We start from the raw sequence: 72,089 nt of genomic DNA on the forward strand, positions 1-72,089 counted from the left end.
TTCCTCAGTCGACGTATCCAACCTCTCCAAGCTCATGACCATCCGATGTGGATGTACTCGGGACTCGAGGATTCCACTCAGATCCACCCGGAGGATGTCAGTGAGGACACGGTGGAGCAGTGGCTGAGAGGCATTACTGGCAACAAGGATAACCCCCGGGGGTCCAGGAGGGTGGTTCCATTCGACCATTTGCGCCAGCCAGAACAGGTACAATTCTGCATTGTCGAGTGTCTTCTTGATTTACCATGTAACATCTTGTTGACGGCCGACTGTCTTTCTTTTGTTCGTTGTCTTTCAGGCTCTTGTTGATATGTACTCAATGCCCAATGGAGTGCAGGAGCAAGATCTCGAGGGAGAGGCGAGCAGAGGCGAGAGTGGCGAGTGGCACTCGGATGCAGAGGAGGACGAGGAGAGCTACGACCCGAGTGATGAAGAAGAGGCCGACTCGCCTCCTCGCGGAGAAAGAAGGTCCAAACACGCTCACGACCCGGCAAGCACCCCCGACCTGGTGGCCGCGCCAACTGGGTAGTCTTCAAAGCGCCCTCGGACGTCTTCTCCAATGCCGACCGAGAAGGCACCGAAGCAGCCTAAGACTGGCCGCCTCCAGTGCCGAAACCACCAAAGGTCACATCTTCCAAACCGCCGAAGGCTTTGCCCAAAATCAAAGTGGTCATTCCCACTGTCTCTGGGTAACAATCTGGCCTGATCCTTTGGTTGACTTGGGTAACAGAATGTAACCGATTGAATGTTGATATTTGCAGTGCTGCCACTTCTGGAACTTCCACCCACCAGTACCGAGACGAGGAGATGGAAGATGTGGTTACCTCCAACCTAGGTACAATTCTCGTGATCTTGTTCTTGATTATTTGGTCGATTAAATTCTGGTGATTCACTTGAGGTCGACTGATTTATGTGCAGCCCCACTCAATGTTATCGAGCTTCCGGATGATGATGAAGACGTGATACCGAGGCCCAGATGGAGCAAGAAAGTAGCAGCTGGCAAGATATCCCAGTCGGAACTGGCAACAGAACCAATAGTCCAACAGCCTGAAGATGCAGGTAGAGCCTCTGTAAATTTTGTTGTCCCAGTGTCGAATGAACGCCCCGCACCGTCGACTGTACCAGTGTTTTCTTCAGTCATCCAACCTCATGCCTCGGAGCTCCAAGCTGCTACATCTGGACCGTGTGTCCCCTTCTTCACCACCTATCATGTTCCGGAAATCCAGTTGAACGCCGCTGTAGAGGCTATCCATCAGGCTGGCATAATGATGGAGCAGATGAAGGCGGTGCGCGACAATAGCCAGGCTGCTTACGACGCCAGCGCGGCTCTCCGAGCCAATGTCCAGGCAAGTTGACCTCCGACTGAACTTGTTCTATTAGGATATGCTACCTGAATATTTTCCTTCGTACAATCTCTTATTGTCTGCTTCAAATCTGTACACCCACTGGGTGTTTTGTTGTCTTTAGTATTTGCACTCTTCCACTCGGTCTGGTCGAATGGGATCTGAACCAGTGGGGGCACGCTAAGTGCACCCACTGGGTGTAGTCCCCGAGACCGCAGTCGACTCGGGCAGTCGGCTGGGGTCTGAGCACTTCTTTCTCTTTCCTTTCTTCCACTTGACCTGGGTGGACCGGCCGAGTGGAATCTGAACCAGTGGGGGCACGCCAGGTGCACCCACTGGGTGTAGTCCCCGAGACCGCAGTCGACTACTGGCAGTCGGTTGGGGTGTGAGTAAACTTTGAAGTTTTATTCACTCAGAAGTAAATAATCTTTGATCTTGTCGATTGATATGTCTTTTACTCTTTGCAGAAATCTTGTACTCTCATTTCCAAGTTCGTCGAATTTGAGGTGAAGCAGAGGCAACTCAACCTTGACCTAGAGCTGGCCCAACAAAACTTGAAGAAGGCTCAAGATGAAGTTGCCGGTATGGAAGGTAACTGCCTGTCGACTGCTCATGTCGATCTTCCTTTAAATTATCCATTCGATCTTTCTTTTGATCTAAATGCTTGTTTTGCAGAGAAAATGAGGTTGGCTCTGGAGAAGAAGGACTTGAATCTTGCAGCTGCGCAGAAGGAGGCTCAAGAGAAGACTACCCTTGCTGACAAGAAGATCGCTTCAGTCGGAGCGCTGGAAGAGGAAGTAAGCAAGATGAAGTCCTCTCTCACTGAATCCAAACGAGAGGCAACTCGTCTGAAGAAGGATAAGGTGGCTCTGAACGAGAGCTGGAAGCCATGGCTCTTAAGAGAAATGACTTGGAAGCTTATCTGAGAACCCTCACCAAGAAGCTCTTTCTTATGCTCGAAGGTACCCCTTTTAAACCGACTGCTTTACTGTTTGCAAGTTAGTCCTGTCCAGTCGACTCACTAATTCCTTGACTACAGAATTCTGCCAAAACTTTGAAGAAGAGATTGGACGGATTGAGACGGGTTTGGACCCTATCGTTTCTCCAGTCGAAGACGAGGCTGCCATGAATGCGCTTCGGCTGGAATCCCGCGTCGCCAGTGTTACAAGTTATCTTGGTCGTCTGAAGGTGGCAGTTTCGCGCATCGACTCATCGCTCTGGCCAAGGGCAACGCTTCAAAATGATCTCGAGTCTCTGATGTCTCGACTCAACGAGGTCCCCGGCCGGGTGCAAGAATGGAAGAAGTCCTCTACCCGATGTCGTGCTGACGTGGCTCTGTCACTGGTAAGAGTCCACTGCAAGGAAGCCCGCGAAGATAAGCTGGCGGCGATCAAGGTCGCCAACACCAAAAGGCATGACTTCCAGTCCTTCATGGAGACTTTCATCGCTGCTGCCACTCGAATCGCTGATGGAATTGACTTGGACGAATTCGTCGAGCCTGCAAGCCCTCCTCCTACCGAATGAACAAACTTGAAATTTAAACTTGCCTTAAATTTGCCTCGGAATGCCGAGTGGTTTCTGTAACCATTAAACTCCTTCGGGACTGATGCCCGAGTACTTTTTCTTCATTTTGAAACTCTTGAGATTTTATCCGATCTTGGTTTATCTTCTGTATATGCTTGCGTTTATCTTCGAGTAGAACTTGTTCTTCACTCGGAATATCCTTCGAGATGCAACTCTGAAGGAGATATCCCAGTCGACCTGCACCTCGCCGTCCTTGCGGATAAGGATGGAGCGCACATTGTATTTGTGGCGCAGCTCCGAGGAGAGGGTTGCGGTCGACCTGCACCTCGTCGTCCCTGCGGATAGGGATGGAGCGGACATTGTACTTGTAGCGTAGCTCCGTGAGAGGGTTGCACTCGACCTGCACCTCGTCATCCTTGCGGATAGGGATGGAGCGTACATTGTACTTGTAGCGTGGCTCCGTGAGGGGATTGCAGTCGACCTGTACCTCGTCATCCTTGCGGATAGGGATGGAGCGGACATTGTACTTGTAGCGCAGCTCTATGGGAGGATTGCAGTCGACCTGCACTTCGTCATCCTTGCGGACAAGGGTGGTTTTGGAACTTAGGCGAGTACTGGACTGCAGCTAAGCCTCCGAGTGTGAGGTTTGCTCATCACTCGGTAGGATTTTTGAAACTTAGGCAAGTACTGGACTGCAGCTAAGCCCCCGAGTGAGAGGCTTGCTCATCACTCAGTAGGATTTTTGAAACTTAGGCGAGTACTAGACTGCAGCTAAGCTTCCAAGTGAGAGGTTTTCTCACCACTCGGTAGGATTTTTGAAACTTAGGCGAGTACTGGACTGTAGCTAAGCCTCCGAGTGTGAGGTTTTCTCATCACTCGGTAGGATTTTTGAAACTTAGGCGAGAACTAGACTGCAGCTAAGCCTCCGAGTGTGAGGTTTGCTCATCATTTGGTAGGATTTTTGAAACTTAGGCAAGTACTGGACTGCAGCTAAGCCCCCGGGTGAGAGACTTGCTCATCACTCGGTAGGATTTTTGAAACTTAGGTGAGTACTGGACTGCAGCTAAGCCCCCGAGTGAGAGGCTTGCTCATCACTCGGTAGGATTTTTGAAACTTAGGCGAGTACTGGACTGCAGCTAAGCCTCCGAGTGTGAGGTTTGCTCATCACTCGGTAGGATTTTTGAAACTTAGGCGAGTACTGGACTGCAGCTAAGCCCCCGAGTGAGAGGCTTGCTCGTCACTCGGCAGGATTTTTTCAACTTAGGCGAAACGGGTTCGCAGCTAAGCCCCCGAGTGAGAGGTTTGCTCATCACTCGGTAGGATTTTTCAACTTAGGCGAAATGGGTTCGCAGCTAAGCCACCCACTGGGGGATTTCAGAAACATACGTAAACAATCGACAATCTTTTTAGAAGACTGTAAAACTCTTGTCTTTGATAAACAAAATACAAAGGTGTTTTTTATTACATCTCAGCAGACTGAGTGTTTAAGTATAAATGGGCGGAGCAGCTCCGCATTCCAGGCGTGCGGCTCGTCTTTCTTGTGCTCGACGTCGTAGAGGTGGTACGCTCCATTATGGAGCACTCTGGTGACCACGAAGGGGTCTTCCCAAGAGGGAGCAAGCTTGTGTGGTTTCTGCTGATCCACTCGGAGAACTAAGTCTCCCTCTTGAAATGCTCGACCCCTCACATTTCTGGCATGGAATTGATGCAGATCTTGCTGATAGATGGTTGATCGGATCAAGGCTGTCTCTCTTTCTTCTTCAAGGAGGTCAACTGCATCCTGTCGTGCTTGTTCTGCTTCTTCCTCTGTGAAAAGCTCGACTCGGGGTGCATTGTGGAGCAAGTCACTCGGAAGTACAGCTTCGGCTCCATAAACCAAGAAAAACGGGGTTCTGCCAGTCGACCGATTGGGAGTTGTCCTCAATCCCCATAATACTGATGGAAGTTCGTCGACCCAGGCTCTTGCTGCGTGTTTGAGGTCACGCATCAGTCGAGGTTTCAGTCCTTTGAGAATCAATCCATTTGTCCTTTCACCCTGTCCATTCAACTGGGGCTGAGCGACCGAGGCATAGTCGACTCGAGTACCTTGTGAAGGACAAAAAGTCCTGAACTCATCAGAATCAAAGTTTGATCCATTGTCAGTGATGATGCTGTGGGGAACACCATATCTGAATGTTATCTCTCTGATGAAGCTGACAGCAGTACTGGCATCAAGGTTCTTGATAAGCTTGGCTTCAATCCACTTGGTGAACTTGTCGACTGCTACAAGCACATGAGTGAATCCACTCCTGCCAGTCCTCAAAGGTCCAACCATATCCAATCCCCAAACAGCAAAAGGCCAGACAAGCAGAATGGTCTTCAGGGCTGACGCGGGCTTGTGAGACATGTTGGAGTAAAACTGGCAACCTTCACATTTGTCGACTATTTCTTGTGCCATCTCATTTGCTCGAGGCCAATAAAATCCCGCTCGGTATGGTTTGGCCACAATGGTCCGAGAGGACGCATGGTGACCACAGGTCCTCGAGTGGATATCATTGAGGATCACTCAACCTTCTTCAGGTGTTATGCATTTCTGGCAAACTCCAGTCACACTTTCTCTGAACAACTGTCCTCTTATCACAGTGAAGGCCTTGGATCGACGGACGATCTGTCGAGCCTCTTCTTCATCTTCTTGGAGTTCTCTTCTAAGAATGTATGTGATATATGGTACTGTCTAATCGGGGGTGATGACCAAAACTTCCATGATCAAGTCGACCATGGCTGGAATCTCAATTCCAATCGGTGGTACTCTTTGGTTGTGGGGGCTCTTCAGTGAAGGGATCTTCTTGAACTGAAGGTGCATGAATATGCTCCAGGAACACATTACTGGGAATTGCTTCTCTCTTGGAGCCTATCTTTGCCAGATCATCGGCTGCTTGATTTTTCAGTCGGGGGATATGATGGAGCTCTAATCCCTCAAACCTCTTTTCTAACTTTCTTACTGCATTGCAATAACCAGTCATGGCTGGGCTTCTGACGTCCCACTCCTTCATCACCTGATTGACCACTAAATCCGAGTCTCCATAGACCATGAGGCGACGAACGCTGAGTGAAATGGCCATACGCAACCCATACAGAAGTGCCTCGTATTCGGCCTCATTGTTGGAGGAGTCAAAGTGAATCTAGAGAACATAACTGAGTTTGTCACCACGGGGGGAGACCAACACCACTCCAGCACCGGAACCATTCAACATCTTGGACCCATCGAAGAACATGGTCCAATGCTCCGAGTGAATTTGGGCTGGAAGTTTCTGTTCGATCCACTCGGCGAGGAAATCAGCTATTGCTTGGGACTTAATAGCCTTCTTTGCTTCAAACTTGATGTCCAAGGGAAGGAGTTCAATCGCCCACTTTGCGACTCGACCAGTTGCATCTCTGTTGTTCAGAATCTCAGATAATGGAGCGTCGTTGACGACTGTAACGGAATGATCAGAGAAATAGTGTGCAACCTTCTTTGTGGTCATGTAAATTCCATAAACAAGCTTCTGATAATGGGGATATCTTTATTTTGATGGAGTTAGGACTTTAGAAACGTAGTATACTGGGCGCTGAACTTTATAAGTTTTTCCTTCTTCTTCCTGCTCGACCGTGAGTACTGTACTGACAACTTGTCCAGTGGCTGCAATGTAAAGCAGTAAAGGCTCTTTGCTGATTGGTGAAGCAAGCACCGGCTGGGTGGAAAGCAGGGTTTTGAGCTCTACAAACGCTGCATCAGCTTCTGGAGTCCACTCAAACTTATCAGACTTCTTCATTAGTCGGTAAAGAGGCAGTGCCTTTTCACCGAGACGACAAATGAATCGACTCAGGGCGGCCAAACAACCAGTAAGCTTTTGGACATCATGCACACGCACAGGGTGTTTCATTCGAGGAATGGCACCAACTTTCTCTGGGTTAGCGTCGATCCCTCATTTGGAAATGAGGAAACCGAGTAACTTTCCGCCAGGAACTCCGAATGTGCACTTTGATGGATTAAGCTTGATGTCATACCTTCTGAGGTTGGCAAAGGTTTCGGCAAGGTTAGCCAGCAGGTCGGAACCTTTACGTGACTTGACTACAATGTCATCCACGTATGCTTCCACATTCCGACTGATTTGAGTGAGCAGACACTTCTGAATCATCCTCATGAATGTGGCTCCGGCGTTCTTCAGGCCGAATGGCCTAGTGACATAACAGAAACATCCGAATGGAGTGATGAAAGCCGTTTTTATCTCATCGGGTCCATACAGTCGGATCTGATGGTACCCGGAATAGGCGTCCAAGAAAGGCAAACGCTCACACCCCGCAGTTGAGTCGACAATTTGGTCGAAGCGGGGAAGAGGAAAATGATATTTCGGGTAGGCCCGATTGATATGCTTGAAGTCAATGCACATGCGAAGTGAATCATCCTTCTTGGGGACCATGACAACATTGGGGAGCCACTCAGAGTGGTAAATCTCTCGGATGAACTCGGCTGCCAGGAGCCGAGCCACTTCCTCGCCAATTGCTTTTCTCTTCTGGACGGCGGACCGTCGGAGATGTTCCTTAACTGGTTTTACTTTCGGGTAGACTCGCAAACGATGCTCAGCCAGTCCCCTGGGTACACCCGGCATGTCAGAAGGTTTCAATGCAAAGATGTCCCAGTTCTCACGAAGGAACTGGATGAGCACTTCTTCCTATTTGTTGTCGAGTGTTGACGAGATATGGGTCGGAGCAGCGTTGGGATCAATCCGGTGGATATGAATCGACTTTGTTTCCCCTGACGACTGAAATGCGGACTCTGTGGCAGGCTTCTTGGCTCGCAGCAAATCACTCGGATCTGCATTTTTCTGGTACTCTTGCAGTTCCACTACTGCCATCTGTGCATCGGCAATTTTCGAGCCCTTCTGGAAGCACTCTTCTGCCTTCTGCTGATTGCCAGTGACAGTGATTACTCCTTTGGGGCCAGGCATTTTCAATTTGAGATACACGTAACATGGCCGAGCCATAAAATGTGCATAAGCAGGTCTCCCCAGAATGGCATGGTAAGCACTCTTGAAATCCACTACCTCAAACATCAACTTTTATTTGCGGTAATTCTTGGAATCACCGAAAACCATATCAAGCGCGATCTGGCCGAGTGAATGAGCCTTCTTGCTGGGTATAACATCGTGGAAACTCATGTTGCTTTCACTAAGCTTGGACATCAGAATGCCCATTCCCTTCAAGGTTTCAGCATAAAGGATATTTAGGCCATTGCCACCATCCATCAGCACTTTAGTCAGTCGAGTGCCTTCGACTACTGGGTCGACCACCAGTGCTTGCCTCCCAGGGGTGGCTATATGCGCTGGGTGGTCCGACTGGTCGAATGTGATGGCAGTCTGGGACCACTTCAGATAACTGGGTGTTGCAGGAGCAACCATGTTTACTTCCCTGTTAATAACCTTCAACTGACTTTTGCTTTCAACATCAGCAAAAATCATCAGTGTGGAATTGACATTGGGAAAACCATCATCATTTTCTTCCCTATCCTCTCCTCCGCCCGACTCCTTTTCCTTTTCCTTGGGTTGTTTCTCTCGGAACTGCTCAATCAGGAAACGACACTGTCGAGTGGTGTATTTAGGGTAAATGATGTTCCCCCCCTTCATCTTTTTTGGTATGAATATGGCATGGTAAATCCAACACATCATTCCCATCTTTATCCTTAACTTTTTTGGGAGTCCAGGGCCCTTTGGGTTTTCCTTTGAACTTTCCTTGGGCAACAGCTAAAGCTTCACCAGGAGCAGCTGGTTCAGCCTTTTGCTTCTGATTCCGACTGGAATTCCCTCCTCCGGTTTCTTGGGCGACTATTTTGTGTTTGCCACTCCGGAGTCGGTCTTCCTCTTCACCATTGGCATATATGGTGGCAATCTCCATCATCCAAGTCAGAGTCATATCTCCTGTCCGACCGAATTTCAGATTCAACTCCCGATACTTAACGCCTTCCTTGAAGGCACAAACTGTTGGGGAACGTAGCATAAATTCAAAATTTTCCTACGTGTCACCAAGATCTATCTATGGAGAAACCAGCAACGAGGGGAGGGAGAGTGCATCTACATACCCTTGTAGATCGCTAAGCGGAAGCGTTCAAGAGAACGGGGTTGATGGAGTCGTACTCGTCGTGATCCAAATCACCGGAGATCCTAGTGCCGAACGGACGGCACCTCCGCGTTCAACACACGTACAGCCCGACGATGTCTCCCACGCCTTGATCCAGCAAGGAGAGAGGGAGAGGTTGAGGAAGACTCCATCCAGCAGCAGCACAACGGCGTGGTGGTGGTGGAGGAGCGTGGCAATCCTGCAGGGCTTCGCCAAGCACCACGGGAGAGGAGAAGGACTTGGGAGAAGGGGAGGGCTGCACCAGAACATTGGTATGGCTGCCCTCCCACCCCCCACATATATATAGGGGCAAGGGAGAGGGGGGGGAGGCGCAGCCTTGGCCCTTCCTCCAAGGAAGGGTGCGGCTAGGAGGAGTCCCTCCTCCCCAAGGCACCTCGGAGGTGCCTTCCCCCTTTAGGACTCTTCCTATCCCTCATCTCTTGGCGCATGGGCCTCTTGGGGCTGGTGCCCTTGGCCCATATAGGCCAAGGCGCACCCCCTACAACCCATGTGGCCCCCGGGGGCAGGTGGCCCCACCCGGTGGACCCCCGGGACCCTTCCGGTGGTCCCAGTACAATACCGGTGACCCCGAAACTTGTCCGGTGACCAAAACAGGACTTCCCATATATAAATCTTTACCTCTGGACCATTCCGGAACTCCTCGTGACGTTCGGGATCTCATCCGGGACTCCGAACAACATTCGGTAACCACATACAAACTTCCTCTATAACCCTAGCGTCATTGAACCTTAAGTGTGTAGACCCTACGGGTTCGGGAGACATGCAGACATGACCGAGACGTTCTCCGGTCAATAACCAATAGCGGGGTCTGGATACCCATGTTGGCTCCCACATGTTCCACGATGATCTCATCGGATGAACCACGATCTCAAGGACTTAATCAATCCCGTATACAATTCCCTTTGTCTATCGGTACGATACTTGCCCGAGATTCGATCGTCGGTATCCCGATACCTTGTTCAATATCGTTACCGGCAAGTCTCTTTTACTCGTTCCGTAACACATCATCCCGTGATCAACTCCTTGATCACATTGTGCACATTATGATGATGTCCTACCGAGTGGGCCCAGAGATACCTCTCCGTTTACACGGAGTGACAAATCCCAGTCTCGATTCGTGCCAACCCAACAGACACTTTCGGAGATACCCGTAGTGTTCCTTTATAGCCACCCAATTACGTTGTGACGTTTGGCACACCCAAAGCACTCCTACGGTATCCGGGAGTTGCACAATCTCATGGTCTAAGGAAATGATACTTGACATTAGAAAAGCTTTAGCATACGAACTACACGATCTTGTGCTATGCTTAGGATTGGGTCTTGTCCATCACATCATTCTCCTAATGATGTGATCCCGTTATCAACGACATCCAATGTCCATGGTTAGGAAACCATAACCATCTATTGATCAACGAGCTAGTCAACTAGAGGCTTACTAGGGACATGGTGTTGTCTATGTATCCACACATGTATCTGAGTTTCCTATCAATACAATTCTAGCATGGATAATAAACGATTATCATGAACAAGGAAATATAATAATAACTATTTATTATTGCCTCTAGGGCATATTTCCAACAGTCTCCCACTTGCACTAGAGTCAATAATCTAGTTCACATCGTCATGTGATTAACACTCACAGGTCACATCGCCATGTGACCAACATCCAAAGAGTTTACTAGAGTCAATAATCTAGTTCACATTTACCATGTGATTAACACTCGATGAGTTCTGGGTTTGATCATGTTATGCTTGTGAGAGAGGTTTTAGTCAACGGGTCTGCAACATTCAGATCCGTATGTACTTCGCAAATTTCTATGTCATCTTGTAGATGCAACTACAACGCTACATTTGGAGCCATTTCAAATAACTGTTCTACTTGGAGTTATTCTAAATTGTTGCTCCATTATACGTATCCGGTATCTCTACTCAGAGCTATCCGGATAGGTGTTAAGCTTGCATCGACGTAACTCTTTACATCGAACTCTTTATCACCTCCATAATCGAGAAAATTCCTTAGTCCACTAGTTACTAAGGATAACTTTGACCGCTGTCCTGTGATCCATTCTTAGATCACTCTTGTACCCCTTGACTGACTCATGGCAAGGCACATTTCAGGTGCGGTACACAGCATAGCATACTGTAGAGCCTATGTCTTAAGCATAGGGGACGACCTTCGTCCTTTCTCTCTATTCTGCCGTGGTCGAGCTTTAAGTCTTAACTTCATACCTTACAACTCAGGAAAGAACTCCTTCTTTGACTGATCCATCTTGAACACCTTCAAGATCATGTCAAGGTATGTGCTCATTTGAAAGTACCATTAAGCGTTTTGATCCATCCTTATAGATCTTGATGCTCAATGTTCAAATAGCTTAATCCAGGCTTTCCATTGAAAAACACTTTCCAAATAACCCTATATGCTTTCCAGAAATTCTACATCATTTCTGATCCATAATATGTCAACAACATATACTCATCAGAAATTATATAGTGCTCCCACTCACTTCTTTGGAAATACAAGTTTCTCATAAACTTTGTATAAACCCAAAATCTTTGATCATCTCATCAAAGCATACACTCCAACTCTGAGATGCTTACTCCAGTCCTTAGAAGGATTGCTGGAGCTTTGCATACTTGTTAGCATCTTTCAGGATTGACAAAACCTTCCGGTTGTATCACATACAACCTTTCCTCAAGAAAATCGTCGAGGAAACAATGGTTTTTGACATCCTATCTGCAAGATTTCATAAATAATGCAGTAATCGCTAATATAATTCCAACAGACTCTTAGCATCGCTACGAGTGAGAAAGTCTCATCGCAGTCAACTCCTTGAACTTGTCGGAAAACATCTTAATGACAAGTCGAGCTTTCTTAATGGTGACATTTACCATCATTGCCCGTCTTCCTTTTAAAATCCATCTGCACTCAACAGCCTTACGACCATCGAGTTGTTCTGCCAAAGTCTACACTTTGTTTTCATACATGGATCCTTTCTCAGATTTTATGGCCTCGAGTCATTTATCGGAATCCGGGCCCACCATCGCTTCTCCATAGCTCGTAGGTTCATTGTTGTCTAGCAACATGACTTCCAAGACAGGATTACGTACCACTCTGAAGTAGTATGCATCCTTGTCATCCTACGAGGTTTGGAGTGACTTGATCTGAAGTCTCATGATCAATATCATAAGCTTCCACTTCAATTGGTGTAGGTGCCATAGGAACAACTCTTTGTGCCCTGCTATACACTAGTTGAAGTAACGGTTCAATAACCTCATCAAGTCTCCACCATCCTCCCACTCAATTCTTTCGAGAGAAACTTTTCCTCGAGAAAGGACCCGATTCTAGAAACAATCCCTTATTGCTTTCAGATCTGAGACAGGAGGTATACCCAACTGTTTTGGGTGTCCTATGAAGATGCATTTATCCGCTTTGGGTTCGAGCTTATCAGCCTGAAACTTTTCCACATAAGCGTCGCAGCCCCAAACTTTTAAGAAATGACAGCTTAGGTTTCTCTAAACCATAGTTCATATGGTGTCATCTCATCGGAATTACGTGGTGCCCTATTTAAAGTGAATGTGGTTGTCTCTAATGCCTAACCCATAAACTATTGTGGTAATTCGATAAGAGACATCATGGTATGCATCATATCCAATAGGGCGCAGTTATGATGTACGGACACACCATCACACCATGGTGTTCCTGGCTGTATTGGTTGTGAAACAACTTCCACAATGTCTTAATTCTATGCCAAACTCGTAATTCAGATATTCATCTCTATGATCATATCATAGATCTTTTATCCTCTTGTCACGACGATCTTTCAACTTCACCTTGAAATTACTTGAACCTTTCAATAATTCAGACTCGTGATTCATCAAGTAAATATACTCAACATCTACTCAAATCATCTGTGAAGTAAGAACATAACGATATCCACTACACGCCTCAGCACTCATTGGACTGCACACATCAAAATGTATTACTTCCAACAAGTTGCTTTCTAGTTCCATTTTACTGAAAACGAGGCTTTCAGTCATCTTGCCCATGTGGTATGATTTGCATGTCTCAAGTGATTCAAAATCAAGTGAGCCCAAACGATCCATCTGTATAGAGTTTCTTCATGCATATCTACCAACAAACATGGTTCGCATGTCTCAATCCTTTCAAAAATGAGTGAGTCCAAAGATCCATCAACATGGAGCTTCTTCATGCGTTTTATACCGATGTGACTTACGTGGCAGTGCCACAAGTAGGTGGTACTATCATTACTATCTTTTGGCATGAACATGTGTATCACTACGATCGAGATTCAATAAATCATTCATTTCAGGTGTAAGACCATTGAAGGTATTATTCAAATAAACAGAGTAACCATTATTCTCTTTAAATGAATAACCGTATTGCGATAGACATAATCCAATCATGTCTATGCTCAACGCAAACACCAAATAACAATTATTTAGGTTTTAATACCAATCTCGATGGTAGAGGGAGCGTGCGATGCTTGATCATATCAACCTTGGAAACATTTCCAACACATATCATCAGCTCACCTTTAGCTAGTCTCCGTTTATTCCGTAGCTTTTATTTCGAGTTACTAACACTTAGCAACCGAACCGGTATCTAATACCCTGGTGCTACTAGGAGTACTAGTAAAGTACACATCAACACAATATATATCCAATATACTTCTATCAACCTTGCCAGCCTTCTCATCTACCAAGTATCTAGGGTAATTCTGCTCCAGTGGTTGTTCCCCTTATTACAGAAGCACTTAGTCTCGGGTTTGGGTTCAACCTTGGGTTTCTTCACTAGAGAAGCAGCTGAATTGTCGTTTCATGAAGCATCCCTTTTTGCCCTTGCCCTTCTTGAAACTAGTGGTTTCACCAACCATCAACAATTGATGCTCCTTCTTGATCTCTACTTTTGTGGTGTCAAACATCGCGAATATCTCAAGGATCATCATATATGTCCCTGATATATTATAGTTCATCACGAAGCTCAAGCTGCTTGGTGGTAATGACTTCGGAGAAACATCACTATCTCATCTGGAAGATCAACTCCCACTCGATTCAAATGATTGTTGTACTTAGACAATCTGAGCACAAGCTCAACAATTGAGCTTTTCTCCCTTAGTTTGTAGGCTAAGAAAATCGTCAGAGGTCTTATACCTCTTGACGTGGGCACGAGCCTGAAATCCCAATTTCAGCCCTCGAAACATCTCATGTGTTTTGTGACGTTTCAAAACGTCTTCGGTGCCTCAACTCTAAACCGTTTAACTGAACTATCACGTAGTTATCAAAATGTGTGTGTCAGATGTTCGCAACATCCACAGACGACGTTCGAGGTTCAGCACACTGAGCGGTGTATTAAGGACATAAGCCTTCTGTGAAGCAATGAGGACAATCCTCAGTTTATGGACCTATTCCGCATAATTGCTACTATCAACTTTCAACTAAATTTTCTCTAGGAACATATCTAAACAGTAGAACTGAAGTGCGAGCTATGACATAATTTGCGAAGATCTTTTGACTACGTTCAGGATAATTAAGTTCATCTTATGAACTCCCACTCAGATAGACATCCCTCTAGTCATCTAAGTGATTACATGATCCGAGTCAACTAGGCCGTGTCCGATCATCACGTGAGACGGACTAGTCAACGTCGGTGAACATCTTCATGTTGATCGTATCTACCATACGACTCATGCTCGACCTTTCGGTCTTCTGTGTTCCGAGGCCATGTCTATGCACATGCTAGGCTCGTCAAGTTAACCTAAGTGTTTTGCGTGTGTAAATCTGTCTTAAACCCGTTGTATGTGAACGTAAGAATCTATCACACCCGATCATCACGTGGTGCTTCGAGACGACGAACTTTCGCAATGGTGCACAGTTAGGGGGAACACTTTCTTGAAATTTTAATGAGGGATCATCTTATTTACTACCGTCGTTCTAAGCAAATAAGATGTATAAACATGATAAACATCATATGCAATCAAATAGTGACATGATATGGCCAATATCATATTGCTCCTTTTGATCTCCATCTTCGGGGCTCCATGATCATCATCGTCACCGGCATGACACCATGATCTCCATCATCATGATCTCCATCATCGTGTCTTCATGAAGTTGTCTCGTCAACTATTACTTCTACTACTACAGCTAACGGTTAGCAATAAAGTAAAGTAATTACATGACGTTTATGTTGACACGCAGGTCATAAATAAATTAAGACAACTCCTATGGCTCCTGCCAGTTGTCATACTCATCGACATGCAAGTCGTGATTCCTATTACAAGAACATGATCAATCTCATACATCACATATATCATTCATCGCATCCTTTTGGCCATATCACATCACATAGCATACCCTGCAAAAACAAGTTAGACGTCCTCTAATTGTTGTTTGCATGTTTTACGTGGCTGCTATGGGTTTCTAGCAAGAACGTTTCTTACCTACGCAAAAACCACAATGTGATATGCCAATTGCTATTTACCCTTCATAAGGACCCTTTTCATCAAATCCGATCCGACTAAAGTGGGAGAGACAGACACCCGCTAGCCACCTTATGCAACTAGTGCATGTCTATCGGTGGAACCAGTCTCACGTAAGAGTACGTGTAAGGTCGGTCCGGGCCGCTTCATCCCACGATGCCGCCGAATCAAGATAAGACTAGTAACGGTAAGCATATTGAACAAAATCAATGCCCACAACTACTTTGTGTTCTACTCGTGCATAGAAACTACGCATAGACCTAGCTCATGATGCCACTGTTGGGGAACGTAGCATAAATTCAAAATTTTCCTACGTGTCACCAAGATCTATCTATGGAGAAACCAGCAACGAGGGGAGGGAGAGTGCATCTACATACCCTTGTAGATCGCTAAGAGGAAGCGTTCAAGAGAACGGGGTTGATGGAGTCGTACTCGTCGTGATCCAAATCACCAGAGATCCTAGTGCCGAACGGACGGCACCTCCGCGTTCAACACACGTACAGCCCGACGATGTCTCCCACGCCTTGATCCAGCAAGGAGAGAGGGAGAGGTTGAGGAAGACTCCATCCAGCAGCAGCACAACGGCGTGGTGGTGGTGGAGGAGCGTGGCAATCCTGCAGGGCTTCGCCAAGCACCACGGGAGAGGAGAAGGACTTGGGAGAAGGGGAGGGCTGCACCAGAACATTGGTATGGCTGCCCTCCCACCCCCCACATATATATAGGGGCAAGGGAGAGGGGGGAGGCGCAGCCTTGGCCCTTCCTCCAAGGAAGGGTGCGGCTAGGAGGAGTCCCTCCTCCCCAAGGCACCTCGGAGGTGCCTTCCCCCTTTAGGACTCTTCCTATCCCTCATCTCTTGGCGCATGGGCCTCTTGGGGCTGGTGCCCTTGGCCCATATAGGCCAAGGCGCACCCCCTACAACCCATGTGGCCCCCGGGGGCAGGTGGCCCCACCCGGTGGACCCCCGGGACCCTTCCGGTGGTCCCGGTACAATACCGGTGACCCCGAAACTTGTCCGGTGACCAAAACAGGACTTCCCATATATAAATCTTTACCTCCGGACCATTCCGGAACTCCTCGTGACGTCCAAGATCTCATCCGGGACTCCGAACAACATTCGGTAACCACATACAAACTTCCTTTATAACCCTAGCGTCATCGAACCTTAAGTGTGTAGACCCTACGGGTTCGGGAGACATGCAGACATGACCGAGACGTTCTCCGGTCAATAACCAACAGCGGGATCTGGATACCCATGTTGGCTCCCACATGTTCCACGATGATCTCATCGGATGAACCACGATGTCAAGGACTTAATCAATCCTGTATACAATTCCCTTTGTCTATCGGTACGATACTTGCCCGAGATTCGATCGTCGGTATCCCGATACCTTGTTCAATCTCGTTACCGGCAAGTCTCTTTTACTCGTTCCGTAACACATCATCCCGTGATCAACTCCTTGATCACATTGTGCACATTATGATGATGTCCTACCGAGTGGGCCCAGAGATACCTCTCCGTTTACACGGAGTGACAAATCCCAGTCTCGATTCGTGCCAACCCAACAGACACTTTCGGAGATACCCGTAGTGTACCTTTATAGCCACCCAATTACGTTGTGACGTTTGGCACACCCAAAGCACTCCTACGGTATCCGGGAGTTGCACAATCTCATGGTCTAAGGAAATGATACTTGACATTAGAAAAGCTTTAGCATACGAACTACACGATCTTGTGCTATGCTTAGGATTGGGTCTTGTCCATCACATCATTCTCCTAATGATGTGATCCCGTTATCAACGACATCCAATGTCCATGGTCAGGAAACCATAACCATCTATTGATCAACGAGCTAGTCAACTAGAGGCTTACTAGGGACATGGTGTTGTCTATGTATCCACACATGTTTCTGAGTTTCCTATCAATACAATTCTAGCATGGATAATAAACGATTATCATGAACAAGGAAATATAATAATAACTATTTATTATTGCCTCTAGGGCATATTTCCAACACAAATTGCTTGGTGATCTGACACATTCTCCACTGTATGGTGCAACGTGATCCATCTCTAGATATAATCTCTCAAAGTTTTATTCGGTTTCTGGACACAACACTGCAATTCTGTCAACCCTGCCGGCCTTTTGCAAGTGCCTTCAAAGGTCCTAACAAACACTCGAGCAAGTTCCTCCCAACTATATATACTGCCAGGAGCCAACTGATTCAACCACGCTCTGGCAGAGCCCTCCAACATCAAGGGGAGGTGCTTCATGGCCACATCATCATTGCCACCACCAATCTGCACAGCCACTCGGTAATCCTCAAGCCAAGTGTCTGGCTTGGACTCGCTGGCGAACTTGCTGACTCCAGCCGCCAACCTGAAGTTGGGAGGAATCACTGCTGCTCGGATGGCTCTGCTGAAACACTCGGGTCCTGAAACGTGTACCCTGCTTCCAGTCGGATGATCTCTATCGTGGCCTTCTCTATGAGCTCTGTTTCTATCAACCAGACCTTGAACGAGGATTGACCTTGCATCAAAGCCTGGTTCTCTAGGGTCGACTGGAATTCTTCGTTCGCCGTTGTGGGGGCGCCTGTCATCTTGCCGCCGAGGCACGTATGACCCACTCCTCGGAGGAGGTGTGTGCACTCGACGACGGTCGTCGTGGTCGAGTCGATGATCATACTGCTCACGATTCCTATATTGATCTTGCTGGTACCCACGTCCCTCACACCATGGAGGTGATCTCGGGCTATGGGCAGATTGGACAGTATCCGCCACCACAGATCTGCTATGAATCCTATTCCGCGACTGAGATACTGTTGTATTCTGCTCCCCCGCTGCCTGGAGTAAAGCCCAGATCTGCATCAAACCTCGGCCAGCTTCTGACTGGGAAGATTGAATTGACTCTGCTATTCTAGCTGCAGCTATGGGATTCTGGATCGGAGTTCGGTATACCTGAGTCGGAGGTGGAAAAAGTTGTTGTCGACTGGACTCGGGGATCCGCTGCCGAGCACGCTCGTCGAGTGCGCGCTGGAGGTTCTCAAGTCGAGTGCGCTCAGCCAAGTTGACCAGGCGCGCCTCCTCCAAGGTCTGGGCCTCGGGGGTTTCTCCAATGATAGGAGTGTGAAGTGCATCCATATTGCGGCAACGAAGATCTTCCCTCCGCTGTGAAGAGAGGGGTTCAGGGCGGTACTCCTCGTGGGCACGCGACGGATCGCCACCGCCATCGTCACCGCCTTCATGGGTGAAGCCAGGAGGACTGCGTGGTCCATTGACCATCAAGACTTCCGCTGCGGGGTCGCTGCTGTCGCATTCGGACGAAGTCTTGACGGAGCCAGTCGACAGATCGAATAGGCCGTAGAGAGTTTCATCGGGCTCGATTGCCGCGATTTGTGGGGTGGTCGATTGGCGGGCCACCGCGTGCCTCACCCACCGCTGAAGCCGAGACCGACCAGATCGCTGGTGCTGGCGAACAACGGAGAGGGAGGTTGCCGTAGGAGCCGACTGATACGGATTCGACGGTTGCCGAAGAAGGACGCCGCGAACGCATGCACGGAAGTGTGTCGCCCCGCGGACGGGGAGCGCCTCGACGTCGAGTGGAGCCTCGTGGAGCCAAGCGGAGTCGTCGGTGATGAAGAAGAGCGTGCCATGACGGATCTCGCGGCCTTCAGCCAATCCTCCGCCGGAAACCATGATGATGGGAATCGGAAGAATTGCAACTTCTCCAATAAACTGCTAAGACACCTGCCCCAAGGTGGGCGCCAACTGTCGTGGATCTAAGACTGACAGTAGAATGGGGGGTAAGTATGAGGAGGCAAGATCCTAGCTATGGAGTAGTTGTAGACACGAGTTTTACGAGTTCAGGCCCTTCTCGGAGGAAGTAACAGCCCTACGTCTCGGTGCCCTAAGGCGGTCGACTGGATTATATATGTGTGTGTTTACAAAAGATGCGAACCCCTGTCCCAGAGGAGGGAGTGGCTTATATAGAGTGCGCCAGGACCCCTGCTCCCTTCCGTTACACAGGGTTCAATGTACATTAAGAGTGGAGCGTTACTGGTAGCGCTAGCAATTAAGTGCTATAAATGACAATTAAGCCTATAAGTAAATGCTTGACCGTTGTTCATGAAGAGTGGCTTTAGATCTTCTGCTCGTTGAGTGGCTTCTACGATGGTCGAGTGACATTGATTCTTCTGAGTGGAACGTCTCTGGTCGAGTGGATGATGGTACCCTTTGAATGATTCTGGTTTTAGGGTGATGTCCTAGGGGAAGGTGTCTAGGTCAGGCCTATGACCCTACCCTAGGTACATAGCTTCATCAGTCACCGAACCCGTACACTCTGGCAACCCTTGGGGGCAGTCACCGGTACCCATCAAATTGTTTGGGGCGATCTCCAAAACCTAATTGGAGACCCCGACGCTTGCTTGGAGCTTTACACAATAATGATTGAGCTCCGAACACCACCAACCGTCCAGGGCACCCAAGCACCCAAGAGTAACAAGATCAAGGGTACCAAGCACCCAAGAGTAATAAGCTACTCCACTTGTAACTTCCATGAAATCAAGCCGATGCACCAAATGCAATGGCAAGGGCACATGAAGTGCCCAAGTCCTTCTCTCCCAAATCCCACCACAACAACTAATGCTATGGAGGAAAATGAGAGGAAGAACGAAGAAGAGAACACGAAGAACTCCAAGATCTAGATCCAAGGGGTTCCCCTCAAATAGAGGAGAAAGTGATTGGTGGAAATGTAGATCTAGATATCCTCCTCTTTTCCCTAAAGAACTAGCAAAAATCATTGGAGGGATTGAGAGATAGCAAGCTCGAAGAAGGCCAATAATGCGGGAAGAACATGAGCTCAAGAGATAAGGTTCAATGAGGAAGAAGACCCCCTTTTATAGGCACCCCCAATTCCAACCATTATGCACTCAGGTCATGCACAAGCGGTACTACCGCTCGGAGGAGCGGTACTACCGCTTAGCACGGTCAAAACAGCCCGACGACACAACAAACGCGAGTTGTAGTTCTGCCAGAGAGGTAGTACCGCTCAGGGGAGAGGTAGTACCGCTTATAAGAGGTACTACCTCTCGGAGAGGTACTACCGCCTATAAGAGGTGCTATCTCTTATAAGAGGTAATACCGCTCTACTACCGCGAAACCCGACACGAAAAATCGCATCCCCAGAAGCAGTGGTACTACGCGCGACACAAGGCCGCGGTAGTGCCGCTTACAAGTGGTAGTACCGCTCGAGAGAGCTGTACTACCGCTTGAGGCTTTCACGAACACAACAGAGAAAATAGAGGATGCAATAAAGCCTAAACTGCCACAACTTCTACAAATGAACTCCGAATTGAGAAAACTCAAGCTTGTTGGATAGATGACCACGAGAAGCATCCGAAGTGGCAGGGGAGGTATGCCTAAGATATAGAAGAGTGAAACCACCAACAGAGAAGAACTGGCATAACCTCCAACATCTAAAACATCATAGAAAATGCATGTGAACTCAGTTTTCGATGAACTCGAGCTTGTCATGAAGATGACCAAAAGCTCCAAATCCCGCAAGGCGAAAAACCAAACAAGAACAAAGAAAGATGATGCAAGGATGCAATGGTTTTAGCTCTCTACGAACGATACGATCAAGCTACTCGCTTGAGAGCTCCCCCCCCCCCTTGATAGTACGGCAATTGATTCTATAACCCGGTCTCCCAACTACCAGCATGAGACTGATAAAATAGAAAACCTATCAAGGGCAGACCTTTGCCTTGCGCATAATCCACTTGAGCTAGATGATGACGATCTTGGCCTCCTCAAGATGGATCACTTTCCTTCATTGTGTTGGCTCGATGAAGACTAGTTGATTGCTCCCCCATACTCCACTATGGGCGAGCCACTCTTCGACACATCTTCACAAGTCCATTCACACCACAATGGACGACAAGCCTCAAGGATGATCTCTTCGTGATGCTCCACTTGAACTTGCACACCTCAATCTTGATGACGATCACCACTTGATGTCATCCTCCATGGGTTGTATGAGATCATCATCTTGATGAAAACCCACGAAAACATACCTAACCCCACATAGAACTCTCACGTAGACCATGGGTTAGTACACAAAGCATAATCGACAATGCTCACCATACCATGGGATCACTTGATCCCTCTTGGTACTTATTGTGCGCTTTGTATGTTGATCAACTTGATTCACTCTTTGACTTAGTCAAGATCGACATTGTATCATGTCTTCTATATGACCACTCTTTGGATAATTCCTTGAATAGCACCTTGGTCATCTCATAAACTCCTTGAAACCAACACATGGACTTCAAGAAAAGCCTATGGACAAATCCTTCAAATATAACTCAAGGCAACCATTAGTCCATATAGATTGTCATCAATTACCAATACCAAACATGGGGGCACCGCATGTTCTTTCACCCCACAACATCAAGAATGATTCTAGTATGAGACCGATTGCAATAGAAGCACCTGTAAGTAATTTATAATGTTTTCGCTTCAAAATTATTGTGTGAGCCATCATAGTGTTATGTACTAACAGTGCATGAACAACGCTTTCAATCATGATGCGGACCACAAAGAGGGCATGTTTACAAGTTCTACCGCAAGTACCTAACATGCAGGTATTGAGGGAAAGATCTCCTCTGCCATGATACTTTCAAGCTTTGGTGTCTCGCTCATCACATAATTCATCATCTGAACAATGCATCCATGAGCTAGAAGCGAATATTACACAAGAGATAGAAACAAAACAGGCAACTGCCACATTTGCAGAAAATTTGAATGTCCTACTTAGTGCTCAAATGCAGGAAATTGAAGACCTCAAATGGAGACATCAGCTAGAAATAGAAGTTATCAAGATGGACCGGGGGAGAAAATCAAAGGCTTTGAAAAAAGCAACACGAAACGAAGGGAATTCTTAGTCATCTCTTAAAAAAGTCATCGCAGGAGACTGTGTTGCAACCCATCAATAACTGATGGTGCTCTATTGTTCGTCATGATGTCGTCTCAAGTGTCTTATTGAGTTATTTCTAATGCTTGATAATATGTCATTTGGACGCTCATTTTATAATGTGGATCACTTTTGTGAGAGATGTCAAGTCCCATTGTTATTATAATAAAAGTTGTGTTGGCAATGTTAAATTTCAATTTTTCTCTAATTCAAATTCAAATTGGCCTGCAAAATCAACCGTGCACATTCTTGACGCTATAATAAAACCTATGATGATACTGGTGACGAAGATTGTAACCATCCCCACAGTCGTGTCCCCACTTGTAAGCAACCACGTCAGCATCGTCCGGACCCACATGTAAGCAGCCACATCAGCACCATCTGGTCCCACATGTAAGCAGCCACATCAGCAACTTCTAGGCCCATATGTCGACACCCTTGATCGGTCAAAACTGATGTCGAGTTATTACGACGGGACCGTCAGCGATAAAACCCACGGAGGACCCACATGGAAGAAGCTACGTCAGCAGCTGCTGGCCCCACCTATATGAATCTTTGACCGGTCAACCCCCCGGACCGATCGCTGGCGATGATAACCCACAAGTATAGGGGATCACAACAGCTTTCGAGGGTAGAGTATTCAACCCAAATTTATTGATTCGACACAAGGGGAGCCAAAGAATATTCTCAAGTATTAGCAGCTGAGTTGTCAATTCAACCACACCTGGAAACTTAGTATCTGCAACAAAGTGTTTAGTAGGAAAGTAATATGATAGTGGTGGTAGCGGCAACAAAAGTAAAGACAACAAAAGTAATGTTTTTGGTATTTTGTAGTGATTGTAACAGTAGCAGCGGGAAAGTAAATAAGCGAGAACCAGTATATGGAAAACTTGTAGGCACCGGATCAGTGATGGATAATTATGCCGGATGCAGTTCATCATGTAACAGTCATAACATAGGGTGACACAGAACTAGCTCCAATTCGTCAATGTAATGTAGGCATGTATTCCGTATATAGTCATACGTGCTTATGGAAAAGAACTTGCACGACATCTTTTGTCCTACCCTCCCATGGCAGCGGGGTCCTATTGGAAACTTAGGGATATTAAGGCCTCCTTTTAATAAAGAATCGGAACAAAGCATTAGCACATAGTGAATACATGAACTCCTCAAACTATGGTCATCACCGGGAGTGGTCCCGATTATTGTCACTTCGGGGTTGTCGGATCATAACACATAGTAGGTGACTATAGACTTGCAAGATAGGATCTAGAACTCACATATATTCATGCAAACATAATAGGTTCATATCTGAAATCATGGCACTCGGGCCCTAGTGACAAGCATTAAGCATAGCAAAGTCATAGCAACATCAATCTCAGAACATAATGGATACTAGGGATCAAACTCTAACAAAACTAACTCAATTACATGATAAATCTCATCCAACCCATCACCGTCCAGTAAGCCTACGATGGAATTACTCACGCACGGCGGTGAGCATCATGAAATTGGTGATGGACGATGGTTGATGATGACGACGGCGACGAATCCCCCTCTCTGCAGCCCCGAACGGACTCCAGATCAGCCCTCCCGAGAGGTTTTAGGGCTTGGCGGCGGCTCCGTATCGTAAAACACGATGATTTCTTCTCTTTGATTTTTTTCTCATCAAAACTCAATATATGGAGGTGGAGTTGGAGTCGGAGACGCAACAGGGGGCCCACGAGGTAGGGGGCGCGCCCTAGGGGGGTCGCGCCCCCCACCCTCGTGAGAAGGGTGTGGGCCCCCTGGTCTTCATATTTGGCGAGGATTTTTTATTATTTTTTCTAAGACCTCCCGTGGAGTTTCAGGTCATTCCGAGAATATTTGTTTTCTGCACATAAAACAACACCATGGTAATTCTACTGAAAACAGCGTCAGTCCGGGTTAGTTCCATTCAAATCATACAAGTTAGAGTCCAAAACAAGGGCAAAAGTGTTTGGAAAAGTAGATACGACGGAGACGTATCAGGCGACAGTTTGGGCTATCGTAGGTGACATTCTGGGCCGTCAACGAAAACGTCAAATGGTGACATTATTTGGCTCGTCACCTGAAATGCGATCTTGCGTGATGAAAAAAGTGGTACCATCAAAATTTTATTTTCCATGACGATGCTTCGGTGATGGTGGGGGTGACGGCCGTAAAACTTCACGGGGGTATTTTCCATGACGAAAAAGGGTTATATGCGACTCAAGTGAAATGTTGCAAAATAGAGCAACTTCTGTAGTGTAAGATCTCCATCTCGATGTTTCGCGTAATAATTGGGACCTTGGTCTCCGTCGGGTGTTGTCTCCCAAAAAATTGGAAGACTAGCAGCGGCTTGCTGCTATCTTCCCAACGCTCTCGGAGTCGGCTGACTGATGGTTTGGCCACACTTGTCGTCTAGTTGCTTTATGGTCAAGTCTCTTTATAACCAATTTTACTCCAAAGTGGTATAATGTGTCGTACTACAATAAGACATCGAATAAAGAGTCGATGAAGTTGGAATACGAAGAAGCATGCCATGAATTTGCAACGGGACTCTGCAGGAAGACAAAGATAACTGGACAAACATAAAACCAACAGAAAGAAGCTGAACAAACAGTGAAAGGAAGAACACATATGACATGAAAGAGAAGACTAGTACAAGGTGACATTGGAGCACATGCAAGAGGAAGAAGAAGGTAAACAATAATAATGTACGGAAACACGATTAAAAAGAAGATCCATTTGAAGAATAAAGAAGGAATTAAACAGGACGACAATATAGGAGAATGTACAAGAACATAAATGTAGATGCCACTCTTCAGAAACGTAGTAGAAAACAAAAAAATCGCCCTACGATCAACCAGAAACACTATGAGGATGCATTAACGTTGGATTGGATCGTTATAGACTCCGAGTTGCAGTGGAATAATATGAGTCGGTGTATATCGTACTTGGAGTCCCTCGAACTATATATGAATGATCCAGTGAACCGCCCACAGACAGTCCCTCAAACGGAAGACTGAAAAGCACGACTTCTCTATGAGTTGCAAGCATGCGGTCTTCACGATTCGGCTGCGCTTCGCTGTCCAGAGTTAATCTTCGCTGGAGAATTAGAGGGACGCGACTAGAACTACACTGGGCTTCTAATTATGAGGATTAGAGGATCTTGGTCTAGCACTAATTGATCAACTAGGACCAACTAGAACTAGAACTAGATAAAGGAGGCTCCAAACTTGTGTGTTGAAAAAGTGCCAAAGCCACTAGTATATATAGGTTGGAGGGAGAGGAGCGGGCGCCACACAAGGGGGGAAAGGACTCCCCCCTTGCGCCGACCAAGAGGAGGGGAATCCCTCCCCAATTCGGCCTCCACTCCCTCCCCTCCATGGGAGAGGGGGTGCCACACCTATTGGGTCCTTGTGGCCCAATTCCACTTCCACCACTTGACCTTTTAAGGCCCATTGATATTAAATTAAATGTAAAAGTCTCCTGACAATTACTAGAGCCTTTTATTATTAATTTAACATCACCGAAGACATTTTCCACATATATATTATTTATCAGAAATACCTCATATTGCCCGATAAACTCCAAGACCCTTCCGGTGACTCCGGAACGCTTCCGGTTCCTTTCGAGACTATTCTGAATATTAGTGAAAATATTTCACAAATATATTCTCATTATTCCCGTCCTACTAACATTCAGATCGTGATTACCTTAAGCTTGTGACCCTGTAGGTTCGGTAAAACATAGACATGAACAAAACTCCCTTCGTTCAATGATAGCGGACCATGGACGTCCATGTCGATCCCTATGAATACACGAATGACATTCGAGTGAACCTTTGGTTATCATGTGCTATTCACTTTGCTTCGTGATACTTTGCAAAACCCGAGGTGAGATATGTCGACATTCTCTTGAGTCATACACATGATCACTATAGCGGTTTTGTTCTTATTTCTCATTGACGTGTTCCGGCTCCTCGTGACATAGTCACCTGTGTCTGGCCAGACGATGATGGATCCCGTCACACCGAGAGGGCCCTAAAAATATCTCTCCATCGTCGGAGGAGCAAATTCCAGTCTCGGCCTATCTAGTCCCTTATCAATCTTTCCGATGAATCTGTAAGTTGTCGGTATGATCACCGTGTTACAGATGACGTTTGAGAAACCCAAAATCCCATCGTACGTTAAGAAGTGACTACAATACTCTCACGGTCTATGGAACTAAATCACACGTTAACACCCCGTGTTATAACAATTGACTTCTGACGATATTATCTCAAAGTATAACAAACAAGTTTGAGTCGATTCAATATAATTGTTCTTCTAACGTCATACTTTGAAATGTTGTTCTGAGACTATCGTTATACTTAATGATATCTCTAGATCCGAAAAACCTTATCACAAACAACACTTGAGGTAGTTTTAGAGACGAGACTAGGAATTTTATTTTACCATTTATCATCCCACATGTGCATATGAGTTTTTTCACTCAATCGCGTATTCAGGATCATAACGATTATAGAATAGAATATAAACTCTTAATTATAAACAGAGAAATGTAATAATACAATATTATTGCCTCTAGGACATATTCCAACAGAACGGTTGGATGAAGTATTAGCACAAGGATATTTTGTCATATTGACAAGATTCCTAGTTTTCATCTTTTTTCATGTAATTTCAGACAAAATAAATTTTTGTATCATGACGCGCATCAACGATCGTAGACGACTGTGCAAGTGCATGCCCCTTCGAATTTTCGTGGTCAACTAATTCTTGCCCTTAGGTTGTGGGTATGAGACCCTTGCAATGTGAAAAAAGTCTTTTTAAAAAAACTCATCGATATGCCATTGACTACATTGTGACTGGCAGTTTGCAAAAAACATCCTCTACGCATTATTAACTCAAGCACGAGCCCTTCGTCAATTCAAGATGTTATGCCGACTCGGTCTTTCAAAATTGCTTATAAGGGTAGGATATAGATGCGTGTGTGAGTTCATAAGGGTAATACTCGTGGGTGTGAGTGACTTCGATTGTACTGTGTTAAAAAAACTCAAACGCGAGGGGTCCAAGGTATGCTGACATGGCAGTTACGTGACCGGTGATCCATTTTGATCTTATTTGATTAAATAAACGAGTTCATATCCAAATCTGATCACTTCGAAAGTATGGCCGATGATCTGTTTACTAGTGTCTCTAGAACTTTCTAGTACCTGAGAAAGAAAGGAGTTTCTAGCCGCCTTCATCGTCTCCTGCGGTGACCACTGAAAGATCGGAAATCGTCGGCTCGTTGAAAGATCTCTTAAAAATGAATGGTACGTAACTGTTTCCAACCTCCCTGCACATCACTGCATTTTGCAAATCGTTGCTTGCACATCGACAGCATATGGAACTTGAGTGGGAAGGAACGTGAACGTGCGACCATGGATGAATCACAAAAGCTCCCAACACTTGCAGAGATCAGATAAGCATGTGTCCACATCTGCAGCCTGGCTAGAATGGCTTCTGCAGCAGCGCGGTGAGGTAGACGAGCTCGTCCTTGGCGCCAATGCCGGTCTTGTCGGCGACGGCCCACTTGATGGTCTTGTAGCCCAGCCTCCGCAGCATGGCGGCGTACACGCCGTCGAGGTCGCCCTTCCGGCACCAGAGGTGGTCCACCCAGAGCAGCCCGCCCGGCCGCAGCACCCGGTCCGCGTCGTACCACAGGAACTCCAGCGCCGGCTCCGGGATCCACCGGTTCACCGCGTGGCCCGCCCGCACCAGGTCCATCGTCCCGTCCCCCACGGGGAACCGCTGCTGCAGCGGCGCGTGCAACGGCACCACCCCGCGCGCCGCCGCGGCCTCCGAGTAGGGCGCGCCCAGGTCCATGGTCGTCGTCAGCACCGTCGCGTTCGCCGCCCGCTTCAGCCGCGCCGCCAGCGTCCCCGTGCCGCCGCCAACGTCCAGCCCCAGCCGAATGGGCCCCGCGCGGCTCATCGACGCCAGACGCAGCAGCTGCGGCACCGTCAGGTCCAGAGGCCCCAGCGCCCGGAGGAACTTGCCGGCCTCCGTCCGCGCCACGTCGAACCCGAGCGACGCCGGCAGGCAAGAGAAGGACCTGCATTTCTTCGCGTCCGTCGGCCAGCGCACGGCGGAGTCGGGGAGCGGCGCGAAGGGGTCGGTGGGGAGCTGGACGGATCCGGCGTCGGGGGTCGGGGAGAAGCAGCGGCGCCTGGGGAGCGGGTGGCAGCCGCGGAGGATGAGAGGCTCGGCGAGGGTGTGGACGTCGTCGGGGCAGGCGGCGAAGGGGACGTAGGACATGAAGCGGTGGAGGAGGTCGGGGTGCGCGGAGCAGGCGGAGGCGACGGGGGCGAGGCGGGAGTAGAGGACGAGCTCGGGGGGCGGGGGAGGGGTGGCGGACCGGAGGTGGGAGACGGTGGCGCGGATGGCGCTGAGCTGCTGGAGCACCTGCTGCTGCTCGAAGTCGGAGCCGGATTGGAGCGCCGGCGTGGTGGGGGAGGCGCGGATGGAGAGGTGGTAGAGGGAGAGCAGGTTGGTGGCCACCATGGAGAGCAGGAACACCACGTTGAGGTTCAGACCGCACGGCCAGCCTGCACCCGCGGAGGCGGAGCCCACCGCCGTCTTCCTCATCTCCGGCCGATCCGATCCCCTTTCCCCTCTTTCCCGTGCCTTCACTCCGCGAGAGCGAGTGGCAGAGTGGTGCCGGTGTGTGTGAGTGCGTGAGAGGAGATTTGTGTCGGTGCTGTGCTGTCGGATGTGGACTGCAGCGCGGAGACTTTTGTTGACCGCTGTCTTTGCTAACCGTCCGTCGCTTTGTTTGCTCTTCAGGTCCTCAAGAAATATCATCTCTAACAGATCCTGTAAACTGGGTCATCTGATAAAATTAACTGTTAATTTACGGGATGAGTTCATTTTTTCGTCCGGAGCAGACCTCGTAAAACAGTCGTTTCCTAAAATTTGTCGTGGGATCCTATAAAGTCTAGGCCATTTTCTCTATATCTGCGTTATTTTTCTTTTTTTACACGAACCTCTAAAACAAGAAAGGGTTAGCGAGAAGGAACTTTCACGTCCCACCACGGTCTTCCGGCCGCTGCCTGCGAGCTGCCGCACGCCGCCGCACGCGACCTGCTACTATGCGCCGCCACCCGCAACCTGCTACTGTTGCCGGCTGCTGCTGGCCGTGGCCGTGAGCTGACGCTGGTCATCGCGGCGAGGTCATTGTTGTTGCCCGAGAGCGAGCGCATGGCAACAAGCGAGGAGGAGTGCACTAGTCGCGGCTTCTCAGCGTCTCGTCCGTAGTTGGCGCCCAAGCAGCTGCCGAGTGTTGGGGAACGTAGTAAAAAACAAGAAAAATCGCTCCTCCACCTAAGATCAATATGAAGATGCATAACAGGTTGTGATCACAATCATTACGATCCTCGAGTTGCAGCGGAAGAAGAACGTGGCCGTGTAGATCATACTTGGAGTGCCTCGAACCGCCGATAAACGATCCCGCGAACCGCCCACGAACAATCCCTCGAACTGAAAACCGAAAGCACGACCTCTTTCCTTGGTTGCAAGCGTACAGCCTTCACGATCCGGCAACGCTTCGCCGCCCAGAGCTAATCATCGCCAGAGAATTAAAGGAAGAAGATTTAAACCACACTAGACTTCTAATTATGAGGATTAGAGAAACTAGACCAAGCTCTAATTAGTCAATTAGGACCAACTAGAACTAGGGCTAGATGAACTAGTGAAGGCCTCCCCTTCCCTTGTGTCGGCCAAGGGGGGGAAGGAGGAGTCGAGGAGTCCTCCCCCCCTAGGATTCGGCCTCCCTCAAGGGGGAAGGGGGTGCCTCCCCTATTGGGCCTTGGTGGCCCAATTCTTCCTCCTCCACTTGGCCTTTTTAGGCCCGTTGATATTAAATTAAATATAAAAGCTCTTTAACTATTACTAGAGCATATTATATGTAATTTAACATCATCGAAAACATTTTCCACCTACATATTAATTACTGGTAATACTTGATAAACTCTGAAACCCTTCCGGTGTTCCCGAAATGCTCCCAGATCCTTTTGGAACTATTCTGAATATTAATGAGACAATTTCATAAATATATTCTGATCACTCCCGTCCTACTAACACTCAGCAGATCGTGATTGCCTTAAGCTTGTGACCCGTAGGTTCGGTAACTCATAGACATGAGCGAAACCCCTTCGTTCAATGACCGGCACCGGGACCGTGGACGTCCATATCGATCCCTATGAACACACGAATGATATTCGAGTGAACATTTGGTTATCATGTGATACTCCCTTTGCTCCGCGATATTTCACAAAGCCCGAGATGTATAGGTATCCTCCTGAGTCATCAAATGCTCACAATATTGTTATCCTCGTTACTGGTTTTGTTCTTCTTTCTCGGTGTTGTGTTCCGACATCCCCGTGATGTAGTCAGTTGTTTCTGGCCAGACGATGATAGATATCGTCACACCGAGAGGGCCCTAAGAATATCTCTCCATCATCGGAGGAGCAAATCCCACTCTCGAGCTATCTAGTCCCTTATCAATCTTTCCGATGAGATTGTAAGTTTTCGTTATGGTCACCGTGTTGCAGGTGACGTTTGAGCAACCCCAAAGTCCACCGTGCGGTAAGAAGTTACTATGATACCTGGTCTAAAAAGCAAAATCACAAGTTAATACTCGGTGATATTATAATTGAATATGGACGATATTAAAGTGACTTTACAATTGAATACGGACGATATTAACTCAATTCATAACAGACAATTCTAGGTTGATTCAATATGATCGTTCTTCCAACGTCATAATCTCAATGTTGTTTTAGAATTAGTTACAATTAACGATATCCTAAGATCTGGAAAACCTGATCACCAACAACACTTGAGCTAGTTCTAATGGCAAGACTAGGAAGTTTTTATTTTACCATTTATCATTCCACACGTTGATACGTCCAATTTGGATCTTGTTTTTCTACTATTATTTATTATGTTTTGGGTCAATATTTCACTTTATGATGCTATTCTAATGCCTTTTATGTCTTATTTTGCAAGTTTCACATGAATAGGAAGATTGTCGACAGTTGGAATTTTGGACCTGAAAAGGCTACAGTAGAGATAGATATTCTCCACGGCTCCAAATGATCTGAAAATTTATGAAGAATCATTTTAGAATATATAAAAAATATTGGCTGAAGAAATATCAGGAGGGGGCCCACCAGAGAGCCATGAGCTCAGGGGCGTCCCCAAGGGCGCGCCTTATGAGCTCGTTGGCCCACCAGCAGGCCTCTGGTGCCCATCTCCTGCTATATGAGGCTATTTGCTCTAGAAAAAAAAGACTTCGATATGAAGCGCCGCCGTCTCGAAGCGAAACATGAGCAAAAGCACTTTTGCTCCCCACGGAGCGATTCCGCCAAAAAACTTCCCTCCGGGATGGGGAAATCGTATCCATTGACATCACCAACGATTCTCTTATTGTGGAAGGATCAATCTTCATCAACATATTCACCAGCACCAGCCCCCGCGCGATAGGATTGCAATGTTGGAAGACGAATACACGATGCAAGAAGAGGACGATGAAAAAGAAGCTCGAGTAAACTAAGTGGCTATCTGCGATGGCCACAAGAGAGTGGGTTTGATGTTGTTTTTTTAAGGTGTAAAAGTGGGGCTGTTGTTGCCTGGATTTTAAGTTACGTGTTCCCCCACACTCTCCCCACTAGCGGAGCATGCGGTGTTGGACATGTGAGAGTGTATTTAGTTCTTTGCTTTTGTTGTTTTGTAGTGATGGCGCACTAGCGATCTTTCCTTGGACGCCGTTTTGAAACTCTCTTGTTCCGTTAGCTTTGATGGTGGAACCCGATTCAGTTCTCTGAATTGTATGGAAAAAAATATACAATATATACAGAAGCCAAGGGCTAAAAAGGAGAAAGAAAAACTAAAGCCTAATACAACTTCCCCTTTAAGATGGGACGTCCTAAACTAGGCTTAATCCTATGAGCCTATAGTCAAATTATTATACAAAACATGACAGAGAGGACTCTCTAAGCTTTGGAGTCTCAAAACATGGCACAAAACCTTGGCTTTAATTTGGCTGTGTGCATAGGCTAGAGGAAACCACTAGGGCAGAAAAAACGGAAACCATTATGGATTGTACTGCACCACGGTGTGCACCCATGCACAGGTAATGACGCATGCCATGTTATATATTGTGAAGAAAAACACGCTGTAGCCGTCAAGTATGTGAATTATGCATTTGGACCATTGCTCACATAGGACATCACCAAAGATTCAAATGGGCTCTCCGACGTGCTCGGCTGCGCTTTTTCGGCGCTAGTACATAGAGTAATGGCCCGTACACAACTCGTTTATAACCATAAAAATGTCTGATGATTCTAAAAAAAACATAAAAATGTCTGTAAATAAAACTAGTACAATGATCACATGTACGTATGTGACTAGACTAAGTTCTCAGCCAGTTTCCGGTGTTTTATTCTCATCATCGTATTTGCACGGAAAATAAAATAGAATTGACTGCTCCTTGACAGGTCTAGTAAAAGCTCCAAACTTAAACACGCTTGGGATTTCTTAATTAGATCACTGCACAAGATTCTACTTCTTCATTGCGCACTCTGATATATATGCAGGAAACGTACATCCACCGCTAAGTAACCCAAAAGAGCACAATTAGTGTTCCCAACGATAATTAGGTGTTCCCAAAGTGAAGAGCGCGACATAGTTACGCAGATGCCCTCCAATATTACATTAGTATTCGACCAGCAGAATAAGCATAGCAACCAAGATAACACAGTCACTATCGATCGAAGAACGAACCCCGACGATAATTAGGTGACTTGTAACCATCTGGAAAGATTCAAATCTGGAGGCGCTACGGTGCTACGCAGCAGTTCGAGGAACGTGGGCTGCTTCTCATGCATTATCGTGCATTCCTTGCACATCTTGCCCGAATAATCGGGATCCACTATAGTGCATTCGCAGGTCATACACTTTAGAGGAACGCCCTCGGCAGCCAGTTTAAACTTATCCCCGGACAACTTCGGCTGGTTGGATAACCCCTTGAATCTTGATCTCACTATGAACCTCAGAGGGTCCCGAACAACATTCAGATTCTCCGGCCTCTCGTCCAGGCCCGGCATCTTGTGGAGGAAGGAGAAAAGTACCGGGGTGAGGATCCGATAGCCGCCGACGCCGCGGAGGGTTAAGGACGGCGGTGAGGATCCGATTGCCACCGGTCGGGAGCGATTGGATTGGATTGACGGAGGGTTTTTTTTTGGAGGGGTGATTGACAGAGGGGTTGGGAGAAGGCATCTTTTTAGAAGGGCGGAGTCTCTCAAAAAAAAAGGCCGATTCAAGGACTTTGAAAAATCATTATCAGTAATGTTTATGTTGGAGAAAGAGTGACAACATCGTTGCTTCAGTCTAATTGTACCTTTTTACCGAAGTCTTTAAAGTTTCTTTTTTTTAGAAAACTTTCAATCTATCCATTTTCAATTATGACAGTATAATGAACACAAAAAATAATAAAAATTATATCCAGATCTATGGACCACCTAGTGACGAGTACAAACACTGAAGCGAGCCGAAGATGTGTCGTCGTCATCGTCCCTTCCTCGTTGTAGCCGGACGAAGCTTGTTTTAATAGACAGTCGAAAAATCGTCATGTTAAGACCTCATAGGACCAGAGCAACCGCCGCCATTGAAGAGTAGCATGGATCGCAAGGATCCAACTTGAAGACGCACAAACATAAACGAACTACGACAAGATCAGAAAAAATCCATCAAGAACATATCCACCGGAGACACATCTCCACACGCCCACCGATGATACTAGACGCACCACCGGCATGGGGGCTAGGTTTATTCCATCTTCATGGAGGCATCATCGTCTCGTCTTCCTTAGCATGACATAAACCCTAACAAACCTTGAATGAACATCTAAAGATGGAGTCCTCCCGCTGGCAAGGGCCAGGATCCACCGTACCGCCATGGCCCTAAGGCCACTAGAGACGAGGCGGACCGGCGGCGGAGCCGGCGGGAGGCCGAGGAAACCCTAGGCTTTTTGGGGGCAGGGGGAGGCGGCTACGTGGGAGGCCCTTTAAAGTATTCCTTCAAGCAGAGTTTAGTATCGTGAAGAAGGTGTTTCCAAGATATTTCATTGTAGTTCTTAGTTATATGAATTACTTTGTACTTTCTTGAATTTTAGGTTCAAATCAGTATACCTGTAATTCTTATGAGTATGAATAAAATTACAGGTGTTTCTAAAGAAAAAACCAAACTAGAAGATAGACCTCCTACCCCTCAAAAAAAGACCTCCTAGTCAGGGTAGGCACCGGTTAAGAGCATCTCCAACAGCCGCCCAACGCGCCGCGCCCTAAAAACTATTTTGTCACGCGCTCTTCATCTGGTTTGGCGCGGCCGACAGTGCTGAATCCAACAGCCGCGCTAAAATGCAGCGCGCGCGCCGCTCCAGCAGCACGCGCGACTCGCCGGTGCATTGCCATATATTGCATTTTGGACATAAAATGGATTTCAAACATTCAAAATGCAGTGAACATGGCATATAAATTTCACACAAACAAGTTGATGAATAAAAGTTCATGCCCACAAGTTCAAAATCATGCCCACAAGTTCATCCAACCAAGTTCAAAATGCAAACCAAGTTCATGACACAAACGAAAGACACATCAAGCCTCGTCCTCGTCTTCATCCTCATCTTCTGAAGACGATTCTTCCTCCTCCGAAGATGATTCTTCCTCATCATCATCATCATTGTCGCGCACCGCATCACGTGAAGCTCGGGCGATGTTGGCAAGATCTTCAACGACATCTTCATGGGAAGGTGTGTGAGGCACACCAGAAGACATTCCGCCCATGGCGGCCGGAGGTGCACCCATGCGTCCCATGAGAGAAGCAAAACTCATGCTTCCCATGGCGGCCATGGCGGCGAGGGGTGCTCCAAAGCCACCCATGCCTCCCATGGTCTCCATGGTAGCTCCAAAGCCACACATGGCACCTAAGCCGCCCACGGTAGCTCCGAAGCCTGTTGGGGAACGCAGTAATTTCAAAAAAAATCCTACGCACACTCAAGATCCATCTAGGTGATGCATAGCAACGGGAGCATCTTTATAGTCATTCAGTTACGTTGTGACGTTTGATAGCACACTATGTGTTCCTCCGGTATTCGGGAGTTGCATAATCTCATAGTCATAGGAACATGTATAAGTTATGGAGAAAGCAATAGCAACAAACTAAACAATCATCGTGCTAAGCTAACAGATGGGTCAAGTCAATCACATCATTCTCTAGTGATGTGATCCCGTTAATCAAATGACAATCATGTCTACGGCTAGGAAACTTAACCATCTTTGATTCAACGAGCTACTCAAGTAGAGGCATGCTAGTGACACTTTGTTTGTCTATGTATTCACACATGTATTAAGTTACCGGTTAATACAATTCTAGCATGAATAATAAACATTTATCATGATATGAGGAAATATAAATAACAACTTTATTATTGCCTCTAGGGCATATTTTCTTCAAAGACTTCTTCACGGGCAAGATTGGCATACTCCTTTTGCGCCTCATTGAGAATAGATGTGTCCAAGAAGAACAAGTGCTTCTCCCATTCCAACAATCTAGTTCGCTCCTCATTGCTCACCTTCCTCTCCTCCAAAGCCACCTTCCTCTCCTCGGCCGCCACCCTCCTCTCCTCGGCCGCCAACCTCCTCTCCTCGGCCGCGGCATCTTGGTTTCTTGCCATTTTCCTCACCTCGTTGGCTTCTTTTCTTGCCTTCACAATAGCTTCCATAGAATTTTTGAGCTCATCTTCTCCTTTCCTCTTCTTATTTTCTTTTGCGTCTTTCTTGCACCCATCCGGTCGTTTTGTCTTCGAGTATGAAACCGAGTTGGGTGTTGGGCTTCTCTTGTCGTCATCACTTGATGCATCATCCTCCTCCTCATCATCATCCACCTCAATTGTTCGCTTGCGTTTGTTGCTCAAATCCAAATCATCACGTTTCTTCCATTTCTCATCATCCTTCAACACGTCATAGCAATGAGCCAAGGTAAATGGTCTTCCTTTCTTGATCTTCCCCTTCTTGGTCCTCTTCTCCTCTCCTTTGAATAAGTTAGCACTTCAAACACCAACAATAAGTATGATGAACATGGATGAAATGGCACTTACTCTATCGTCCTCATTGGTGCCACTTGGGTTCAACTTGTCAACCGCCTTTTGTGCGGCCGCCCACTTTTGACAATCCTTGTTGATTGTCGACCACCGGGACCAAAGAGATCGGTCGGAGCGGTCAATTCCACTCACGTTGCGAACATCAAAGTGTTCCTTCATCTGGTTCCAATAAGCATCTCTACTTTGATCACCTCCAACGGATGGATCCCTCGACACTTGCAACCAAGTATTGCATAGTAAGATGTCCTCGGCGTTGGTGTAATTGCCCGCTCTTCCTTTCGGTGCGTCGACAATGCCCTCACCATTCTCGTCCACCTCAAACTCATGGTCATGAAAGTGCATGCCATTGGTTTGAGACCAATGCGAATTGTTGGAGTCAACACCCATATTTGACATGTATGTATCATCGTTGAGACTACAAAATATATAGAACAATGCAAATAAGCTATCTATATGAATGCATTCAAAAAATAACAAGAACAGAAAATTTGAAAAAATACTCTACCTTTGGGGCATATCATCGAACACGTTGTGCGCGTCGGCTGCCGGCTCAACGAGTGAGCTCGCCGGCGCTTCGGTAGCCGCCGCGCCCATCACACGCCCTACAAGCTTCTTCCTCCTTACCTTCAAGGTGACGAAGCCGTCCGCCGCCTTGTTCTTCTTCGCGGATGTCTTGCCCTTCTTCGGTCGCGCCATATTGGGGAGCTTCTAGGGGGGCACGGGGCGGCGCCGGCGCGATGCTACCCACCGCCAAGGTCATTCGTGGCGGCATGAAGAGGCCGCGCGCGAGGCTGATGCTCGGAGGAGCTCCGGCGGAGGCGAGGCCAATGCTCCCCGCGCTAGGGTTTGCGGCGGCGGCGGTGGTGGAGGGGTCGCGGCTGTAGGATGTGGTGAGCGGGGTGCCGACGCGTGCGTCCATCGGGTCCAGTTTGCTGGCGCCGGCACGCACGGGGCGAAGGTGGCGGGGAGGAGAGAGTGTGGCGCGAGCGCTCGTGTGTGCCGCGCGTGGAAGCGGGCGTCCCAAATACACAGCGCGAGTTGGCGATTCGGACCGCGCGCCCAACTCCATATGCCGCGCGCGCAGTTATTGCGCGCCCGCTGGAGCCACTTTACTGGTTGCGGGCGCACTAAAATGACCAAATTTGCGGCGCGGTGCTTGTTTAACGTGGCTGTTCGAGATGCTCTAAGAAAACCGACGATGATGCGCCTCGTGCACCTGGTCTGGCCCAACAAAATACTACTGCTAACTCGTCTGGCTTCGCTGCCTAGGTGACCCGCTAGACTTGTCTAAAAAAAGTTAACCCGGTAGACTTATTCAAATCCACATTCATGTCATATGTCACCCTTCGGGCACCATGTGCAATAGAACCTTCAAATCTGCTAAACCTTTGTAAGCATATAAATGCCCGAAAAACTCACTTATCATTCTTTTCCATCCCTTATCTATCCTCTCTGGAAGATACATCTATACTTTCCAACCTTGTAATTTTATTTTCTTTCTCATAGAAGCTTCTGTTGGAAATAACGTGTATTATGGCCCCCTTCTGTCATCCACATCATCTTCGGCCGCTTGCGCCACATAATCTCTTCTCGGTGATACATCTTAGCTAATCAGTCTTGGATATTTATCTCCTCTCTTGAAGGGTCGCGTCTACTTGCCATTACATGCCTTCTGGCAAGTTCAACTTCGGGAGCTATGTCTAAGCCCTACTTTTCCTCTAGCAATGGAGCATATGAAGGTGGACTCAGCGATGACCTCATGTGAGGACGATGATTCTCCTATGTCATGTGAGGAACTAGAGGCACATGAGTCCATCATGTCGGTAGTATATGTGGTTGATAATGTTATCACGGCCGACATGTTGGTGCCTTCTTCGGAAAGCCACTTGGTTGACGACAACTGCACCAACAAGGTGGAACCACCTGCGCACTCTGATACATCTCCAATGTATCTATAATTTATGAAGTATTCATGCCATATTTATAACAATTCTATATGATTTTTGTTGGGGATATGATTACTGGAGGTAAACCGGCTCAGAGTGGTCGGGTTAGCTCCATGAAGATAGAATCCCATGAAGACGTGAAGATGGTGGCGCTTTACGAAGGCCCAAGGCCCAAAGGCGGGTTAAAGCCTGTAGATGTAAACCGACTCTGTCATGTAACTTGTATTGTAAGTTAGAGGAATAGAGACCGAGCCGGGCACATCTATGATCCAGCCTCGGGACTCTGTAAACCGGCGGGCGTCAACCTATGTATATAAAGGGACGACCCGGCCGCGGTTTCAGGAGGATAGACGACAACTCGAGAGCCAGGCAAAGCGGATTCGCTCCGTGGTCATCGAAACCCTAGCAATACCAATCACAACTAGACGTAGTCTTTTACCTTCATCGAAGGGGCCGAACTAGTATAAAATCCCTCGTGTCCTCTTGTCCGGTTTAACCCCTTTAGTCTAACCCGTAGCGATGGCTCCACGACTAAGTCCTTTCACGAGGACATCCGCCGTGACAAACCCACGACAGTTGGCGCCCACTGTGGGGCTATCGCATGATGGTTCCGAGTTCTTGAAGGGCAGCTTTGATGGACTCAAGGGATATGCTGTGGGCCGGATGACGAAGAGTCGTCGCAGCAGGCTCTACATCGACGATGCAGGATGGGGTCCCGAGGCCAGTTCAATCGAATACGGGTACCGGGTCCCCTTTGGTGGGATCCACATCTTCATCGACAAGATCAGCGAACCGGGCCCTGAGCCAGACACCTGCACCGACATCATCGAGACGGCTCAGCGTGCAAGCCCTTCCCCGGTTCAGCCCGCAGCAAGGCATGTCTTCGTAGGTGTCATCCATGGAGCGGAATATGAGGATGGACCGGCATCTGATGGAGAAACCATTGTCTGCTCTGATGACGAGTCTTCAACTGGAGAGACCGAATCGCTGTATCAGTTGCAGGACGGCCGGATTAGCGGAGGTTCCGATGGCAACAATATTCCGGACCCCCTTGATCTGCCAAACCGGGTCGCTATCTTCATGGACGGTACACAATCAGCACACCACTCATCAACCGCCGTGGCAATGCTCTCCGGTTCAGCAACAGCAACGCCGGCGGGAGCAGGAGGATCTGCGTTGCCTCCGGCTGAAGTTCTGTCTGATTTATTCAACACTTTGGCAACATTGATGGCCGCGGAGGTGGACGCAGCAGCCCGGGACCAGCACAATGCGGAGATTACAAAGGTGAAAGATCAGATAACTCAGGCTAAAGCGGACCTAGCAGCAGAGAATGCTAGGATGGCTACGGAACGGGCCGAGTTGGAAGCTCAGGCCTACCGGCTTAGGCTGGATCAGAATGCCTCAGAGGAAGTCATGAGAAGAAGATATCGGTCGCATCTCCCGCCAGGTTATGAGCCAAGAAATCTCTTTAACACGCCAGGAGCAGGAACTAGTAATCAGCAGTGTTAAACCAGACGAAGGCGCCAGGAACAGGAGCGCCGGTTCAGCCGCGCATGATGGACCCGCCTCGTCAAAGCAACATTGTGCCGCAGTATGTTCCGATGCCTCCGGGGAATTACTCCAACCCGTTGGACAACATTGTGGCCGCCGCTTCACGATTGGCAGCCCTCCCAACCGACGGCGAGTCACTAGTTGTGATTGAGGCACGACGGGCCAGAGAGCTCCTTCAAACAGCTTTAAACCAGCAGCAGGCTTATTCGCATAGTCGCGAGAGGATTCATTCCACCCCCCGCATGAGCTACACCAGGCACGTTGAGGATGAACCGGCCGTGTCAAGCAGTGCATGTCGCCGTAACTCGCCGCGAGGGCACAACCCGGCAGGTGGAGGTGCTAATGCGCAGGATGTGGTGGATCATGGTCGTGCACGTCGAGAGGCCGAATTAGCAGCTCTGCACGGAGCTCGTTAACCTACTCCGGTTCACCCTACCGCTTCAGTGGAGCCAGGCGTGGTCTTCAGTTCCTTAGGGGTGCCGTGTCTCACCCCCACTTTACGTAATGTGCGACTGCCCAAGGATTTTAAAGGCCCTCGTAAGGTGCCCAATTACACGCCGATTTGCAACCAGAGTCATGGGTTGAAAGTTATGAGATGGCAATGGAGATGTTGGATGTGGATGAAGCGGTGTGTGCTAAATACTTCACCATGATGTTGGAGGGGACATCTCGTACTTGGTTAAAGAGCTTACCGGTTAACTCCGTCGGATCATGGGCCGAGTTAAAACACCGGTTTATCCAAAAATTTAAGGATACTTGTAAGCAGCCTATGTCGATTGTGGACCTGGCCGCTTGTGTCCAAGAGGATGGGGAGTCTACAACCCATTGGGTGAAGTGGGTCTCAGCTATTCTGCATTCGTCGGATCGCATCAATGCGGACACAGCAGTGTTAACGTTGGAGGGAAATTGCCGGTTTCTACTGTTAAAACAAAAGTTAGGAAGGCTCAAACGTCACTGCAATGATATGGCAACGCTTATGGCCGCTTTGGTTAAATATGCCGATTCAGATAATACCAAAGACCCTGAGTCAGAGGAGGACAAACTGGGGAAAGGGAAGAAGAACGACAACACCAAGGGACAGCAGCATAACCCGACAGGTCATGGGAACAATGGTAAGCGCAAGGCAGACAATAGTTTGGACTTTGTGGCTAACACCAATGCTCAGGATAACGGTCCGCGTCGTAAGGGTAAACAGCCCTAGAGGGGCGGAGGTTCAGGCCCCAATCCGGAGCGCCTGTTAAATCAACCTTGTCCAAAGCATGGATCAAAGGAGAGGCCAGCTTCACATCTCTGGAAGGATTGTTATATCATGCGAGAATTCAAGAACACCAATATGTTTCAGTACGACAATGGCCCGCCCGGCGGTTCAGGAGGTGGTTTTCATGGGCCGGGTTATGGAGGCGGCAGCTCCGGTTCAGGACTTCAGGGCAATCAAACCGGACATAGCAATCAAGGGAACCAGGGCAACTGATATGACTCCAACGTATCTATAATTTTTGATTGCTCCATGCTATATTATCTACTGTTTTGGACATTATTGGGCTTTATTATCCACTTTTATATTATTTTTAGGACTAACCTATTAACCGAAGGCCTAGCCCAGAATTGCTATTTTTTTGCCTGTTTTAGGGTTTCGAAGAAAACAAATTCAAACGGAGCCAAAAACCTAATTCCACCGCCGCAACTTTCTGTATCCACGAGATCCCATCTTGGGGCCTGTTCCGGAGCTCCACCGGAGGGGGCATCGATCACGGAGGGCTTCTACATCAACACCATAGCCCCTCCGATGAAGTGTGAGTAGTTTACCTCAGACCTATGGGTCCATACTTAGTAGCTCGATGGCTTCTTCTCTCTTTTTGGATCTCAATACAATGTTCTCCCCCTATCTTGTGGAGATCTATTCAATGTAATCTTCTTTTTGCGGTGTGTTTGTTGAGACCGATGAATTGTGGGTTTATGATCAAGTCTATCTATGAATAATATTTGAATCTTCTCTGAATTCTTTTATGTATGATTGGTTATCTTTGCAAGTCTCTTCGAATTATCAGTTTGGTTTGGCCTACTAGATTGATCTTTCTTGCATTGGGAGAAGTGCTTAGCTTTGGGTTCAATCTTGCGATGTCCTTTCCCGGTGACAGTAAGGGCAGCAAGGCATGTATTGTATTGTTGCCATCGAGGATAACAAGATGGGGTTTTCTTCATATTGCATGAGTCTATCCCTCTACATCATGTCATCTTGCTTAAGGCGTTACTCTGTTTTTAACTTAATACTCTAGATGCATGCTGGATAGCGGTCGATGAGTGGAGTAATAGTAGTAGATGCAGGAAGGAGTCGGTCTACTTGTCTCGGACGTGATGCCTATACACATGATCATACCTAGATATTCTCATAATTATGCTCAACTCTGTCAATTGCTCAACAGTAATTTGTTCACCCACTGTAGAATACTTATGCTCTCGAGAGAAGCCACTAGTGAAACCTATGGCCCCTGGGTCTATCTTTATCATATTGATCTCCTACTGCTTAGTTATTTCCTTTGCTATTTACTTTGCCTTTATTTTACTTTGCATCTTTATCATAAAAATACCAAAAATATTATGTTAACATATCTATCAGATCTCACTCTCGTAAGTGGCCTTATAGGGATTGACAACCCCTATTTGCGTTGGTTGCGAGGATTTATTTGTTTTGTGCAGGTACGAGGTCCTCGCGCGTAGCCTCCTACTGGATTGATACCTTGGTTCTCAAGAACTGAGGGAAATACTTACGCTACTTTGCTGCATCATCCCTTCCTCTTCGGGGAAAACCAACGCAGTGCTCAAGAGGTAGCAAGAAGGATTTCTGGCGCCGTTGCCGGGGATGTCTACGCAAAAGTCAACATACCAAGTACCCATCACATACCCTTATCTCCCGCATTACATTATTTGCCATTTGCCTCTCGTTTTCCTCTCCCCCCACTTCACCCTTGCCGTTTTATTCGCCCTCTCTCTCTATCCTCCCTCTCTATTTGCCTCTTTTTGCCTGCTTGCTTTTTGTTTGCTTGTGTGTTAGTTTGCTTGCTTGTCACGATGGCTCAAGATAATACTAAATTGTGTGACTTCACCAATACCAACAACAATGATTTTATTAGCACTCGATTGCTCCTCTTACTGATGCTGAATCTTGTGAAATTAATACTGCCTTGCTGAATCTTGTCATGAAAGATCTGTTTTTCGACCTTCCTAGTGAAGATGCCGCTACCCATCTAAATAGCTTCGTTGATTTGTGTGACATGCAAAATAAGAAAGATGTGGATAATGATATTGTTAAATTGAAGCTATTTCCTTTTTCGCTTAGAGATCGTGCTAAAGCTTGGTTTTCGTCTTTGCCTAAAAATAGTATTGATTCATGGAATAAGTGCAAAGATGCTTTTATCTCTAAGTATTTTCCTCCCGCTAAGATCATCTCTCTTAGAAACGATATTATGAATTTTAAACAACTTGATCATGGACATGTTGCACAAGCCTAGGAGAGAATGAAATTAATGATACGTAATTGCCCTACTCATGGTTTAAATTTGTGGATGATTGTTTAGAATTTTTATGCTGGATTGAATTTTGCTTCTAGAAATCTTTTAGATTCGGTCGCGGGAGGCACTTTTATGGAAATCACTTTAGGAGAAGCTACTAAACTCCTAGATAATATTATGGTTAATTATTCTCAATGGCACACTGAAAGATCTACTAATAAAAAGGTGCATGCGATAGAACAAATTAATGTTTTGAGTGGAAAGATGGATGAACTTATGAAATTATTTGCTAATAAGAGTGTTTCTTCTGATCCTAATGATATGCCCTTGTCAACTTTGATTGAGAATAATAATGAATCTATGGCTAGTAAAATAGTTTATAAACCATAGAGAAGTTGGAATACAGTAGGTATAATACCAATATAAATAAAGAATGAGTTCATTACAGTACCTTGAAGTGGTCTTTTATTTTATTTCGCTAACGGAGCTCACGAGATTTTCTACTTTAAGTTTTGTGTTGTGAAGTTTTCAAGTTTTGGGTAAAGATTTGATGGATTATGGAACAAGGAGTGGAAAGAGCCTAAGCTTGGGGATGCCCATGGCACCCCCAAGATAATCTAAGGACACCTAAAAGCCAAAGCTTGGGGATGCCCCGGAAGGCATCCCCTCTTTCGTCTACTTCTATCGATAACTTTACTTGGAGCTATATTTTTATTCGCCACATGATATGTGTTTTGCTTGGAGCGTCTTGTATTATTTGAGTCTTTGCTTGTTAGTTTACCACAATCATCCTTTCTGTACACACCTTTTGAGAGAGCCATACATGATTTGGAATTTGTTAGAATACTCTATGTGCTTTGCTTATATCCTTTGAGTTATATAATTTTGCTCTAGTACTTCACTTATATCTTTTAGAGCACGGTGGTGGATTTGTTTTATAGAAACTATTGATATCTCATGCTTCACTTAGATTATTTTGAGAGTCTTAATAGCATGGTAATTTGCTTAAAGTCTTAATATGCTTGTTATATAAGATTAATAATAAAATTTTCTTATGAGTGTGTTGAATACTATGATAAGTTTGATACTTGATAATTGTTTTGAGATATAAAGATGGTGATATTAAAGTTCTGCTAGTTGAGTAGTTGTGAATTTGAGAAATACTTGTGTTGAAGTTTGTGATTCCGTAGCATGCACGTATGGTGAACCGTTATGTGATGAAGTCGGAGCATGATTTATTTTTTGATTGCCTTCCTTATGAGTGGCGGTCGGGGACGAGCGATGGTCTTTTCCTACCAATCTATCCCCCTAGGAGCATGCGTGTAATACTTTGCTTCGATAACTTGTAGATTTTTGCAATAAGTATATGAGTTCTTTATGACTAATGTTGAGTCCATGGATTATATGCACTCTCACCCTTCCACGTTTGCTAGCCTGTCTAAATACCGCACACCTCTCGCCGGTATCATACACCCACCATATACCTTCCTCAAAACAGCCACCATACCTACCTATTATGGCATTTCCATAGCCATTCCAAGATATATTGCCATGCAACTTTCCACCGTTCCGTTTATTATGACACACTCTATCATTGTCATATTGCTTAGCATGACCATGTAGTTGACATCGTATTTGTGGCAAAGCCACCATTCATAATTCTTTCATACGTGTCACTCATGAGTCATTGAATATCCCGGTACACCGCCGGAGGCATTCATATAGAGTCATATTTTGTATTAAGTATCGAGTTGTAATTGTTGAGTTGTAAGAAAAATAAAAGTGTGATGATCATCATTATTAGAGCATTGTCCCAGCAAGGAAAGGATGATGGAGACTATGATTCCCCCACAAGTCGGGATGAGACTCCAGACGAAAATAAATAAATAAAAGAGGCCAAAGAAGCCCAAACAAAAAAAGGGAAGAAAAGAGGCCATAAAAAAGAGAAAATGCCCAAATAAAAGAAAAAAAATAAGAGAAAAAGAGAGAAGGGACAATGTTACTATCCTTTTACCACACTTGTGCTTCAAAGTAGCACCATGATCTTCATAGTAGAGAGTCTCTCATGTTATCACTTTCATATACTAGTGGGAATCTTTCATTATAGAACTTGGCTTGTATATTCCAATGATGGGCTTCCTCAAATTGCCCTAGGTCTTCATGAGCAAGCAAGTTGGATGCACACCCACTTAGTTTCCTTTTGAGCTTTCATATACTTATAGCTCTAGTGCATCCGTTGCATGGCAATCCCTACTCACTCACATTGATATCTATTGATGGGCATCTCCATAGCCCGTTGATACGCCTAGTTGATGTGAGACTATCTTCTCCCTTTTTGTCTTCTCCACAACCACCACTCTATTCCACCTATAGTGTTATATCCATGGCTCACGCTCATGTATTGTGTGAAGATTGAAAAAGTTTTGAGAATGTCAAAAGTATGAAACAATTGCTTGGCTTGTCATCGGGGTTGTGCATGATTTAAATATTTTGTGCGGTGAAGATAGAGCATAGCCAGACTATATGATTTTGTAGGGATAACTTTCTTTAGCCATGTTATTTTGAGAAGACACGATTGCTTTGTTATTATGCTTGAAGTATTATTATTTTTATGTCAATATTAAACTTTTGTCTTGAATCTTTCGGATCTGAATATTCATACCACAATTAAGAAGAATTACATTAAAATTATGCCAAGTAGCACTCCGCATAAAAAATTCTGTTTTTATCATTTACCTACTCGAGGACGAGCGGGAATTAAGCTTGGGGATGCTTGATACGTCTCCAACGTATCTATAATTTTTTATTGCTCCATGCTATATTATCTACTGTTTTGGACATTATTGGGCTTTATTATCCACTTTTATATTATTTTTGGGACTAACCTATTAACCGGAGGCCCAACCCAGAATTGTTGTTTTTTGCCTATTATTGGGTTTCGAAGAAAAGGAATATCAAACAGAGCCAAAAACCTAATTCCACTGCTGCAACTTTCTGTATCCACGAGATCCCATCTTGGGGCCTGTTCCGGAGCTCCGCCGGAGGGGGCATCGATCACGGAGGGCTTCTACATCAACACCATAGCCCCTCCAATGAAGTGTGAGTAGTTTACCTCAGACCTACGGGTCCATAGTTAGTAGCTAGATGGCTTCTTCTCTCTTTTTGGATCTCAATACAATGTTCTCCCCCTCTCTTGCGGAGATCTATTCGATGTAATCTTCTTTTTGCGGTGTGTTTGTTGAGACCGATGAATTGTGGGTTTATGATCAAGTCTATCTATGAATAATATTTGAATCTTCTCTGAATTCTTTTATGTATGATTGGTTATCTTTGCAAGTCTCTTCGAATTATCAGTTTGGTTTGGCCTACTAGATTGATCTTTCTTGCATTGGGAGAAGTGCTTAGCTTTGGGTTCAATCTTGCGGTGTCCTTTCCCGGTGATAGTAAGGGCAGCAAGGCACGTATTGTATTGTTGCCATTGAGGATAACAAGATGGGGTTTTCTTCATATTGCATGAGTCTATCCCTCTACATCATGTCATCTTGCTTAAGGCATTACTCTGTTTTTAACTTAATACTCTAGTTGCATGCTGGATAGCGGTCAATGAGTGGAGTAATAGTAGTAGATGCAGGCAGGAGTTGGTCTACTTGTCTCGAACATGATGCCTATATACATGATCATACCTAGATATTCTCATAACTATGCTCAATTCTGTCAATTGCTCAACAGTAATTTGTTCACCCACCGTAGAATACTTATGCTCTCGAGAGAAGCCACTAGTGAAACCTATGGCCCCCGGGGTCTATCTTTATCATATTGATCTCCTACTACTTAGTTATTTCCTTTACTATTTACTTTGCCTTTATTTTACTTTGCATCTTTATCATAAAAATACCAAAAAAATTATCTTATCATATCTATCAGATCTCACTCTCGTAAGTGGCCTTATAGGGATTGACAACCCCTATTTGCGTTGGTTGCGAGGATTTATTTGTTTTGTGCAGGTACGAGGGACTTGCGCGTAGCCTCCTACTAGATTGATACCTTGGTTCTCAAAAACTGAGGGAAATACTTACGCTACTTTGCTGCATCATCCCTTCCTCTTCGAGGAAAACCAATGCAGTGCTCAAGAGGTAGCAGCAACCAGGGAGGTTATAACCATCAGGGGAATCAGCAGCAGTAGCAGTCAGGTTATCAGAGCAATCGGAAACAGTTAAATAGTGGGCAGTATCATGTCTTCACCACTAGCTTGTGCAAGCGTGATTAGAAGCTTCACAAGAGGACCGTGAACTCTGTTGAATCGGCTGTGCCTCAGTATTTGCGCTGGTCTGAGCAACCCATTTTATGGAGTAGAGAGGATCACCCACCCCGGGTTAACAATCCGGGTCATCTGGCCTTAGTGGCGGCACCTCAAGTTGGGGGGTATAAGTTCACCAAGGTGCTCATGGATGGGGGAAGCAGTATCAATATTCTCTACTATGATACCTTCCGCCGTATGGCGTTGACAGATAAGAATCTTAAACCATCGAACACTGTTTTTCATGGTGTGGTGCCCGGTAAGTCTGCATATCCAGTGGGCAAGATAGCTTTAGAGGTGGCCTTTGGAGATGATCATGATTCAAGGTCAGAAACATTGACTTTTGAGGTGGTGAAAATCAAGAGTCCGTATCACGCTCTGTTTGGGCGACCGGCTTATGCCAAGTTCATGGCGAGGCCGTGTTATGTTTATCTGCAGCTTAAGATGCCAGGTCATAAGGGGACCATCACAGTACATGGGAGCAGGAAGATTGCTTTGGAATGCGAGGAAGGTGATGCGGCTTATGCCGAGTCGGTTTGTGCCACAGAAGAGCTGAAGTTTTACAAAGACAAGGTTGATCCGGCAGATATGACCTCTTTGAAAAATCCAACTACAGAGCACGATCCGACGTTGAAGTTTAAATCGGCCACAAACACTAAGATGGTTGATTTTGTTCCTGCGATTCATCCAAGCAGTTCAGCATCAGCGCTAACCTGGATCCCAAGTAGGAAAGCGCGCTCATCGAGTTCATCCATGAGAACCGGGACATCTTTGCATGGAAGCCTTCTGACATGCCAGGTGTATCGAGGGAACTCGCTGAGCACACACTTAATATTGATCCTAAGTTTAAACCGGTTAGACAGTTTCTCCGCCGCTTCAACGAAGAAAGGCGCAAGGCTATTGGTGAAGAGGTAGCTTGGTTGTTGGTCGCAGGGTTTATCGTGGAGGTCTTTCACCCGGAGTGGTTGGCTAATCCGGTGCTGGTTCTCAAGAAAAACGGCACTTGGCATATGTGTGTGGACTACACAGACTTGAACAAGGTTTGCCCAGCAGATCCCTTTGCCCTCCCTCGTATTGATCAGATTATTGATGCTACGGCGGGTTGTGACCGCTTGTGTTTTTTGGATGCTTATCCTGGTTATCATCAGATCAAAATGGCAGTTAAGGACCAGGAGAAGACAGCTTTTGTAACTCCCTTTGGAGCCTTCTGCTATGTCTCCATGCCCTTTGGGCTCAAGAGTGCCCATGCGACTTATCAACGTTGTGTTCAGAATTGTCTTCATAAGCAGATTGGGCTCAATGTTCATGCATATGTGGATGATATTGTGATAAAGTCCAGGAAAGAGGAAACATTGATAGATGACCTGAGAGAAACCTTTGACAACCTCTGGGTTTACAAGATGATGCTCAATCCGGACAAATGTGTCTTTGGTGTCCCGGCAGGCAAACTCTTGGGCTTTCTGGTATCAAACAGGGGCATTAAGGCTAATCCGGAAAAAAAATCAGCAATCACGTCTTTGGCTAAACCGGCGTGTATCAATGACGTTCAACGTTTAGCCGGCCGGATTGCGGCTTTGAGCCGGTTTATCAGTCGTCTCGGGGAGAAAGCTATCCCTTTATACCAGATGTTAAAGAAAACGGATGACTTTGTCTGGAGCGATGCGGCTGATAAAGCGTTTGAGGATCTGAAGAGGCGGTTAGCTGAACCGCCTGTGCTTGCAGCTCCGATCGATAAAGAGCCTTTACTGCTGTATGTGGCTGCTAATGCCAGGGCTGTTAGTGTGGCTATTGTTGTGGAGCGCAAGGAGGTTGGAAAGGAATATCCGGTTCAACGGCCGGTTTATTATATCAGTGAGGTGCTTATCAAATCAAAGCAGAGGTACCCACATTGGAAGAAGCTAGTGTATGGGGTGTTTATGGCAAGCCGGAAGCTCAAACATTATTTTCAGGGTCATCCTATCATAGTGGTCAGTTCAGCCCCGCTGGGAGATATCATTCAAAATAGAGAAGCAACTGGCCGGATTGCCAAGTGGACTATTGAGCTTGGACCTCACGGGCTCAAGTATACACCTCGCACACCAATCAAATCTCAAGCACTTGTCGACTTCATCAATGATTGGACAAAGTTGCAGGCACCAGAGGAAAAGCCAGATAACACTTGTACTAACAATGCAGCTGAGTACGAGGCCCTACTCCACGGTTTTCGGATGGCTAAGGAGATGAACTTAAGCCGGTTTAAGTGCTTCGGTGACTCGGACCTGGTGGCTCAACAGGTCTCTGGCACTTGGGATTCTAAGGACCCACTCATGGCTGCGTATCGACGAGAAGTGGACACAGTGGCTGGTCATTTCAAGGGTTATCAAGTTGACCATATAGACCGGCAAAAGAACGAAGCGGCGGACGCTTTAAGTCGCCTTGGCTCTCAGCGTAAACCAGTCCCACCTAATGTTTTCCTCGACGTCCTACACAATCCGTCGGTTAAGATACCAACAGAGGAGGAGTTGGTTATTCCTGACCCGGAGACCCAATTGGTAGCAGCTTTGCATATTATACCGGATTGGACAGTCCCATACTTGGCTTACATGAACCGGGGCGAGTTACCGGAGGATGAAACCTTGGCCTGGCAGATAATCCGGCGTTCCAAGTCAGTGACCATAATCAATGGGGAGTAACATCGTTACAGCGTCACAGGAGCAATCCAGTGTTGTGTGTCTCCTCAAGAGGGTTGTGAGATTTTGCGAGAAATCCACGAAGGAGATTGTGGTCACCACGCCGGTTCAAAATCTTTGGTAGCTAAGGCTTTTCGTCACGGTTTCTATTGGTTGACAGCTCATGCTGATGCTGAGGATTTAGTCAAAAGGTGTGACGGCTGTCAAAAATTTGCACGTCGCGCTCATGTTCCGGCTCAGGAGTTGAGAATGATTCCAATCACTTGGCCGTTTGCAACTTGGGGGCTTGATATGGTTGGACCCTTTAAGAGATCCAAGGACAAAAATACTCACATGTTAGTGCCAGTTGACAAGTTTACCAAATGGGTAGAAGTAGAGCCAGTCAGTAAGTGTGATGCAGCCATGCCGGTTCAGTTCATCAAAAAGGTGATATTCCGGTTTGGCTTTCCACACAGTATTATAACTGATAATGGTACTAATCTATCAAAGGGTGAGATGGAGGAATTTTGCCAACGTGAGCACATCCGGCTTGATGTAGAATCAGTGGCTCACCCCCAATCTAATGGTCAAGCAGAGAGGGCAAATCAAGAAATTTTGAGAGGTATTAAACCCCGGCTTATGGTTCCTTTAAAGCGGATACCAGGTTGTTGGGTGGAGGAGTTACCTTCTGTGTTATGGAGTATCAACACCACACCTAACAGATCTACGTGTTATAGACCTTTCTTCATGGTTTATGGAGCAGAGGCGGTTCTTCCTAGTGACATCCGTCACGACTCGCCCCGTGTGGCAGCTTATGTTGAAACTGACAATGAGAAGGCACATCAGGACTCACTGGACCTGTTAGATGAGGAGCGTGATCTTGCAGCAGCACGTTCGGCGATTTATCAACAAGATCTCTGACGTTATCGCAGCCGCTGGGTTAAGACCAGAACTTTTCAAGAGGGCGATCTGGTGCTCCGGCTCATCCAGGATTAGACTGATATGCACAAGTTATCCGCACCTTGGGAAGGACCTTTTGTGGCCAGCAAAAATCTGCACAACGGGTCATACTACCTCATTGATGTTCGAGAGCACAGACTCACGTAAATCGGAGGAGGAGACCAAGCGGCCATGGAATATAGCTCTTCTTCGGCCTTACTATACTTGAGCCACATGCTCTTCTTGTGTACATACTTATGCCAATGTATATATTATATAATAAACCGGAGCCTCGAATAAAGCAGGGTCTCTGTTCTTTTTACATCATGTGTGAGCCTACAGGAGCTTCTACTGCCAAAGCGGCGTTTTATTAACCCGGCCTATGCGGCCGCACAGATATAAAGAAAATCACTAGGGGGCTTGGTCATATCCGAACCATCGCTGCACCTCTTGATCGGTTTAAAACCAAAAAAGGGATATCACTAGGGGGCTTGGTTGTCTTCACACCATAGCTACACCTCTTGGTAGGCTTCAAGCCAAAAGGAAATTATGTGGAACCAAAGAGAGTCTGTTGCATTAAGCACAACTCAAACATAGGTGACCACTGAGCACAGCTCAAATATTACCTGGGGGCTCCTTGCTTCTCAAAGAACAACAAGCTTGCACCCCTGTAATAAGCTATCAAGCAAGGCTTGGAAGCCAGGTGTATTCACCTAAAACCCCGGGCTATCCCGCCTCTTTAAGTAAGCCACTCCGTCTAGGTAAACCTGGTATGACCCATCAAACCTTTGAAAAGTCAATCCCATGGACCCTGAACTTGTCAAAGTTAAAACGGTGATTGGTTAAAGATTGAGAATATTACCTGGGGGCTCCTTGCTTCTCAAAGAACAACAAGCTTGCACCCCTGTAATAAGCTACCAAGCAAGGCTTGGAAGCCAGGTGTATTCACCTAAAACCCCGGGTTATCCTGCCTCTTTAAGTAAGCCACTCCGTCCAGGTAAACCTGGTATGACCCATCAAATGTTTTACAAGTCAATCCCATGGACCCTGAACTTGTCAAAGTTAAAACGGTGATTGGTTAAAGATTGAGGTCCATCTTAAAAGGCTTTGCAAAATGGTTTAACTCAGCGGCCTGGCAGCCCATGAAAAGCCTCGATTTAGGGCCTGGCAGCCCATGAAAAGCCTTGCATATTTCTTGTCTTTGCTGTTTTTTATGATAAGGGATTTATGAATATTTTCTGATAAATCGGTGTTCTTTACAACCCGACATGACTTTCAACGCTTAGTTGTCAGTACATGATCAGTTTTAAATCGGTAGTATATTCTTCCGGTCTGGTTTTTGACTAGATGTCACCAGCATTATGAGGCTATTATAGTCCAATATGGTTTCTATATGAACCGGCAAGAGGGCAAGGAGTTGACAACACTCCGGATTGGTGTTTTTTCACCTTTACCATACAAGAAGTTGGTCAGCCAACGAGGTATGTCACTGATATTATTTATTTTATCTGGTTAATATAAATCTTGGTTATCCATCCAAGTTATGTATATATTTTGGGCATCATGACCCGTCTAGTGGTAAACCACTAGGACGCTTTCAAGTTCTTATATGTAGGAACACAAAGTATAATGGACTATGCATAAATAGACCCCAAAAGTGGAACAAGTTTTCAAAATATCAAGCAACACAAGCATGCTCGATGGCCTGGCAGATAAAGGTGTTTCTTCTATCCTATTACAAGGAGCTTCAAAACGGCCCAAATTGAATAACTGTTTCAAGCAGTGGTAGGCTATAGCTGATAAACCGGTCGCCGGTTTAGGATGCTTCATCGGGACGGCTTGACGATTGAGGGTCATCTTGTGCAGTCACCTCCTCTTCATCCCTCCCCAGATGCTAGAAATCAACCGTTGACCAATCGATTCCGGTTAAAGCTTGAAACACGGCCTCTTCATGGATAAGGCTAGAGGGGTCAATGTCAGGAGCGTAAGTATGCTTACGGATTGGAGGCACAAGCTCTTCAACATCATGGATCACAGCAGGCTGTCTCTTTCCATCAGCATCGTAAATAGGTTGGAAGTGAGATAAATTGGTGTCCTCCGCCAGTTTGCTTGCTATTGGCCGCATCTCCTTTTTCAGCCTTCGCAGATCGTCATTATTGAAGTCCGAGCCGTCCTCTTTCACGCCAGGATATCCTTTGATGATATCTGCCGGTTCAAGATCCGGAATCCATGCCTTGGTCCGGATTAGCGTGGTTAGCGCTCCTGATCTTGCGGCTGATCTCTTCAGTTCGGTGATTCGGGCAGGTAGCATGGCTAGCTTCTCAAGTGTTTCCTTTATCAATGATGGCGCCAGCTTATTATATGCTGCAGTGCAAATAGCCCGTTGGGAGCCAGAGTATAGCTGTTCCATCAAGGTGTACGCCGCTTTAAGCTTCATCCACATGTCACAGCCCAGATGAGCAATGCGGGTCCCTGTTATGTTTCAGCATCAGTAAACTGGCCATTGATAAAATCTTATGATTAGACAAACTGCACGAGAGAGCACTTACCAAATACAACGGATGTCATGGCGTCAATCTGCCGCTTTAAGCCGGATAGTTCTTCCACTACCGGTTTCAGGGTTGCATCTGCGTCCTCGGCTTTTTTTATCAAACCAGCCTTTTCTGTTTCCCATTCAGCACGCTCCTTGTTGAAGGTCTCTTTCAATTTCTCCATAGTTGCCAAGGCATTGGTCAGCTCTTCTTTGGCTTTGGAAGCCTCTGCTTGTTGAGACTTCACATTTTCTTGAAGGTCTGCGGTTTGAGCATCCTTCTTATTCAGGTCGGCCTACAAAGATGAGATATATCATTAAAATAGGTTATAAAGTACCAAGCGTATAACAAGTTATGCACTTTGTACTTGGGGGCTAATGCCTATTTGTTCTATCATCAACATATTTCTCACAAGTCTCAAGTACAATGCAAGCATTATCCTTAACACTTGGGGGCTAATGTACATCTGGTCAAAGTTGACGCATTGATGGAAGACCCGATTTACCTCGCAAAGCTAACCCGGCCCTTGGGGGCTACACAGGCGAAAAACTACAGGAATATAATGATCACGTCTGATTTGCTTCAAACGATCAGTTGGTATATGGAGGACAACTTTGTAGCAGTACACGTCTTATAAAGTCCTGGTTTATGATTGTCATCATAAACCGACCCTTGGGGGCTACTTGGGTTGATGCTTAAGAAAGGAAAGTGATGAAAATACCTCGTAGCGCTCTTTCATCAAGTTCACCAAACCGGCTTCATAATCTCGGTTTGAGTGCAGACGGTTTAGAAAACCGGAGTGGAGTTCTTGAGCGCTGAGATGGGCGTAGCTTGACAAGTCAGTGCTCTTCCTTGGCACTATGTTGGGCCAAGATTACAGGACGGCCAGGCGAAGTGTGACCAATACCAGTAATGGTAACCTCCCCTTCTTTATCTCCAGCAGCTTTTTCTGGAGTTTCAGTAGCTCTCACCGGACTAGCCCGGATTGGATCTGCCGGTTCAGCATCACGCACAACAGTATCAATTTCTGGTGCTTCATCGATATTGTGATCCTGAGGGGTGGCTCATCAAAGGTAGCTTCAGGATTGCGACCTTCCGGTTCCATAGCTTGTTCCGGTTCAACTGCTTGCTCCGGTTCATGAGACGCCTGGTCTTCAGATGGATTATTCACCTGAGCCTTTTTGCTGGGTCTGGCCTTGGCTCTTAAAACAGAAAAAGATGTGAAGGTTAAGCATAGTATACAAAGTATGGAAACAATCAAAGAAGGGGTTTAAGTACTTACCCAGCTACAGTTTTGAGGGGAGGAAGTTGGGTTGATGTTGACTCGCCAGAAGATGAGGGAGGTGTCACCTGATAATTTGAATCGGACGGATTAAGAGGTTGTCGGAAATAGCCTGCCTTGGGATAAGAATTGTCAGAAGGAGGTGAGACCTCAGATCGGCGCTTTTGGACCGGGGTGTCAGGTAAACCGGCCGAGGTGACCTTTTGGCCGATGTGCCGGGTTGTGCGGCGAGCCTCGTGCTGCTGCTTCTTCAAAATAAATGTAGGATCCAAGTGAGCAAGAGGATGTGAAAAGCTTACTTTCCGGATCGCTTGACGGATTTTTTGTGTTGGCAGTGAGTCTGAACCGGAGGAAAGGACAATTACCTCTACATCGTCGGCTTGGCTGCCTTCCGCGCCCTCCTGATAAATATCATTGTTAATGAGATGCATAAAAAGGGAACCAAGTGAATCAAGTTCTACCTCAACTTCCGTTCATCCATGTCATCATCCAGTTCCATGCTGATACGTTCAGCTGCCTTCCGCATTGAGGTTTTCTTGACGGTTTTGTTTTTGGGGCGGGAAGGCTTTGCCGCTTTCTCTGCAGGTTTCTTCTTCCAGAATGGACCATCACCCTGTCTATAAACAAGCAGAAGGATATTCATAGGTTGAACAGTTTAAAAAAGACGTCGAAGATAAAAAGAAAGGACGGTACTTATAGCAGGCGGTTTGTTTTTTGTGTAAAAGGGGTTTAAGCCGGTTTGGCGGCAGACAGATTCCGATTCGTTCAAAATCTTCTTGACACCCTCAGTAACTTCTTCATCAGTTAATTGAATGTTGATGTGGCGTTGGGAGTCTTCTACTTCACCAGTGTACTCACACATTAAACCGGAGTAGCGGCTAAATGGCAAGATGCTCCAGGATATCCAGCAACGCACAAAGTCGACACATGATAAACCGTTGGCCATAAAGGCTCGGAGCTTGGCGAGTTGAGGGGCATATGAGGCTCGTTCCGTAGCACTTAAACATTGCGGCAGTGGATGAGTGTTGGAGAGCCGGTGGGCACGGTAGCCCGACAAAGGGTTCTCGTCTTCAGGGGAGGTATCTTTACAGTAGAACCATGTTTGGTTCCACTCTTTGGGGTGACTGTGCAGCTTGGCATGAGGGAATTCAACCTCTTTCCATTTTTGAATAGAGACGCCACCAAGTTCAGTGTTGGGTCCGTCTACAAATTCCGTGCGCCGGTTTAGATGAAAAAAATCCCGGAACAACTCAGCAGTTGGTTCTTCTTGTAAGTACACTTCACAAAAGACTTGGAGGTTGCATATATTGGACACCGAGTTGGGTCCAATATCTTGAGGGTGGAGCTGGAAACTGGCAAGCACATCCCGGAAAAACTTTGACCCGGGCGGTTTGAAACCACGGCCTATATGGTCAACAAATACCACTACCTCACCCTACTTAGGGGTAGGAGGATTCTCCGATCCAGGAACTCGCCACCGGATCTCATTCTTTTTGGGCAAAGTACCAATCCTGACCATTCCATTAAGTTGTTCTTCAGTAACCTGGGAAGGAGCCCAGTTGCAAGCATAAAACTGTTTGGCCATTGCAAACGAAAAGCTGAAAGGAAATAACGATTTACAAATCATTCATGGTGATACATAAGATGCGATGGAACAAAGACATACAAGTATGTAAATTGTGTAAACCGGAGGCTGATACTATAATGAATGACAAGGCAATATCAGAACAAAGGAATGCACATACTGTTAAACCGGAGTATAACAACGGAGGTAAAAGGCTTGTCCGGTTCACCAGAGGGCTAATGGTATATGATAGATTGCTTTTACAAAGGTAAACCGCCTATGTGGTAAAGAGGATACCGATTTAAGGCAAGAATGACTAAGTAAGGTAAAAACAGATTTCATAAGGTTGCACTGAAATTTTGGATCTACCGTAAGACAGGAAAATAAAAGGATTTAGACCTAAAAGGTTGATCTCGAAGCAGTTCACAAGGGACCAGATCAGTGTTTTATGCGCATAAAGGTTTGTTTTGGGAACAGAAGATAAGCCATTATGTGGAATATATCAGGTTTGAAGTTTTTATCCATGGACTAAGAAGAAACAAGGGAAGAACAGCGCCGGAGTCTCGATGAACTTCGACGAACGAGGAAACCGTAGATAGATCTACAATGGAGAAAGGAAGGGACTTATAGTGGCTATTGTAGCAGCGGAGGTATGCCGCGGTTCTCTGGTGCAACCAGGTTGATGCAGCGGCCGGCGGAGAGACGGAGGCGAAGCTCGGTAACGGCGGCGACGCTCAGGGGCAGAGATGTCGCAAGGAGGAAGAAGAAGTGAAGGAGACGAAGGGGGAAAAGGAGAAGGGCCCGTGGTCCTATTTATAAGGCGAAGCAATAAGCGCCAAGTGCGGGAATCAAGGAGCTCAAAAATGGATAGTTAATAAGGATGTCGCCTCGATCGTTGGATATTCATTAATAAAGGGAATCTTCGGCTTCAATGAATAGATGACGTCAGGGCGGTTTACTATGGATCTAAAGGATGACATGACGGCGGTTTACCAGATCTATATGAAGGTGACAGGGCAAGAATTTTTCTAAGTATTGAAGATTGACATGAACAAGTTCAAATCAATCTGGGGCCTAATGTTGGGGATATGATTACTGGAGGTAAACCGGCTCAGAGTGGCCGGGTTAGCTCCATGAAGATAGAAGCCCATGAAGACGTGAATATGGTGGCGCTTTACGAAGGCCCAAGGCCCAAAGGTGGGTTAAAGCCTGTAGATGTAAACCGACTCTGTCATGTAACTTGTATTGTAAGTTAGAGGAATAGAGACCGAGCCAGGCACATCTATGATCCGGCCTTGGGACTCTGTAAACCGGCGGGCGTCAACCTATGTATATAAAGGGACGACCCGGCCGCGGTTTCAGGAGGACAGACAACAACTTGAGAGCCAGGCAAAGCGGATTCGCTTTGTGGTCATCAAAACCCTAGCAATACCAATCACAACTAGACGTAGGCTTTTACCTTCATCGAAGGGGCCGAACTAGTATAAAATCCGTCGTGTCCCCTTGGTCCAGTTTAACCCCTTTAAGCTAACCCGTAGCGATGGATCCACGACTAAGTCCTTTCACGAGGACATCTGCCGTGACAAACCCACGACAATTTTGGTATGATTAGAATGGAACTAATTTGGACTCACGTTGTTTTCAGCACAACTACCGTGGTTGTATTTTTTGTGCAGAAATAAAAGTTCTCGGAATTGGACAAAACTTTTTGATAATTTTTTTTGGAAGAAAAGAGAAATAATGGAACAAGAACCACCCGAGGGGCCCTGCTGCCCACAAGGCATTAGGGCGCTGCTACCTCTTGAGCACTGCGTTGGTTTTCCCCGAAGAGGAAGGGATGATGCAGCAAAGTAGCGTAAGTATTTCGCTTAGTTTTTGAGAACCAAGGTATCAATCCAGTAGGAGGCTACGCGCGAGTCCCTCGTACCTGCACAAAGCAAATAAATCCTCGCAACCAACGCGAATAGGGGTTGTCAATCCCTACAAGGCCACTTACGTGAGTGCGATCTGATAGATATGGTAAGATAATATTTTTGGTATTTTTGTGATAAAGATGCAAAGTAAAATAAAGGCAAAGTAAAAAAGCAAAGGAAATAACTAAGTAGTAGGAGATCAATATGATAAAGATAGACCCGGGGGCCATAGGTTTCACTAGTGGCTTCTCTCGAGAGCATAAGTATTCTACGGTGGGTGAACAAATTATTGTTGAGCAATTGACAGAATTGAGCATAGTTATGAGAATATGTAGGTATGATCATGTATATAGGCATCACGTCCGAGACAAGTAGACCGACTCCTGCCTGCATCTACTACTATTACTCCACTCATCGACCGCTATCCAGCATGCATCTAGAGTATTAAGTAAAAAAATAGAGTAACGCCTTAAGCAAGATGACATGATGTAGAGGGATAGACTCATGCAATATGAAGAAAACCCCATCTTGTTATCCTTGATGGCAACAATACAATACGTGCTTTGCTGCCCCTACTGTCACTGGGAAAGGACACCGTGAGATTGAACCCAAAGCTAAGCACTTCTCCCATTGCAAGAAATATCAATCTAGTAGGCCAAACCAAACTGATAATTCGAAGAGACTTGCAAAGATAACCAATCATACATAAAAGAATTCAAAGAAGATTCAAATATTATTCATAGATAAACTTGATCATAAACCCACAATTCATCGGTCTCAACAAACACACCACAAAAAGAAGATTACACCGAATAGTTCTCCATAAGAGAGGGGGAGAACATTGTATTGAGATCCAAAAAGAGAGAAGAAGCCATCTAGCTACTAACTATGGACCCGTAGGTCTGAGGTAAACTACTCACACTTCATCGGAGGGGCTATGGTGTTGATGTACACTACAAAAAAATACACTTCCGTGATGATACGTGTTTGTCACAGTAGGTCGCGTTTTCTGTCATGCATGTACATCCATGACAAATTTATGACAGAATCAAGATAGTCATACCTGTGTTGTCGTAGAAGTGTTCCATGACATTGCCAAAATTATCATCACGGAAGTGTCCACTTCCATGACGATAAATCCCGCGTCACAGAAGTGCTTTCGTCAAGGGTGACCGACACATGGCATTGACCGTAACGGAATGCCGTTAAGCTATCGGGTCGGATTTTGGATCCGATAACCCGTTAACAGCCACGACCAATGCCGATTTTTCCACGTGTAAAATTCTCATTGGCTGACGGATCCACGCGTCAGCTCCGCGTTGGCACAGGTGTCACTCATCCAACGGTCGAGATGGGCCTATGATATGTTGACACGTGGACCGGCCCAAAAGTGGCCCACAAAGTTTAAATGGGCCGGCCCAACCGAAGGCCCATAAGATTTAGCGGACCATAATGGGCCGGCCCAGCTAAAGGCACACAAAATTTAGCGGACCATAATGGGCCGGCCCAGCTAAAGGCCCACACAATTTTGCAGACCATAATGGGCCGACCCAGCTAAAGGCCCACAAGATTTTGCGGACCACAATGGGCCAGCCCAGCTAAAGGCCCACAAGATTCTGCAGACCATAATGGGCCGGCCCAGCTAAAGGCCCAACATTCTCTGTCAAATCGGCCCGTCAACGGCCTGTCCTAAACTTGTCATCAACGCGGCCCATGGTCACTTCTGGCCCGCTAACAGTCCGCTAAGTAATTGGGCCGAATTACGGCCCAGTGTATTTCCGGCCTGTTAAAGGTCCGGCTTCATTTGGGCCCATTTACAGGCCATCAAAACTTTCGGCCCATAAATGACCATGACGGATTTGGGTCATATTCGGCCATGTCTGACATTCAGCCTGTTAGAGGCCCACTATAGCTTTGGGCCACTTTCGGCCTGTTGTCATTTTCTGCCTGTTAACGCCGGACGTAAACCATGGGCCATATGTGGCCCAATGTGATATCGGGCCCATTAACGGCCCATATAAAAATGACGATAATCTAGCTCGATCGAAGTTCCGGCCTGTTAAAGGCCCGTGTATTAGGTCGGCGCATTTACGGCCCATCCGAATTTCGGCCTGTCAAAGATCCGCATCGTAAATGGGCCACCATTTCGGCCTGCTAAGTCCAGTGGGTTATTTGGCACAATCAGGGCCCAATTTCACTTTCGGTCTATTAAAGGCCCATGTTTTTTATGGGCTCGAGATATTTACACCTGTAAACGACCTATTTTTACCGAGGGCCCAAATTATGTTTACGCCTGTTAAAGGCCCACTATGGGCACAGGCCTACCAGAAAAATATGAAAGCTTATGCTGATTTAGGCCCAGATATTTTTAGTGGGCTACATGCCAATTTTGGCCCGTAATCGTTTTTAGCCCAATTGGAATGGGCCTGACGAATGTTGGCATGTTGTGCTCCTACGAAGCTTTCAGCCGAATACATTACTAAGACAAACCTACACTATACAAAAATAGTGCCGTAATTACTGCAGCCTAAGGCAACATCATAAATGTTGTATCAAAACAAAATAAATTCCAACCATACAACAAAAGGCCTGTTGGCATAAAGTTTACAGTCCTTCGAGATAAAAGCACCATCAGATGTATAGAAGCATAGATCATTTGACCTGAGTGCTAATGTTTCAGGCTGTAGAATCTGATGGAGCAGCACGACCTCCACCTTTTTTCCGCCATTGCTCTTGAACAACGAAGCGAATGTCTGATAGTCTGGTTTCAAAACCATTCATATCTTGACGACATTTCTCAACCACTATTCTTGTTTCCGAAACAACGTCCATTAGGGATTGGACTTGTGTCTGGAGCACAGATATATCACTCTGTCTAGTAGGAAGATTTTGTTCAGTAGGCGATTTGGACGAGGCTACCTTGACAACCAACCCAGAATTACGCAGGAAGGTGCTTTTTGCACTGTTAGTGGAGAGATACTGATGCACTGCAGCAAGAGGTGACATTGTGCCTGTAGTAGCCTCCTCACCTTCAGGTGGTTGTGGCTGTTCAATCATTTGTTCCATAGCTTCCTGAAAGTTTGAACTTGTAGATTAGTGTGCCAGATAAGTTACTAATGAGACAAAAACAAACAAAGTAGGTTAAACGTTTATACATAACTTATTTTGGTGAACTACTGTAATACATTAGCATGTATTGTAGTCCCTACTACATAATAAGATCACTTTCGGAACATATGTCCATGTAGCATGCCTAATGTATTGTCTATTTACTCACATTCGTTGACATCTAAGGATAAAGAGACATGGTTTCAAGTAGGATGAACATAGTATGACATCATTCATATCATGGGCAAACAGATATAAAACAAACAGGCTATTTTATCATTATGTGCGCACGTGAACATAACAACTAGATTACAGATCAAGACCAAAATAATATCCTTCATCTCTTTTAAACCATGTAAGGTGAAATGATACGTTAAGACAACAGTGAATAAAAGTGAACAGAGTAACTGACATTGGCTGCAAACCAAGTAGTTAAATGAACACATGATAACCCACAAGTATAGGGGATCGCAACAGTTTTCGATAAGTAAGAGTGTCAAACCCAACGAGGAGCTAAAGGTAGAACAAATATTCCCTCAAGTTCTATCGACCACCGATACAACTCTACGCACGCTTGACGTTCGCTTTACCTAGAACAAGTATGAAACTAGAAGTACTTTGTAGGTGTTTTCGGAAGGGCTTGCAAGAAAGTAAAGAGCACGAAAACAAAACTAGGGGCTGTTAAGGCAAAGAAGCAACTAAAGTAAATATAGCGAGTGTGGAAAAGTGGTGGTGGGAGTTGCGAAATTGTCCCTTAAGCAATTGACTACTTTACTAGACCGATAGCAAGTATTATGTGGGAGAGGCCACTGCTAGCATGTCATCCCTTACTTGGAATTCTATGCACTTATGATTGGAACTATCAGCAAGCATCCGCAACTACTAATGTTCATTAAGGTAAAACCCAACCATAGCATTAAGATATATTGGTCCCCCTTCAATCCCGTATGCATCAATTTCTATGCTAGGTTGAAGCTTCTGTCACTCTTGCCCTCCAATACATAGTCCTATCAACATACAACTAACCCCATGGTGTGATCCACGCGCGCGCTCATATGATGGGCACCAAAGGACATCAACATAACCACAAGCGAATTAAATCAATCATAGCAATTCATCAACCACCAATAGGACAACGAAAATCTACTCAGACATCATAGGATGGCAACACATCATTGGATAATAATATGAAGCATAAATCACCATGTTCAAGTAGAGGGTACAACAGTTTGCGGGGGAGTGGACCGCTGTAGATAGAGGGGGGAAGGTGATGGAGATGTTGGTGAAGATGGCGGAGGTGTTGGTGGAGATCGCGGTGATGATGATGATGGCCACGGCGGTGTTCCGGCGCCACCGGAGGAGAGGGGGAGAGGGGCCCCCTTCTTCCTCTTCTTCCTTGACCTCCTTCTTAGATGGGAGAAGGGTTTCCCCTCTGGTCCTTGGCTTCCATGGCATGGGAGGGGCGAGAGCCCCTCCGAGATTGGATCTATCTCTCTGTTTCTCTCTGGTTCTGCGTTCTGTTCTGGCTCTGTTTCACCGTTTCGTATATATATGGAGATCTGTAACTCCGATTGGCCTGAAACCTTCGTCGTGATTTTTTTCCGAATATTAGCTTTCTTGCGGCAAAAGAAGAGCGTCAATCACCTTACGGTGGGCTCATGAGGGTAGGGGGCGCGCCCTAAGGGGGGGGCGCTCCCCTGCCTCGTGACCACCTCGGGCACTGGTTCGCGTTGATTTTCCTTCCGAATTTTCCATATTTTCCAAAAAGAAGCTCCGTCCGTTTTTATCCCGTTTGGACTCCATTTGATATGGATATTCGGCGAAACCAAAAACATGCAACAGACAGGAACTGGCACTGGGCACTGGATCAATATGTTAGTCCCAAAAATAATATAAAAAGTTGCCAAAAAGTATATGAAAGTTGAATAATATGGAAAAACTTTGTTCTTGCCACTCTAGCTTTTGCCAATTTTGCTTATGCCACTCTAGAATTTGACATCTCACTTTTGCCACTCTTTGCTTTTGACAATACACCACAAATGCCATTCCATGGCAAAACCGATAATTTTTCATTTCACTTTTGCCACTCTTAGCTTTTGACAATGTATCACAATTGCCACTCTGAAAATTTTGCTTTTGCCACTGAATGGCAAAAGTGATATATTGCCAAAATCTAAGGGTGGAAAAAGTGAAATGTCAAATTTTAGAGTGGCATAAGCAAAATTGGCAAAAGCTAGAGTGGCAAAAACAAAGTTTTCCCGAATAATATTGGCATGGAACAATCAAAAATTATAGATACAACGGAGACGTATCAACATCCCCAAGCTTAATTCCTGCTCGTCCTCGAGTAGGTAAATGATAAAAAAGATAATTTTTGATGTGGAATGCTACCTAGCATTATCTTGATCATATGTCTAATCATGCATGAATATTAAGACACGAGTGATTCAAAGCAATAGTTTATCCTTTGACATTAAGACAATAATACTTCAAGCATACTAATAAAGCAATCATGTATTTTCAAAATAACATGGCCAAAGAAAGTTATCCCTACAAAATCATATAGTCTGGCTATGCTCCATCTTCACCACACAAAATATTTAAATCATGCACAACCCCGATGACAAGCCAAGCAATTGTTTCATACTTTTGACATTCTCAAAACTTTTTCAATTTTCACGCAATACATGAGCGTGAGCCATGGACATAGCACTTATAAGTGGAACAGAATGGTGGTTGTGGAGAAGACAAAAAAGGGAAGATAGTCTCACATCAACTAGGCGTATCAACGGGCTATGGAGATGCCCATCAATAGATATCAATGTGAGTGAGTAGGGATTGCCATGCAATGGATGCACTAGAGCTATAAGTGTATGAAAGCTCTAACTGAAACTAAGTGGGTGTGCATCCAACTTGCTTGCTCATGAAGACCTCGGGCATTTGAGGAAGCCCATCATCGGAATATACAAGCCAAGTTCTATAATGAAAATTCCCACTAGTATATGAAAGTGATAACTCAAGAGACTCTCTATATGAAGAACATGGTGCTACTTTGAAGCACAAGTGTGGAAAAAGGATAGTAGCACTGCCCCTTCTCTCTTTTTCTCTCATTTTTTTTATATTTTTTGGTGGGCTTCTTTGGCCTCTTTTATTTTTTTGTAAAGTCCGGAGTCTCATCCCGATTTATGGGGGAATCATAGTCTCCATCATCCTTTCCTCACTGGGGCAATGCTCTAATAATGATGATCATCACACTTTTATTTACTTACAACTCAATATTACAACTCAATGTCTAGAACAAAGTATGACTCTATATGGATGCCTCCGGCGGTGTACCGGGATGTGCAATGATCTAGCATAGCAATGACATCAAAAAACGGACAAGCCATGAAAACATCATGCTAGCTATCTTACGATCATGCAAAGCAATATGACAATGAATGCTCAAGTCATGTATATGATGATGATGGAAGTTGCATGGCAATATATCTCGGAATGGCTATGGAAATGCCATAATAGGTAGGTATGGTGGCTGTTTTGAGGAAGGTATATGGTGGGTTTATGGTACCGGTGAAAGTTGCACGGTACTAGAGAGGCTAGCAATGATGGAAGGGTGAGAGTGCGTATAATCCATGGATTCAACATTAGTCATAAAGAACTCACATACTTATTGCAAAAGTCTATTAGCTATCGAAACAAAGTACTACACGCATGCTCCTAGGGGGATAGATTGGTAGGAAAAGACCATCGCTCGTCCCCGACCGCCACTCATAAGGAAGACAATCAATAAATACCTCATGCTCCGACTTCATCACATAACGGTTCACCATACGTGCATGCTACGGGAATCACAAACCTCAACACAAGTATTTCTACAATCCACAACTATCCACTAGCATGACTCTAATATCACCATCTTTATATCACAAAACTATTGCAAGGAATCAAACATATCATATTCAGTGATCTACAAGTTTTATGTAGGATTTTATGACTAACCATGTGAATGACCAGTTCCTGTCATCTCTCTAAATAGATATAAGTGAAGCAAGAGAGTTTAATTCTTTCTACAAAATATATGCCCACGCTCTAACAAATACATGTGAAGCAAAAGAGCATTCTACAAATGGCGGTTGTCTATGTAAAGAGAAACAGGCAATCCAAACTTCAAATGATATAAGTCAAGCACATGAAGCATTCTATAAAGCCATACTCAAAAGATATAAGTGAAGTGCAAAGAGAATTCTATAAATCAACCAAGGACTATCTCATACCAGCATGGTGCATAAAATAAAATTGAAAACTAAATGCAAAAGACGCTCCAAGATTGCACATATCGCATGAAGGAAACGAATCCGAAAACATACCGATACTTGTGGAAGAAAGAGGGGATGCCTCCCCAGCATCCCCAAGCTTAGACACTTGAGTCTCCTTGAATATTTACTTGGGGTGCCTCGGGCATCCCCAAGCTTGAGCTCTTGCCTCTCTTCCTTATTCTCACATCGAGACCTTCTCAATCATCGAACACTTCATCCACACAAAACTTCAACAGAAAACTCGGTAAGATCCGTTAGTATAATAAAGCAAATCACTACTCTAAGTACTGTTGCAAACCAATTCATATTTTGTTTTTGCATTGTGTATACTGTAATATAACTTTTCCATGGCTTAATCCACTGATATAAGTTGATAGTTTCATCAAAACAAGCAAACTATGCATCAAAAACAGAATCTGTCTAAAACAGAACAGTCTGTAATAATCTGAACACTCACCATACTTATGATACTTGAAAAATTCTACAAAAATTAGGAAAAATAAACAATTTGTATAGTAAGACAGTTCAAAAATAATCAGAACCATTTGACGTTCCTGATAAAAATGTAAAATCGCGCACTACAGCCAAAATTTCTGTCCTGCAAAGTACAATCCATCAAGCAAATGTAAACATCCTAAAGGAAAACCTTGGAACATTATTTTTATAATACAATGGAATTGTACAAGGGGATAATTATTTTTGTTGAAAAGTTTCTGTAATAAAGATTCACAAAGTTTCTGTGAGCATGAACAAAGTTCAAGGAGCTCTCCCACTTCAACAGTGCTTGTCTTTCTCACTTTCACTTTCCTTTTTGAAAAGTTTTGGGTTCCCCTCTTTATTTTCGTTGTTTTTAAACCATATGAAAGCACTCAACAGAAATAAATGACTCTCTAAAACTTCCGGGTTGTCTCCCTGGCAGCGCTTTCTTTAAAGCCATTAAGCTAGGCATATAGTGCTCGAGTAATGAATCCACCCGGATTCCAAGGTATATCAAAGCCAATTTTAATTAACAGTGATTTGTAATTTAGTAGTGAGCACAAAGCAACATATATCAAGCAATGACGAAGTATAACTCTCTTCCAATGCATTGTCATGTCATAAAAGAACAATTCATGCACACCTTGTAAAGGCCAATGCATAGTATAAACAGTTTCTTGCAATGTTATCATGTTGGAAACATAGAGAGGTGGAGATATAGTTCCTCTCTCATAATAATTGCAAGTAGGATCAGCAAGCACATGCATATTATATTCATCAAAATCATCATGTGCAATGGTAAAAGGCAACCCATCAATATAATCCTTAATAAGTGCAAACTTCTCCGATATAGTATAATCGGGAGAATTCAAAAAGATAATAGGACTATCATGCGTGGGTGCAATAGCAAAAATTTCATGTTTAACATAAGGAACTATAGCAAGTTCATCTCCATAAGCATAATTCATATTGGCATCTTTGCCACAAGCATAGCAAGCATCATCAAAAAGGGATATTTCAAGAGAATCAATGGGATCATAGCAATCATCATAGCAATCATCCTTCGGTAAGCACGAAGGGGAATTAAACAATGTATGAGTTGAAGAGTTACTCTCATTAGAAGGTGGGCACGGGTGATCAATCCGCTCTTCCTCCTTTTGTTCTTCGCTCTCCTCCTCATCTTTTTCATCCAATGAGCTCATAGTGTCATCAACTTCTTCTTCCATAGACTCCTGCAAAATATTAGTCTCTTCTTGGAAAGCGGAGTATTCCTCAATATATTGTTTAACATAGGTATTAGAAGCATAATTATCATAGCAATATTTAAGTATAGCAAAATTTTCAGATTTGTGAAAAGTAGCATCATACTTTTCAATCAAAGAAGCAATTTCATAAGCACCCTCAAAAGCAACAAATTCTTCAATTTGTTGAACATCATAGTAACTATAAACACCTTTAGCATAAGAAGATAAGATTCCATTATCAATAAACTCACATTGGTAGGGAAGGTGTTTCTTAGGGTTTTCAGAACAACAAGTAAAATCATATAATTCACATAAATTCCAAGCATAGCATTGCAAACGTTGAAATTGACTCCATAATAATTTCCCCTTTTCAGATATACGGTGTCGCACATAACAAGCATGCTCATCTAAATATTTGCCCTCAACTAAGATAGTTGGGGTTTCAGCACGAGCACATAGGGATCGAAGATGATCCAAGTAATAAGCTTCAGCTGTGTGATAGATTTTGATTGGTTCTTCAACCATTGGTTCAGTAGGTACAACTATTTTTTTTGGTATTTTGCGTTTCCTACCCATAACTGAAGATAGGAAACAACTAAGAACAGCAAATAAAAATTACTTAGTGATAAAGAAAACAAGCACACACGAGAATATTCACCCCACGCTATTGCTCCCTGGCAACGGCGCCAGAAAAAGGTCTTGATAACCCACAATTATAGGGGATCGCAACAATTTTCGATAAGTAAGAGTGTCGAACCCAACGAGGAGCTAAAGGTAGAACAAATATTCCCTCAAGTTCTATCGACCACCGATACAACTCTACGCACGCTTGACGTTCGCTTTACCTAGAACAAGTATGAAACTAGAAGTACTTTGTAGGTGTTTTCGGAAAGGCTTGCAAGAAAGTAAAGAGCACAAAAATAAAACTAGGGGCTGTTAAGGCAAAGAAGCAACTAAAGTAAATATAGCGACTGTGGAAAAGTGGTGGTAGGAGTTGCGAAATTGTCCCTTAAGCAATTGACTACTTTACTAGACCGATAGCAAGTATTATGTGGGAGAGGCCACTGCTAGCATGTCATCCCTTACTTGGAATTCTATGCACTTATGATTGGAACTATTAGCAAGCATCCGCAACTACTAATGTTCATTAAGGTAAAACCCAACCATGGCATTAAGATATATTGGTCCCCCTTCAATCCCGTATGCATCAATTTCTATGCTAGGTTGAAGCTTCTGTCACTCTTGCCCTCCAATACATAGTCCTATCAACATACAACTAACCCTATGGTGTGATCCACGTGCGCGCTCATATGATGGGCACCAAAGGACATCAACATAACCACAAGCAAATTAAATCAATCGTAGCAATTCATCAACCACTGATAGGACAACGAAAATCTACTCAGACATCATAGGATTGCAACACATCATTGGATAATAATACGAAGCATAAATCACCATGTTCAAGTAGAGGGTACAACAGGTTGCGGGGGAGTGGACCGATGTAGATAGAGGGGGGAAGGTGATGGGGATGTTGGTGAAGATGGCGGAGGTGTTGGTGGAGATCGCGATGATGATGATGATGGCCACGGCGCCGTTCCGGCGCCACCGGAGGAGAGGGGAGAGGGGCCCCCTTCTTCCTCTTCTTCCTTGACCTCCTCCCTAGATGGGAGAAGGGTTTCCCCTCTGGTCCTTGGTTTCCATGGCATGGGAGGGGTGAGAGCCCCTCCGAGATTGGATCTATCTCTCTGTTTCTCTCTGGTTCCACGTTCTGTTCTGGCTCTGTTTCACCGTTTCGTATATATATGGAAATCCGTAACTCCGATTGGCCTGAAACCTTCGCCGTGATTTTTTTCCGAATATTAGCTTTCTTGCGGCAAAAGAAGAGCGTCAACCGCCTTACGGTGGGCTCACGAGGGTAGGGGCGCGCCCTAAGGGGGGGCGCGCCCCCCTGCCTCGTGACCACCTCGGGCACTGGTTCGCATTGATTTTCCTTCCGAATTTTCCATATTTTCCAAAAATAAGCTCTGTCCGTTTTTATCCCGTTTGGACTCCGTTTGATATGGATATTCTGCGAAACCAAAAACATGCAACAGACAGGAACTGGCACTGGGCACTGGATCAATATGTTAGTCCCAAAAATAATATAAAAAGTTGCCAAAAAGTATATGAAAGTTGAATAATATTGGCATGGAACAATCAAAAATTATAGATACGACAGAGACATATCAACACATCACAGTACCAATCATTTCAAGGCGGGAGGAGTAAGGACTTACAACAGCGGCTTGAACTGGTGTGCTCATGCCCTTCATCTTGCTGGTGTGGCAATCCTTGAAGATTTGCACTGCATTCGGTTCAGGTTCTTTTTGGTCCGCACGGGCTTTCCTCTGTATTTGGAACAAGTCAATATAGATACGATAATATGGCACAAAAAAAGAAGAAGGAAGTAGCAGCTATTTACAAGAGCCTCGCAGTGTGCAATATAGCTACGAGATCCTGTTGTCTGCTGGAATTTCACTTTAGAATGGTTGGTTTTGTTCTTCAAACAGTTAGCCTAGAAGAAGATACACTTGTAAGGCACATACATAAATACAAGTTCAATATGTGGTCTGATCAAATACATATAGCCTACCTGATACTTTGGATCAGACCAGTGTTTAACAAGGGCTGTCCAGTCCTCATCTGTAATATATTCCACTTGAGATGTTTGGGCGATTTCATTGTTAGCCTTGCCTTCAAAGTGAGATTTTCTAAGGTGGTACCGATACTGTCGCAGAGTAGACTGAAAAACATGAGTGCATGCTTGTTTAGTTGCATCATCTTTCGGATCCAACTTGAACCTCATCAGTTGAAAAAAGAATGTGAGTCTTATTAGGAGGAAGCTAGAAAGTATGGGACACAGCAATACAATATTACTAATTGTGATGAATAACATTACTTACGGATAAATGGTCATGGAAGGTGTTAAACTAGGTATTGTCTTTCTCATTCCTGTACTGGATCCACGTTGGGAGGATATGTGCATGACACCTAACGGCAACTGCTGCCTCTGATACTAACTTGGCTAACTCTGTAGCATCACGTGGCCTTTTTAAACCTGCCTCAAAATGGATCTCCATTCTTCCTCCTTTAGATTTTGTTAATCTGTCAGGCATTATCCCTGATGTCTGTTTCCGCTTGCGCCGTGGTCCTAGTTCAACAACAAATATGGAAAGTGTTAGTGTACATCAAACTATGAGAGTACATATAAAGGAGCATGCAACTGCAACTTGACTCGGTCAGGTACCGTCTTGGTGTTGATGCTCATGAGGTTCATCTGATCTTGCCAAGTCCTGTTGTGTCAGCAGTGCTTCAGAAGTAGTGTTAGGTGTGAATGCAGCTTGGGAACTGGCCAGTTCCGGAGCAAATGAACGAGTAACTCGTTGAGATGCCGGTATAGTTGAAGCGGATGCTGCAGCTGGTGGGGCAGGTGATACTGTGTTTATAGATTTAGCCGATAGACATGGACCTTATACTGCACTATAAGTACTAGCAGAATCTCGAGGGCAGATCCTTTTCTGTTTCACTCGACGAGTAACACCATTCCCTACTATATTCTTTTCCTTACTCTTTTTTGACTTTGCCACGTCAAGCCGTACCCACAACACAAAAGAATCAAATCGCTCTTCAGAACTCATTGATGCATGATACAGACAAGCAATACTTTGATGTAAGACAACCGCATGACGATGGAATATGTAAGAAAAACAGGACGGCATGACATATTCACAGCTACGATGTGCAAACTAAGCAGAAGGATTTTCAAGAAATAGAAGTAATGCAAGCTAGACACCGTATTAAAGATGCAACCAATATTACTCTGCCAAGTTAAAAGTGTCTTGTCATAAGTGGCAATTCGAAAAATTAGAAGCAGTACAACATAGAAATCAATGCAAGATATAACCACTATCAAACTACCATGTTAAAAGCGTCCAATCGTGAGTGACTGATGCGGGATACACAACAACAGTACTTTGATGTAAGAACATGGTATGATAGATATATGTAGTGTATTCTAGACACA

At 45.5% G+C, this 72,089-nt stretch overlaps 1 protein-coding gene across 1 annotated transcript; it reads right to left on the bottom strand.

Moving 5' to 3' along the window:
- Window positions 1-27,767: 27,767 nt before the first annotated feature.
- On the bottom strand, window positions 27,768-29,249 carry LOC125533413 (probable methyltransferase At1g29790). Its single transcript, XM_048696976.1, has one exon. The coding sequence runs from the start codon at window positions 29,123-29,125 to the stop codon at window positions 27,989-27,991; it is 1,137 nt and encodes a 378-aa protein (XP_048552933.1). The 5' UTR covers window positions 29,126-29,249; the 3' UTR covers window positions 27,768-27,988.
- Between the last annotated feature and the right edge of the window lie 42,840 nt (window positions 29,250-72,089).

The sequence above is a fragment of the Triticum urartu genome, chromosome 1 (assembly GCF_003073215.2).
Source record: "Triticum urartu cultivar G1812 chromosome 1, Tu2.1, whole genome shotgun sequence".
Taxonomy (NCBI): Eukaryota; Viridiplantae; Streptophyta; class Magnoliopsida; order Poales; family Poaceae; genus Triticum; species Triticum urartu.

What these genes read in the sequence shown, in the direction of transcription:
- LOC125533413 (XM_048696976.1), bottom strand. Translation starts at nt 29,125, where the DNA reads ATGAGGAAGACGGCGGTGGGCTCCGCCTCCGCGGGTGCAGGCTGGCCG.